The sequence below is a fragment of the Manihot esculenta genome, chromosome 4 (genome assembly GCF_001659605.2).
Source record: "Manihot esculenta cultivar AM560-2 chromosome 4, M.esculenta_v8, whole genome shotgun sequence".
Lineage (NCBI taxonomy): Eukaryota > Viridiplantae > Streptophyta > Magnoliopsida > Malpighiales > Euphorbiaceae > Manihot > Manihot esculenta.
This window is the reverse complement of record NC_035164.2, coordinates 6,021,296-6,093,384: the sequence shown is the minus strand read 5'-3', so window position 1 is coordinate 6,093,384 and position 72,089 is coordinate 6,021,296. Positions and strand designations below refer to the sequence as shown.

The window sequence follows — 72,089 nt, the reverse complement described above, 5'->3', positions numbered from 1 at the left end:
CTTCACTATGACTCAGCAGGAGGCCAACACATCCAACACCGTGGTGGCAGGTAATCTCATCATTGGTTGTTCTGATGTGTATGCCTTAATGGACCCGGGTGCATCTCATTCTTTTATTGCTCTGAGAGTCGTGGAGAGGGTAGGATTGATGGTCTCTGGGTTAGAGTGTCCCCTATGGGTCAGTGGACCCAAGTGTGACCCGTCAGTGGCAGAGGCAGTCTGCCAATGTAGTCCAGTTTTCATAGAGGGAAGATGCCTTTCCGCCGACCTTGTGGTTCTAGATTTGACAGATTTTGACGTCATTCTAGGGATGGATTGGTTATCGACCCATGGTGCTACCTTGGACTGTAGAGACAAGGTAGTCAGATTCAGAGATCAGGATGGGTCAGAGGTCGTCTTCAGAGGAGACAAGAGGGGTACACCTAGAGGTCTGATCTCAGCTCTTCAGGCTCGTAGGTTGCTTAGGAGGGGATGTCAGGGGTTTCTAGCTCATGTGAGGGAGTTAGATAGTCATGTCAGAGAGCCCGCCTCAGTGCCTGTGGTGAGTGAGTTCTTAGATGTTTTCCCAGACGAGCTGCCAGGGTTACCACCTGCTAGGGAGATAGAGTTCGAGATTGAGTTAATGCCTGGTACCAGACCGATCTCTATCCCTCCCTACAGGATGGCACCAGCTGAATTGAAAGAACTGAAGGAACAGTTGCAAGAGCTGGTAGATAAGGGTTTCATCCGACCGAGTACTTCACCTTGGGGTGCTCCGGTTTTGTTTGTGAGGAAGAAGGATGGATCCCTCAGACTTTGTATCGACTACAGACAGTTGAACAAGGTCACTACCAAGAACAAGTACCCTTTGCCGAGGATCGACGATCTATTCGACCAGCTAGCAGGAGCAGGTTGTTTCTCCAAAATAGATCTGAGATCAGGGTACCATCAGTTGAGGATAAGGAATGAAGATGTACCGAAGACAGCTTTCAGGACCAGGTATGGACACTATGAGTTCCTTGTGATGCCGTTTGGGTTGACCAACGCCCCTGCAGCATTCATGGACCTCATGAACAGAGTATTCAGTCAGTATCTGGATCACTTCGTTATTGTCTTCATAGATGATATCTTAGTGTATTCCAGAAATGCAGAGGAGCATGCCCATCACCTGAGGACAGTTTTGCAGACCTTGAGAGAGCATGGCTTGTATGCCAAGTTCTCCAAGTGTGAGTTTTGGCTTAGGAGCATTTCATTCTTGGGGCACATTGTGTCAGAACAGGGTATTGAAGTAGACCCCAAGAAGGTAGATTCTGTAGCTAACTGGCCTAGACCCACCACAGTGACCGAGATCAAGAGTTTTCTGGGTTTAGCAGGTTACTACAGGAGGTTCGTTCAGGACTTCTCAAAGATTGCTGCTCCTATGACCAAATTGACAAAGAAGAATCAGAAGTTCATATGGACCGATCAGTGTGAGGAAAGCTTTGAGGAGCTTAAGAGGAGGTTGACTTCAGCACCGGTGTTAGCTCTGCCAAAAAGTGATGATGACTTCTCAGTATATTGTGATGCGTCCCGTGTGGGACTGGGTTGTGTACTAATGCAGAATGAGAGGGTGATCGCTTATGCTTCTAGGCAGCTGAAGAAGCATGAGCTGAATTACCCCACACATGACCTAGAGATGGCAGCAGTGATCTTTGCACTCAAGATGTGGAGGCATTACCTTTATGGGGTAAAGTGTGAGATCTTCACAGATCATAAGAGCCTGCAGTACATCCTGAGTCAGAGAGAACTGAACTTGAGGCAGAGGAGATGGGTAGAGCTGTTGAGTGACTATGATTGCAAGATTCAGTACCATCCGGGTAAGGCGAATGTTGTGGCAGACGCCCTAAGCCGGAAATCACTCGGCAGTCTATCCCACATTTCAGCAGAGAGGAGGCCGGTGGTGAAGAAGTTCCACAGACTTATGAGTGAGGGATTACAATTGGAGTTGTCTGGCACAGGTGCCTTAGTGGCTCAGATGAGAGTGACACCCGTGTTTCTGGAGCAGGTAGCTCAGAAACAGCATGAGGACCCAGAGTTGGTCAGGATAGCCAGAGCGGTTCAGTCAGGCCAGAGTAATGAGTTCAAGTTTGATGATAAGGGGATCCTCCGCTACGGGAACAGATTATGTGTGCCAGATGACATTGGTCTGAAGGGAGATATTATGGGGGAAGCCCATAATACCAGGTATAGTGTTCACCCTGGAGCCACCAAGATGTATCAGGATCTGAAGAGAATGTATTGGTGGCCAGCTATGAAGAAGGACGTGGCACTGTTCGTGTCAGCCTGCGATGTGTGTCAGAGGGTGAAACTAGAGCATCAGAAGCCGGCTGGAATGTTGAATCCACTACCGATTCCAGAGTGGAAATGGGAGAATATAGCTATGGACTTCGTAGTAGGGTTACCGGCGACGTCCAACAGATTGGACTCCATATGGGTGATTGTGGACAGACTCACCAAATCTGCTCACTTCATCCCTGTCAGGAGTGGTTACTCTGTGGACAAGTTGGCGCAGGTGTACGTAGATGAGATTGTCAGACTGCATGGGGTCCCGGTATCTATAGTGTCAGATAGAGGGCCCCAGTTCACCTCCAGGTTTTGGCGGAGTCTGCAGAACGCTATGGGTACCAGATTAGACTTCAGTACTGCCTTCCACCCACAGACAGACGGACAGTCAGAGAGGACCATCCAGACAATAGAGGATATGCTCAGAATGTGTGTGCTAGATTTTGGCGGTTCTTGGAGGCAGCATCTACCTTTGGTGGAGTTTGCCTACAATAACAGCTATCATGCTAGCATAGGGATGGCTCCATATGAAGCTTTGTATGGGAGGAAGTGCAGATCACCTATCTGCTGGGAGGAAGTAGGAGAGAGGACTCTTGCGGGTCCGGAGTTAGTAGAGCTTACCAGCAGGGTGGTACCCATAATCAGAGAGAGGATCAAGACTGCTGCTAGTCGGCAGAAGAGTTATGCAGATATCCGCAGAAGGCAGCTAGAGTTTCAGGAGGGGGATTTGGTTTTGCTCAAGGTGTCTCCTATGAAAGGAGTGGTTCGGTTCGGGAAGAAGGGTAAGTTAGCTCCACGATACATCGGTCCTTTCGAGGTGCTTCAGAGGGTCGGTAATGTGTCGTATAAGCTAGACTTGCCTGCTTCGATGGAGAGAATCCATCCGGTTTTCCATGTTTCTCTGTTACGGAAGTACGTGTCAGATCCGAGCAAGGTTCTTAGTGAGCCTGATGTAGAGATCCAAGAGGATCTCACCTATGTAGAGCAGCCAGTGCGGATTCTTGACACTCAGATCAAAAAGTTAAGAAACAAGGAAATCCCAATGGTGAAAGTCCTTTGGAACCACCACAACATAGAAGAATGCACTTGGGAGACACGGGAGTCTATGCTCCAGCAATACCCCCATCTGTTTTGAGGTGAGTGTTAGTTGTTTTGAGTGTCTGTATGTATGCTATGCTGTATGTTATGTTTATGCCATGTTGATGCCATAGTTCATGTGTTAGTTGAGGAACATTCGGGGACGAATGTTCTTAAGGGGGGGAGAATGTAATACCCGGCTAGACTCCGGTATCGGGATTCCTACCGTCCGGTGGAATCTCGGTTGTCGGAGACCTCTAGAAGGGTAAAACTATGATTTTATGAAATGTTTTAATGTATTTCATGTTTTTAAGTAAGAATTAAATGAGTTTTTGCATGAACAATCTTTGGAGGAAAACCCAGGTTCGGCCGCCGAACTTTGAGGTTCGGCCGCCGAACATGCATGCTTTCGGAGGGACTTTAGGCGCCCGAAAGTTTTGAGTGAGGGAAATGCAGGTTCGGCCGCCGAACTCCAAGTTCGGCCGCCGAACCTGTAATACCCGGCTCGAGTCCGGCATCGGCATTCCTGTCGTCCGGTGGAATCTCGGGTGTCGGAACCCTCGAGAAGGGTAATACATATGTTTTTCAAGGTATTTTCACTTGTTTTCATGTTTTGAAGTGTTAAAAGACTTGAGTTTTGAAAGAAAAGCAACAAGGGAGAAATGCAAAGGTTCGGCCGCCGAAGGTCACTTTCGGCCGCCGAACATTGCATGGTTGCGGCTTCACGTTCGGCTGCCGAAGGTGGTCTGGCCAGCCACCTATAAAAGGGCCAAGGGTCGGTGGAAGGAGGTTATTTCTCCTCCACTTGCAGCCAGAGGTGAGTTTCAGCCTCTCCTACGTTGACTTTCATGTTTTCCATGATTTTCATCAAAGCTTTCAAGAGTTTTAAGAGTTTTGGTGACTTATGAAGGTTTTGAGCAAAAGAAGCAAGTTTTGAAGCTTGGAGCTTTGGAAGAGCTTTTCTTCATATCTCCACGTTAGGATCCTTCATCCTCAAGTTGTGTAAGAGGTAAGTGAAGATCCTGAGCTTCTTTGATGATTTTGGAAAGGTTTTATGAAGTTTGTATGGGTAGTTTGCATGTTTAGGTTTAGGTGAGGTTTTTGGTGATTTGTGGTGTTCTAGCATGATTAAGTGTTATGTGCTATGTTTGTTTGGGGTTTTAGGGTCGTTTTAGACCCCTTTGTGCATATATATGTGTATATGCTAGTTGGGAGTAGTTGCTATGCATGTTTGTAGGTTTTTGGGCAAAGTTTGCATGAAACAGAGCAGGGTTCTGTCCTTCGGGCAAAACCAGGTTCGGCCGCCGAAGGAAGGTTCGGCCGCCGAACCCCTTGTGGAGGCAGTTCGGCTGCCAAAGGTTGCCCCCGAAAGCTAGGCTTTCGGTTTAGAAAGGGACTTTCGGCCGCCGAAAGAGGGAGTTCGGCAGCCGAAAGTGTGTGAGTTTCGTCTCTGGACGAGACCTTCGGCCGCCGAAGGTGCCGCCGAACATGCATGAGTTTCGTCTCTGGAGAGGGGTTTCGGCCGCCGAACCTGCCGCCGAAAGTGCCCTGTCCAGCTTTCTTTTGCATGTTTTATGTGATGGTTTGAGGATTGTTTAGAGGGGTTTTGGGGAGTTTCGTAGAGATGTTCTTGAGTGCGTTTAGTCCCTCATTTGAGTCCACCTGTGTAGGTACGGACCAGAGGAATCAGGGAGGTCAGCAGTGAGTCCAGTGTCAGAACCTGCAGAGTCAGTGCAGAGATAACCAGGTGAGTGGAATTTAACTTAATGTTTTAATATGAAAACTGATATTTTATCATGCTTCATGCATCATGAATATGCTCTAGGGTGAGTGCATTAGTGTACACAAAGATGATGCATTGCATTTATCCTTGTACTTGGCACTGCTCCTTGTACATTGCTTATGTGAGACGGCACGGACTTCGTGAGGATTCATTAGCCCTCAGAGGAAAGACCTGGAACAGCCCTACGGGGACCAGGCACATACACAAAGACCTGGAACAGCCCTACGGGGACCAGGCACATGGTACTTAGGTGCCCCAGATGAGATAGAGGGAGTTTTGATCCGTCCGGCCGAGGTGATGTGCTTATGTGTTGCATTCCATGAGAGCATGTTTTATCACCTGTTATTTACCTATTCTACTCACTGGGCTATCGTAGCTCATCCCTCTCCCCTAACTTCAGTTGTGCAGGTTCAGAGATCAGAGAGAACTCAGCAGGGTACAGGAAGAGTACAGAGTGGTGTAATAGCTAGTGTGGACATGTAAATGTAAAGAGATAAGGTTTATGTATAGTGTATAGCATGGTGCTTGACTATAAGAATTGTAATCCCTTTGTGGAGTCACATGATCAGTTTATGTAGGTTTTTTTATTGTTGTATGTTTATGAGAAAAACCAGGCTTCACATTATGAGATTGATCCGCCTAGAGCCATGAGGAGCTCTAGTAGGGATTGGTAGAGCACAGAGAGAGTGCATGCACAGGTTAAGCCTTGGAATGAAGAAAAGTTTTATGTTTTTACAGCAAATGTATGATCATGTATGGGATTTCACAGGTATACAGACAGGATAGCAGGCTTACTACGGGTCCCGGCGACCTTAAGTCGATCTGGATCCTAGTGCCGGTGGCAGTTCGGTTTCCGGGCTGTTACAGAACCTTGCATGCATGCGGAGGCACCTTCGGCCCCCGAACGTGGCCTGGCCAGCCACCTATAAAAGGGGCACTTAGCCGAAATGGGAGAGTTTTCTCCCATTTTCGACCTCAGCGAGCTTCCGACCTCCCTCTCCCAAATCTTGTGTTTTTCCTTCAATCCCCACCATTTTCTTTGGGTTTTAAGGTTCCACAAAAGTTTTTGAGTGTTTTTAAGCAAGTTTGGAGCTTGGAAGTCTTGGAGCTAAATCCCTCCATTTTCCGAGCTAGGGTCGTTCTTCCTCTAGATCTTCAAGAGGTAAGCTTCGATCTATGCTTCTTTTATGTTTTATGAAGGTTTTATGCAAGTTGATGGGGTAGAATGCATGTTTAGGCTTGTTGTTAGGTTTATGGGTTTATGTGGTGATTTGAACAATGTATGTTGGAAATGTGTTGTTTGAAGTGTTGTAGTTGGGGTATATTATAGTTTGAGACCCCTAGGTGTGATGTATGATGTGTATGCATGTGTAGAAACAAGTTTATGCATGTTTTGAGGCGTTTTGGAGGCTGTGGACACAAGGGAGCCAAGTTTCTGCCCTTCGGCAGAAACTCAGGTTCGGCCGCCGAAGTGACTTTCGGCCGCCGAACCCCCTTGTGGAGGCAGTTTCGGCTGCCGAAGCCTGCCCCCGAAACTCAAGTTTCGTCTCTGTCTGGGAGGTTTGGCCGCCGAAAGTGCCGCCGAACCTGCATGACTTTCGGCTGCAGAGGGACTTTCGGCCGCCGAACCTGCCGCCGAAAGTGCCCTGTTCAGCCATTTCTTGCATGTTTTCATGTGATGTTTTCAGGATGTTTTAGGGGGTTTTTGGGGAATATTTTAGAGTCATGTTCATGTATGTTTGGTCCCTCATTTGAGTCCACCTGTGTAGGTTCGGACCCGAGGAACCGAGACCCCCAGCAGTGAGCCAGCTGCTTCAGAGTCTCTTCAGAGCTAGCCAGAGGTGAGTGGAATAAACTTTAAGTTTTAAAGCAAATTAATGAAATGTTTCAGCATGATTCACGCATCATGAATGCCATGAGATATATTAGGTTGTTTGCATTAGAATTCACGAATATGTTGCATTGCATACCTTGTTGTTGATGTGGATGAATGTTGAATGATCCATTAGCCCTTGTATGTCATGATAGCCTATGTGAGTCCAGGTGTGCCTGCTACGGCTCTACGCCCCTGGCACTATGACAGATTATGGAAGTCCGGGTGTGCCTGCTACGGCTCTACGCCCCCGGCATGTATAAGTAAGAAAGATAGGGGCTAAATGTTGACAAGTTCATCCTTGTTGTGAAATGTTTGTGTTATGGCGCATACATGAAAGCATGATTTAAATTGATGTTTTATTATTCTGCTCACTGGGCTCAAGTAGCTCACCCCACTCCCTTTATCCCCAGAGTTGCAGGTACAGGATAGATCAGGAAGTCGGCTAGAGTGAAGTTAAGTCATGTATGTTATAATAGATAGTAGTGGACATGAACATGATGTAATGAGTACTTATGACCATGTAATGTAATGAATGATTTGACGATGTATTGAGGATTATAGTAGTGCTTGACCTAGAGGTGTGTGAGTCCCCATTATGTACAGAATGTTTAACGAGTAATGATGTTAATGACCATGATTATCCAAGCTGATATGTATGATGATGATACCCCATTGGAGTATTTGATGAGGACTCCAGTGTGGGGTTTATGTATGATTTTGTGCATGCACAGGTTTTGCTTGGATAAGAGAAAAGAAAAAATTTTACAGATCATGTATATGTTGTTATGTGTGAGATTCCACAGGTTTACAGGAGGTATGTAGGCTTGCTACGGGTTCCGGCGGCCTTAAGCCGATCTGGATCCTAGCGCCGGTAACGGGTCGGATTTCCGGGTCGTTACAGGCGGGGTTTCTAAATAAGAGAGGTTATTCAGGTCAGCACCAGTGCCGGGTGTTAGATGCTTAGAGGCCACAGGGATTCGTTCCCAACATTCTCAAGTGTTGGCTTGACAGTGACAGAGACTACTGCAGAGGCGCCCCTTGTAGGAGACTCAGACTGAATAGAAGCTGATTCTTCAGTTGTAGGATGGGGTGGAGGAGGAGGTAGCATGATGATCTCCTCGGTGTGACGAGCTTGCTTAGGTGGCAGACCGGTCGTTCTAGCAACAGCTTTGCCCTTACATGCGGTGCGTGCTGCCTTGATGAACTTATTTCTTGACCCGGCTATATCTGCACAAAACAAAAGGTGAATAAGTAAGATGGTTTAAAAAGCAAAAAGAGTTAGAAAAATACCCTGCTCGCTAGCATGGGGGTGCTTTCTCCAAGGCTTGGAAGGCTAGGCAGGTGAGGAGCTCGAGTTTGGTTTGCCTGGCGATGGCTCTGCCAGAATAAAATGGCGTTCCTCATCGCCACAGTGATATTAATCTTTTGGAACGTGGCCATCGTCTGGAGAAATTCCAAAGCCTCTTCCTCACTCCTCCATGGTTGGACCTCATCCTTTCTCAGCTCCACATATGCATTCCAGTCGGTACGAAAAGGACTAAAACCCTTAGATATCCTATGGCAGAGAATGAAAAACTTGTTCTTTCATCACTTTAAGGATGAGGGTATCCGGTCAAATAGTGTTTGGCATTTCCTCCCACTAAAGAACTAAAACTCTTTATTTTTTCGTGAGCCCAACTGGTACAGTTGAGAAAATAGAGTCATGCTCGGCTCAATATTTTTGTTAAAGTAGACAAATCAAAATGTCACCAAGATCCTCCAACTGTTGGGGTACAGTTGGGGGATTGACAACTTGTGGAATTGGAGGACTTTAGTAAAAAATGAGTCCATGGAGAACCAAAGACCCACCTTCAACTGTTCTTCATAGACCATGATGATATCCTCTGCAGGGATCTGGTCATCCACGCAAACGCTCGAAGATGGAGAGTAAACACGGAAGATTTCTTGAGATATTTGATAATAATTGTGAAGGCGGTCTACATCCTTCTCAATCAGTACGGAGGGGATATCATTTACCAGGATGTTTTCGCTATTATAGATTGCCTGCAGTGGAATGATGGGTGCAGGAGCATGAATGGGGGCAGTCGAAGGAGGACCTTAAGGTTGAACTTCCACCAGAGGAAGAGGAAGAAGAAGAAGAAGGATAATATATATTCATTTTTATGAAAATATGAATTACCTTGAGTAAAGAGGTGTGGAATAAAGAAGATGAGTGGTTGAGTCTTTTCTAGAGTGCATGCATGATTTGTGAGCAAAAGTGGAAATTGGAGAAGAAGAAGGGTTTTTATATTGCGATTCTGACAGCGGTTTTGAATGCGACTCGAGGAACAAGGCAATTATCATTTATAATCAGGAGCAAGCAAAGCAACGCGAGCATGGAGAGTCAATCTAGACATGCCACATGCCTAAGATCCTGAGGACAATTATAACCTTCAAATATGAAGAATCGAATATCAATGGGGAGATTTCTGATGCGACACAACAATCGCCTAAAATAAGTCATGAGTTGTCACCATAAGATAGAGTCACGTGGTAAAGGTCTGTGAAGTTAATACGCAGTCCCACCTGTGGAAAGGAAAATCTGGACACAGTAGTTATCGGTTCTTCACCAAGACTTGTCCTCTCTTCAGCAGGACGAGCTTTCACGAAATGTTACCGTTAGTGAACACAATTCGGTAGATCCCTATTACACTTATAATCGTGAGATCTCTTATCCACTAATTGATTCCAGTCGAATTTCCAAAAGATTTGATAACCAATTCCACATTATTACAGTATATACAACCAATGTACATAGAGATCAAGTACTATTCTTACACAATTATTCTTGAATTTTTAGCAATTCATTACACTTATCTTTTTCTCCGGTTTACGGACTTAAGTGGTGGAATGCCTATCGTAAGTGCCAACCACCTCACATTTTATTTTTTGCAAATTAACCAATCGTAGTACAGTTTCGTTTTAGTCATATCACAATTAAAATATAATTAAAAAATACAGCATTAAAATATTATTTATTTTAATTCTGAAAACTTTTTACTTTACATTATTTATTTATTTTAAGATAATATAATTAACTTTTATACCGGCAAACAAATATTTTTTAAAATAATTATTTAATTTTAGTTATAACAGTATTATAATATAATTTTTGTAATAGAATCATTATTTTCCTTTTAAAAATAGTTAAAAGGATAAAATTTTTAGTATAAAAACTTAAAAATATTTTCTAAATTTTAGCTAAATTTTGAACGGTTTGGGAAGGAAAAAAAAAAATTAGTTTTTCAGTTTTCTATTTAAAAAATTGATATGCATAAGCATGAAACTTTATTTTTTATTAAAAAAATTCAGAAAAGTACTTAGCTTTTTTTTTATAAGTGAACAGAATTTTAATTCCTTTTTAATATATAATAATTATAAAAGTTTAGACTATTCTTTTACTATTTTATAATCGAATATGAAAAATATAAAAATAATAAATTTTAAAAAATAAGTTAAATTAAACCCTATATTTTTTCTCGATAGTCAAATAAGTCTAATTTTTTTTAAATAAAAACTTACATTTTTACCTTTAAAGTCAAATAAATTTAATCTAATATAATATTATTTTTTTACGGTATTTAGTTAAAATAAAAAAATTAAAAAATATATAAGAAATAGTAAATAATTTTTAAAATTGTAAAAATAAAATTTTATTATTAAAAAATAATATTTTATTATTAATTTAGTATTTTTATTGGGTCATGATTATTTGACATTAAAAATAAAGTTTAGAAATTTATTTGATAAAAAAATTAGTTTATTTAGCTATCGAGTAAATTATTTAAATTTTGAACAAAAATATAGAGAGTCAATTAGACTTCTAATTAGTAAATTTTTTTTAGAAAGACATAATTTTATAGACAGGGCCTCCTAAAAAGGCAAAGAGGAGTAAACAAAGTCCATTTATAAAGAAAAATTACATCTAAAACTGTGATCCCCAGTGAACTTTCTTCTTAAAGAGTGTGTTGCCATTGTTACTCCTATGAACCCAAGCGAAAGAGATTGCTTGTAAGGATTGAGCCAGCTCTCTAGAACCATCAATAATATTTTGTATACACACAAAGGAGGAGGCACCCTTACATGCATCAATAACTTGATAAGAGTCTTCTCAATGACTACTCTTGCAAAGCCGCCGTTACGAGCAAAGAAAATGGCTTTACGATAAATTAACATTCGAAAAATAAGTGGTTTGTTGAGAAATTTCGTATCGCCAATCAAAAACTATTTCAGTATATTATTACTGTCGATACATTAATATTAGAAATGATATCAGTGACTACAATAAAATTAAATTTTACAAAATCTAATGTAGACAAGACTTAATATGGAAATAGTATTTTCTGTGTATATTTATGCTCTGTATATATAAAAAATCTCTGTAATATTAATAAAATTTTTAAAATTTTATATGTATTTATTTTGTTATATATAACTTAGTTTTTTATTAATTAAAAATGTTAAAATATCCTAAATGCCAAAAAGATATAAAAAAATATTTTTTTATATTTTTTTTAATTAACAGTCTTAATTGTTAGTTTCTAAAGTTTATTTTATTTATTTATAAATTTCTAATTAGGTGTATATGAAAAGAGAGGGACAGTGACTATGCTTGCTCATCTAAACCGAAGTTAACTTTTTTGTGTTTTGGGCAGAGAAATTTTGTAACGCAATCATAATTTTTACAATAATTTTATTATAATAATAATAATAATAATAATAATAATAATTATTATTATTATTATATAAATCGATGTTAATTAATAATTAATATTTGGAATAATTTCTCCTTTTAAAGTTCCATTAGAATTTACAAGTCAAATTCCATGTGCCGGTGGGAGGACATTTGAAAATTTAAATGCCATTCATACTTGAGGTCTTGGTCAACCAAAGGAAATTTTATGCATTGAACTCCATCCCTGATTTTTCTTGGGAAAGGTAGAAAAAAATAATTTTTTATTTTAAAATTTATGATTCACATCAAAATTTATAATTTAATTTTATATTAAATAATATTTTGATATAAATTTTACATTAATATAAATTTTAAAATATTAATTTAACATAAAATTAACTTATAAACCTTAAAATAAATCATAAATTTTGAAATAAAAAATTTATGATATTATAAATTTTTTTATATTTTTTTAAATATTTTTAAACTAATATTTTAATTAATTAATTAGTCAGTTATTTTAGTATATAAGTCAGTTTCATGTTTTTCATAAAAAAAAAAAAATATGAATGATTATTGTATTTTATTATTAAAAAGACATCATAATAAAGAAAAATTAGTATTTTTTTAATCAGAAAGGGGATTCATTATTTAGGAGAAGTAATGTTGTCCTTCTACTATAGAGCGCTGACCTATTTCTATTCAAGATTTCATAACAATTCAATTTATTTAATTTTTTTTGTCAGTTTTTCATTTAGAATTGAAATGATTTATATTTTTTAACTTTAAAAATTTTAATTTTGAAAAAATGATATCATACAGGAAGAATTTATTTAATTTTTTTATTGTAAAATTATTTATTTCAAAAAAATATAATAATTTTTTTTAATTTTTTTTATAAAAACTCATTTATGATTAGAGGGTTTTAAGACATTACTCTTATGAATGTCTCCATGGTGGAAGTATTGGTTATCTTGCAAAACAAGAATCTGATCACATTGCCACAACCTCTGCGGTAGGATTCCAGGACCAGAGACCCCAACCAATATTGTCAGTTCTATAAAACTAATAGTCATAATACAAACAACTGTTACCAGTTGAGGAATGAAATAGAAAAACTGATTAAGAGGGGCAACGGTTGGAGACAGGCTAAAGGAGAGAAGGGAATCCGCCAGGGAAAAGATGGCGAGATCCGTAAATGATGGATCCAGCGGGACCATAAACATGATAGTGAGGGAAGGGAAGAGACAGACCATAAACATGATAGTGAAAAAGAGAAGAAGAAGCGACAAGTTAAAAGGAGTAGAAGTCATGCAGATTACTGAGCACATCCCAGGAGCAGTAAGTTTTTCAACGGTCAATGGGGAAGGGGTCGAGATGCCACATAATGATGCTCTGGTGGTAGAGGCCATCATTCACAATTTCAGAGTCCATAAGATTTTGGTGGACGATGGAAGTAAGGTGAATCTCCTATCGTATTGAGTGTTTAAAGCCATGAAAATGGCAGACGAGGACATGTTCAAAGACTAGGCACTGGTGAAACCCATAGGTACAGTGCTCGTGCCAATAGAAGGGAAGATCAAGTTGCTGTTGACTTTAGGAATACCATCGACCACCCGGACCCAATATGTCTAGTTTTTCATAGTCAAGTTACCATTGGCGTACAACGCAATCCTGGACCGATCGGTTTTGTATGACTTCAAGGTAGCCATGAGCATCAAGTACTTATGCATGAAGTTCCTCACTGAAGCTGGGGTGGCTACCGTAAGGGGAAGGCAAAAAGAATTCCAACTGGTGTACCTAGCAACTATGGCAAAAGAAAAAAATGCGGAGGTACACCCGGAAGTTATGGAGGTTAGGGATGAAGAAAAAGAGCAAAGAACCCAACCTACAAGAGAGCTTGAAAGTTTTGTTTTAAATGAAGAAGAACCAGAGAAAACTTTCAACATGAATGCAAACCTGATGCAAGAGCAGAAAATGGCTGTGAAAGCCCTTGTCCGAGGTCATGCTAACAGCTTTGTCTGGAAACCAACCGATATGCTAGGAATCGACCCCCAGGTCATGTCTCATCAATTGAATGTGCGATCAGATGCGAGGCCAGTGAGGCAGAAAAAGAGGATGTATATGGTAGAAAAAAGAGAAGCTATGAGAACTGAAGTAGAGAAGTTGGTAGAAGCAAATTTTGTAAAGGAAGTGGCTTATCCTGAATGGTTAGCTAACCCCGTTATTGTAAAATCTAATAGAAAATATCGCATATGTATATATTTCACTGACCTTAATCAGACTTGTCCAAAAGATTATTATCCTCTGCCTAACATTAATAAATTGATCGATGCAACGGCTGGCTTTGAGTACTTGTCTTCTTTGGATGCAATGTCGGGTTATCACCAAATTTCCATGTATAAAACAGATGAGGAGAAGACTTCCTTTATTACCGAGGATGGTACTTATTGCTACCAAGCAATGCTTTTCAGGCTGAAGAATATGGAAGCAACCTATCAAAAGTTGATGAATAGAATTTTCAAAGACCAGATAGGCTGAAATGCAAAAGTGTATGTAGACGATGTCCTAATCAAAAGTCATTCCTTCGAGGAACATAGGGAAGACCTGAAAGAAATTTTTGCAGTCCTTAACCAACACCAGATGAAGCTCAATCCGGCCAAATGTGCTTTTTATCGTTAAAGGTGGCAAGTTCCTGGGTTATGTGTCAACACACGTGGAATAGAACCAAACCTGGAGAAGGTTAAAGCCATTCTTGAGCCAACTTGCATCTTTTTATTGTTAAAGGTGGCAAGTGCCTGAGCCGACTTGCATCAGGGATGTTCAGAGGTTGATAGGAAGAGTTATAGCACTAAATATCTTCATGTTGAAGTCGGCAGAAAAGTGTCTACCGTTCTTCAGGAACTTGAGAAAGTCCCACAACTTCGAATGGACAGAGAAGTGCTGGCAAGTTTTTACAGAGTTAAAGGACTATCTTAGCTCCCCCAAAGTCCTCAGCTGACCAATAGGCCAAGAAGACCTTCATATCTACCTACTTGCCTCTGATCAAGCAATCATCGCGGTTCTAGTCTAGAAAGACAATGGGGTCCAAAAGCCAATCTTTTATGTGAGCAATGTGTTGAAGGGGGTAGAAACCTGATATCCCATCATTGAAAAAGCAGTGCTGGCCCTACTTTTGGACGTTAGAAAGTTTAAAGTATACTTAGAGAACCATCAGGGGATCATAGTCACTATAACAACCCGGAAATCAGATCGCTACCAATGCTAGAGCTCAGATCGACTTAAGGTCATCGGAGCCCGTAGCAAACCTACTATATATCCTGCTATACTTGATATAATCCCATACATGATCGCACAAGCATATAAAAATATTTTCATTTCATTAACCAAAACTCGACCTGCGCATGCATTATAACTGAAAACATAAACCCATACTAGAGCTTTCATCAAATGCTCTAGTATGGTCAACATTACATGCCTCAAGCTTGGTTAAACATAACTTGTACTTAAAAACTTTTATATAAGAGGATCATAAAGCAAGGATTATAAAGAAAACTCAGGCAAAAAATAATTCTAATCCATAAATTAATATATGTCCATAGCTATGCCATTACAATGGACTATACCAACAACGATGACCTCCCGTGCTAACTCCACTCCTGCAAACCTAGGGTTAGGGGAAAGAAATAAGCTACAAGAGCCTAGTGAGCAAAACTATAAATAAAAGCAGTTTAATAAAACATATGATTGTATGAATGCGTCACAACACAAACAATTCATATCAAGATGGACTTGTCACCAGTAACCCTCTACATATTCTAATAGTGCTCGGCCCACACGGGAGCTCATCAGGACTTCCCTTTAAACATAACATAACATATCCAAAATGCCAGGGGTATAGAATGGGCAACATTGGTCTTTTTTTACATAGTGCTAGGGGCGTAAAATGGGCAGCCCTAGTCTTTCCATTACATAGTGTTAGAGGCATAGAATGGGTAGCCCGATCTTTCCATATCCGTCATAGCATATCATAGCATACTCGAGAGCTAGTGGATCATCCAATATCCATCCACAATAACAAATTATGCAATGTATCCCAAGAAACCCATTCTAATTTCTAATGCAAAACACCCCAGTCATATACATACATGGTATTCGTAATGCATGAGCATGCTTAAAATATTTAGTTTTTTTAAAATAATAACTGAGTTTAATTCTACTCACCTCTAATGCACTCCTAACTCTAAAGCAGTTGTCTCACTGCAAGCCTGTACGGTCACCCAAGTAGATCCTACACATATGGACTTAAATGAGGGACCAAATATAACTTTTATAATACGTAAAATTATCCCAAGAAACCCTTATAAATATATAAGAACGCATATAGAAAACAAGCTGGAAAAGGCTGGACATGAGACTTTCGGCGGCAGGTTCGGTGGCTGAAGGTCCCTTCACAAATCCAAAGGTCAATCATTCGGGAGCAAGTTCGGCGGCCTAAAGGCTGCCTCCACAGGCAGGTTCGTACGGCCGAATCTTGCTTCGGTGGCTGAACCTGAGTTCTCTAGCATGGCAGAACCCGATTCTGCCCTATACTCACAGCCACCAAAACGCTCCGATCCTCACATGCAACAGCTTACAAACATCCCAAAACTACTTTAGGAGCTTCTAAGCAACTAGAAGACCCCAAATACAACATGAAAACACTTATAACACATCGGCAAATAAAATTCAAAGCAAAAAGAGGAAAGAAAACATAACTTAACATGCATTTCTCAAAACATTTAAAATACCCATAATACTTTTTGAAAACCCTCAGAAATCAGAAGAAAGGCAAAGATTTGAACTTACCTCTTGGAGACACAGTGGTGACAATGACTAAGACTTGGAGAATAGAGAAATTGATCTCCGAAGGTCTCCAAAGGTTAAAACTTGAAATTCAAACTCAAATTTTTAAAAATCAAAGGAAAAGCTCATGACTAAGAGATTTGAAGAAATCTCAGCAAAAATATCAAGGAATCATAGACCTACCTCTACACGGAAGAAGAGAGAAAAATTTCTCTCAAAATCGAGCTGAGACCCTTTTTATAGTTAGGTCTGCCAGCTAATGTTCGGCGGCCAAACATGGGAGGTTCGACGGTTGAACCTTGATGATTTGAAAACCATTTTTTTAAACACATTTTAAAAATGCTTCAAATTCATTTTATAGAAACCCTTTTTTTTTTCATTTAAAGATTTCAGTTTCAAGATTTCAGATTCTAACGGAGATTTAGTCGAAAAATTAGAATTTAGACACTGGAGTTTAGTTGGGTATTACAGTCACAGATTTACCAATTAGAAGAATCGTACATAGGCTTGAGATATCAGGTCGGATGCTAGCATGGTCTGTGGAAATGGGACCCTACTGCTTGAAGTACAGACCACAAACAACAATGAAGGCACAAGCGCTAGCTGATTTTATTGTCGAGTGTTCATTCAATGAAGGGAGCTTGAAAACAAAGGAAGGGGGAGGACAGACCAAAGAGGTCAGCGATAATGACCACTCATACCTCTGGACCCTACACGTAGATGGGGCAGCTGGGCCCAACCAAAGTGGAATGGGAGCAACACTAAAGGGGCTAGACGGGCTAGTCATTTCAAATGCTCTGCGTTTTAATTTTTTAGTAACCAACAATATGACTAAATATAAGGCCCTGATCAATGGGATGCACTTGGCCTTAGAGACAGGGGTGAATGACTTGAATGTACTCAATGATTTGCAGTTAGTAGTTAACTAGGTCCGAGGAATATATGAAGCTCGGAATGAAACAATGAGGCAGTATCTGACCAGGGTACAAGAGTTGCAAATTGAGTACAAAACAAAAGACATTCAACTCTAAGTGGATCTCAATCCCGCATGCTCAGAATGAAGAAGTTGACCTACTGAGCTGGCTGACCTTGGAAGAGATGGAGCAATTACCACAGGAAGTGCTTGTGGAGACCATATCGCAACCAAGTTTTGAGAGACCAGTACCAATCATGAATGTCCATTCTGGGCCAAGCTGGATGGATCCTTTCATCAGATATCTTGACCAAGGAGAATTGCCTACTGATAAGGATGAAGCAAAGAAAATCTCAGCCAAAGTAAGGGAATTATCTGTATGAAGATGTTGTGCTGTTCAAAAGAGGGAAGTCTACACCGTGGCTCAGGTGTGTAGGGCAGGAGGAGGTTCTGGTCATAATCGAAGAAATTTACCAAGGCATATGCAACACTCATGAAGGGACATACACTCTAGTCAATAAAATTTTCAGGCAGGGATACTACTGGCTGACCTTGAAAGCGGATATGGAAAAATTTGTGAAGAGATGTAATGTTTGCCAACTGTATGGTAGGGCTATCAATACCCCTGCAATGAACCAGACCAGAATCTCGGCGCCCTGGCCTTTCTTCCAATGGGGAATTAACATCCTCGGTCCTTTGCCCCAGACCACTGGCCAATGTAAATTTGTGATAGTCGCAGTAGAATATTTCTCCAAATGTCCAGAGGCTGAAGCTGTCGAGAGCATCACTACTTGTTAGATGATTGATTTCGTATGGAGCAACATCATATGCTAATTTGGAGTACCTCGTGTCCTCATTTCATATAATGGCATCCAGTTTGATTGTAGAGAATTTGAGAAGTTTACAAGAAACTTGGGGATGGACCATGGGCCTGCAGAACTTCTCTATGAGCAGCAACATGAGAAATACCTTTCTTTTTAGTCTATGGAACCAAAGCAATAGTACCGATAGAATTAAAGGTCCCCACTCACCGAGTACAATATTGCAATGAGGTAACCAACAGAGAAAAGTTATGAAGTAACCTAGATACCTTAGAAGAACGAAGAGACGCGGCAAGCATTAGAACCACTACCTACCAGCAGAGGGCTGCCAAGTATCACAATCGCAAAGTCAAGGAAAGAGTTTTGAAAATAGGAGATTTGGTCCTATAGAAGTTAGATGCAATGGGCAAAAGAGAATGACAGAGAAAGCTTGCCCCCACATGGGAAGGACTCTTTAGAATCATTAAAGTGGTCAAGTTAGGCGTTTTTCACTTAGAAGACTTAGGTGAAAAAAGGAAGCCGTATGCCTGGAATGTACAACACCTTAAAAGGTACTGTGTATAAACTTATAATTTAGGAGAAATAAAAAGTCTTCTGAATACTCCTCAAAGTTGAATGAGTCATATGAATTCTCATGATAATATAGCTAAAAATTACTGAAAAATACCTTTGAAAGAATGTATTGCACAAGTCTTGTTTTTTGCAGGCCCAATTCTACCTGGTAAATCGCCAGTAGTGTAACGACCCGAAAATCGGACCGCTACCGGCGCTAGGATCCGGGTCGACTTAAGGCCGCCGGGACCCGTAGCAAGCCAAACATACATCCTGTGAACCTGCTTAATCCCATACATGATCAACAACATATATAAAAGTTAAAACTTTTCTTTCATTCATTTTCTCATACACCAAACTCAACCTGCGCATGCACTGAACATAGCCATAATCATAAACATTGGCCCCTCTGTGGGACCTCATCAATGCCCCCAATGGGTGGCATAACATGTGTTGAGTTGGTTTACATCTACATCATAAAACATCTAAGATCATGTAACAAAAGGGATTACAATATCCATAGGGTCAAGCACAACTTCTAATCCTCAATATCATTATACATAACATGACTATTCAAACTTTACATCATCTTACAATTTATCATGTCCACTTTCTAACTATTACAATTACAAGACTTTACTCTTCTTGACTTCTCTGTCTAGCCCGTACCTGCAATCCTGGGGGATTAGGGAAAAGGAGTGAGCTACTAGAGCCCAGTGAGCAGAATGATAAAACATTTGAAACATATGATAACATGAAATGCATCACATCACAGCTAATCACATCAAGGATGAATTTGTCACCAATAGTCCTCTACATGTTCCAACTGTGCCAGGGGCGTAGAATGGGCGTCACTGGTCTTTCTCTTACATAATCATAACATAGCATGACATAACATTCCATAATGCCAGGGGCGTAGAATGAGCCTCACTGGTCTTTCTCTTACATAGTGCCAGGGGCGTAGAATGGGCCTCACTGGTCTTTCGTACCGTGTCATCATCATATCATATCATACGAGGACTAAAGGATCATTCAACATTCATCCACATCATCAACATATTATGCAATGCAACATATTCGTGATTTCTAATGCAAACAACCTAAATATCTCATGTCATTCATGATGCGTGAATCATGCTAAAACGGGTTTATTATTTAAAAGCATAAGAGTTATTCTACTCACCTCTAGCTGAAGCTCTACTGACTCAGAAGCAGCTGAACTCACTGCTGGGGTCCTCAGTTCCTCGGGTCCGAACCTACACAGGTGGACTCAAATGAGGGACCAACCAAACATGAACATAACTCTAAACTACTCCCCAAAAACCCCCTGAAACATCATGAAACAATCATGCAAAACATGTAAAAGAAGGCTGGACAGGGCACTTTCGGCGGCAGGTTCGGCGGCCGAAAGTCCCTCCAGAGCCGAAAGTCAGGCAGGTTCGGCGGCACCTTCGGCGGTCGAAACTCATGCATGTTCGGCGGCACCTTCGGCGGCCGAAACTCCCAGACAGAGACGAAAGTCTCCTTGCGGGGGCAAGCTTCGGCAGCCGAAGGCTGCCTCCACAAGAGGGTTCGGCTGCCGAACCTGGTTTCTCCCGAAGGGCAGAAACTTGGTTCAAACATGCACAAATGCCTCAAACTCATGCCATTATGCATTTAGCTCAACCAAAACATGCATACAAGCTCCTAGGGGTCTCAAACTACCTTAAACCCCAACTACAACACATCAAGCAACACAAATCCAACATACATTGCTCAAAACATAATATAAACTCAAAAACCTAACTATAAGCTAAACATGCATTCTACCCCAAAGATCTTCATAAAACTAACTTTAAACATGCAATGAGCTTAAGATCGGCTCTTACCTCTTGAAGATCGAGAGAGAGACGACCTAAAACTCGGAGGTGGGAGAGAGTGGGTTCTTGAACCTCCAAGCTCCAAAACTTTGCTCAAAAGCTCAAATCTTCAAAACAAAGTTAAAACAGATGAAAATCTTGAAAGATCTAGAGGAAAAACATCAAAGATTGGTGAGGGACGGCGGAGAGCTCACCTTGGCCGAAAATAGGGAAAAAGCTCGCCCGTTTTCGGCTAAGGGACCCTTTTATAGTGGCTGGCCAGGCCACGTTCGGGGGCCGAACGTGCCTCCACATGCATTCCATGTTCGGCGGCCGAACTTGAGGTTCGGCGGCCGAACCTGGACTTCCCTCACTTATGCCTTCGGGGGCCTAAAGCACACCCGAAATGCATGCATGTTCGGCGGCCGAACTTTGAGTTTCAGCGGCCGAACGTGAGTTTTCCTCCAAGGGTGCTTTATTCAAAAACTCATTTCCTCTTTACTTAATATCATCAAAAACATTAAAACATTTCATGAAAACATGGTTTTACCCTTCTAGAGGTCTCCGACATCCGAAATTCCACCGAACGGTAGGAATTCTGATACCGGAGTCTAGCCGAGTATTACATTCTCCCCCCCTTAAGAACATTCGTCCCCGAATGTTCCTCAACTAGCACATAGCATGGCAGACACATAACATACATGCAAAGCACATAAAACTCACAAGGAACTTACCTTAGAAAAGATAAGGGTATTGCTGGAGCATGGACTCCCGTGTCTCCCAGGTGCACTCTTCCATATTGTGGTGGTTCCACAAGACTTTGGATTTCCTTGTTTCTTAGCTTTCTGATCTGGGTGTCTATGATCCGTACTGGCTGCTCAACATAGGTGAGATCCTCTTGGATCTCCATATCAGGCTCACTAAGAACCTTGCTCGGATCTGACACAAACTTCCTCAACATGGAAACATGGAAAACCGGATGGATTCTTTCCATTGAAGCAGGTAAATCCAGCTTGTACGACACATTCCCAATCTTTTGCAAGACTTCGAAGGGTCCGATGTATCGTGGGGCTAGTTTACCTTTCTTCCCAAAGCGAACCACTCCTTTCATTGGAGACACCTTGAGCAATACCAGATCCCCCTCCTAAAACTCTACCTGTCTTTTGCGGATGTCTGCATAACTCTTCTGTCTGCTTGCAGCAGTCTTGATCCTTTCTCTGATTATGGGTACCACCCTGCTGGTAATCTCTACTAGCTCAGGCCCTGCCAAGGCCTTTTCTCCAACTTCTTCCCAGCAAACAGGTGACCTGCACTTCCTTCCATACAAGGCTTCATATGGAGCCATCCCAATGCTAGCATGATGGCTGTTATTGTAGGCAAACTCCACCAAAGGTAGATGCTGCCTCCAAGAACCGCCAAAGTCCAGCACACACATTCTGAGCATATCCTCGATAGTCTGGATGGTCGTTTCTGATTGTCCATCAGTCTGGGGGTGGAAGGCAGTACTGAAATCCAACCTAGTACCCATGGCATTTTGCAGACTTCGCCAAAACCTGGAGGTGAACTGAGGCCCTCTATCAGACACTATTGAAACAGGAACCCCATGTAGCCTGACGATCTCATCAACATACACCTGCGCCAACTTGTCCACAGAATAGCCACTCCTGACAAGGATGAAGTGAGCAGATTTGGTGAGTCTGTCCACAATCACCCATATGGAGTCCAATCTGTTGGACGTCGCCGGTAACCCCACTACGAAGTCCATAGCTATATTCTCCCATTTCCACTCTAGAATAGGTAGCGGGTTAAGCATTCCAGCCGGCTTCTGATGTTCCAGCTTCACCCTCTGACACACTTCACAGGCTGACACAAATTGTGCCACTTCTTTCTTCATCGCTGGCCACCAATAAACTTTCTTCAAATCTTGATACATCTTGGTGGCTCCGGGGTGAACGCTGTATCTTGCATTATGAGCCTCTCTCATAATGTCTCCTTTTAGCCTTATGTCATCTAGTACACATAGTATGCTCCCATAGCGGAGGATCCCTTTACTGTCGAATCTGAACTCACTATCTTTGCCTGACTGAACAGTCCTGGCAATGTTCACTAACTCTGGGTCCTCATGCTGTTTCTGAGCCACCTGCCCCAGAAACACGGGTGCCACTCTCATCTGGGCTACCAAAGCACCTGTACCAGACAACTCCAATTGTAGACCTTCCTCAACGAGCTTGTAAAACTCCTTCACCACTGGCCTCCTCTCTGCCGATATGTGGGATAAACTGCCTAGTGACTTCCGGCTTAGGGCGTCTGCCACAACATTCGCCTTACCCGGATGATACTGAATCTTGCAATCGTAGTCACTCAGCAGCTCTACCCATCTCCTCTGTCTCAAATTCAAATCTCTTTGACTCAGGATGTGCTGTAGGCTCTTATGATCTGTAAAGATCTCACATTTTACCCCATAGAGGTAGTGCCTCCACATCTTGAGTGCAAAGATTACTGCTGCCATCTCAAGGTCATGTGCGGGGTAATTCAACTCATGCTTCTTCAGCTGCCTGGAAGCATAAGCAATCACCCTCTCGTTCTGCATTAGTACACAACCCAGTCCCACACGGGACGCATCATAAAAGACTGTAAAGTCCTCATCACTGGATGGCAGAGCTAACACTGGTGCTGAAGTCAACCTCTTCTTAAGCTCTTCAAAACTCTCTTCGCACTGGTCGGTCCACACAAACTTCTGATTCTTCCTGGTCAACCTGGTTAGAGGAGCTGCAATCTTTGAGAAGTCCTGAACGAACCTCCTGTAGTAACCTGCCAAACCCAAGAAACTTCTGATCTCTGTCACTGAAATGGGTCTAGGCCAGTTAGCCACAGTTTCTGTCTTCTTGGGGTCCACCTCTATTCCATTTTCTGACACTACATGCCCCAAGAACGAAATGCTCCTCAGCCAGAACTCACACTTAGAGAACTTGGCATACAAGCCATGTTCCCTCAAGATCTGCAAAACCAACCGCAGATGATGGGCATGCTCCTCTGCATTCCTGGAATACACTAAGATATCATCTATGAAGACAATAACGAAGTGATCCAGGTACTGGCTAAACACTCTGTTCATAAGATCCATGAATGCTGCAGGGGCATTGGTTAACCCGAACGGCATTACAAGGAACTCAAAATGCCCATATCTGGTCCTGAAAGCTGTCTTTGGCACATCATCTTCTCTGATCCTCAACTGATGGTACCCCGATCTCAGATCTATTTTGGAGAAACAACCTGCTCCAGCTAGCTGGTCAAATAGATCGTCGATCCTTGGCAATGGGTACTTATTCTTTGTAGTGACTTTGTTCAACTGCCTGTAGTCGATACAAAGTCTAAGAGATCCATCCTTCTTTCTCACAAACAAAACTGGTGCACCCCAAGGTGAAGTGCTCGGTCGGATGAAGCCCTTTTCTACCAGCTCTTGCAACTGTTCTTTCAATTCCTTCAACTCAGCTGGAGCCATCCTGTAGGGAGGAATAGAGATCGGTCGGGTTCCAGGCATCAATTCTATCTCGAACTCTATCTCCCTAGCAGGTGGTAAACCTGGCAGCTCGTCTGGGAAGACGTCTAGAAACTCTCTAACCATTGGCACCGAGGCGGGCTCTCTAACCTGACTGCTAAGCTCTCTCACATGAGCCAAATACCCTTGACATCCCTTCCTCAGCAACCTACGAGCCTGAAGAGCTGATATCAGACCTCTAGGTGTACCCCTCCTGTCTCCCCTGAAGACAACCTCTGACCCATCCTGACCTCTGAACCTGACTACCTTGTCCCTGCAGTCCAAGGTAGCACTATGGGTAGATAACCAGTCCATCCCTAGAATGACGTCAAAATCTGTCAAATCTAGAACCACAAGGTCGGCGGAAAGGCATCTTCCCTCAACAAAGACTGGACTGTACTGGCAGACTGACTCTGCCACTGATGGGTCACACTTGGGTCCACTGACCCAGAGAGGACACTCTAACTCAGAGATCATCAACCCCAACCTCTGAACGGCTCTCGGAGCAATAAAAGAATGAGATGCACCAGGGTCCATCAAGGCATACACATCAGAACAACCAATGACTAAGTTACCTGCCACCACGGTGTTAGATGCATCTGCCTCCTGTTGAGTCATCGTGAAGATCCGTGCTGGAGCTGATGGACCTTCACCTCTGAAACCCGCTGAAGAAGAGGCTGACCCTCTCCCTCTGCCTCTGCCACTAGCCTGAGTCGTGGCTGGAGCTGCTGGCTGCGCTACACTACCTGAAGCCATTTGCTGAGACTGTGCTCCAAAAGCTGCCCTAGGACACTCCCGAGCCATGTGTCCCTCCTGCCCACATCTGAAGCAGGTTGTCGTCCCAACCTGACATACTCCCTTGTGCGGTCTCCCACACTTCTTGCATACTGCATTATCCGCACCAGAACTCACGCCACTCCCCAGTCCCAGACTGGACTTGACCTTGTTCCAAAACTTATTCTTCTTCGACTTCTTGGTGGTACTGCTCCACCTCTTGCTGCCTGAAGCTGCTGCACTAAAAGAAGAAGAGCCTGGGGTCTTAGAACCAGAAGGCTGTACCACTGACTGCTTAACTGTCCCCTGAACGATGGCACTGGCCTCCATTTTTCGGGCCATATCCACTATGGTATGGAAGCTCTCCCTATCTGCTGATTGGATCAAGGAGGAATATCTGGAGTGGAGTTTCATGATATACCTCCTTGACCTTTTCTGATCCGAGTCAAGATTTTGCCCTGCAAAAGGCAACAGCTCCAAGAATCTGTCTGTGAAATCCTCTACGCTCATCTCATCAGTCTGCCTCAACTGCTCAAACTCTATCATCTTTAGCTCCCTTGAACTATCTGGGAAAGCCCATCCTGCAAACTCGTTTGCGAACTCTTCCCAAGACATGCTATCCACTCTCGGGTTCACATAATTCTTGAACCACTCTCGTGCCTTCTTGCACTTAAGTGTGAACCCAGCCATCTGTATGGCTCTACTATCATCAGCCCCAATCTCATCTGTAATCACCTTAACCCTTTCAAGATACACAAATGGGTCATCCCCTTTTTCATACTGGGGAGCACCCAACTTCATGTAGTCTGTCATCTTGACCTTGCTCCCACTGGCTGAGCTAGGTCTAGGAGGTTGAGTAGCTGGGGCTGCTGGTTCTGCTGGAGGAGGAGGTGGTGCAACATTTTCTGAGGTAGGGTTTACTGGATTTGGATAGTAAGGTGGGGGTGGATACATTGGGTATTGTGAATATGGTGGGTAGTAGGGTGGGTATGGCATCTGTGTGGGATAAGGGGTGAAGCTAGGGTAATCCGATGTACCTCCCATCGAATACCCGGGATCTTGTGAGAAGGGTGGGTAGTAAGGTGGCTGAACAAATCCCGAGGCCTGAGTGCCTCCTTGGGATTCCCCCATTCCCTCTTCTGACATGCTAACTCCCAAACTGCCATCCCTCCTCTGCTCTACATCCATACCATCCCTCCTCTGCTCTACATCCATACCATCCCTCCTCTGCTCTACATCCATACCATCCCCCATGTCCTCGGACGCTCCTCCCTGAACTGTTCCTCTGACTGATCTGCTTCTACCCAGATCCAAAGACCTTCTAGGGTCTCTTACTGCTCTTTCTCTGTTAGACCTACTAGACATTGCCCTAGGCAATGCTGGAGGACGGGCGCTCGTGCCCTCATCCTCGGGTGGTACTCCAGTCAATCTTGCTGATCGACGAGTTCCTCTCATCTTGTTTTCTGAAAAACAGTACACATCACATAAACATTAGCATCATATGGTTCATGTGGGCATACATGAACCCGCATCACACATCATAGCATATCATTAATGCACATGCATATCATCATGGCATTTCACATCATCATGTAAGACAGGACTCCACATCCTATCCTAGTGGACATGACCTTCCTATTGTGCTTGACCTTCTATAACATCTATGAGCCCGACACTCTAGGTCCGACCATATGAACCTTGGGCTCTGATACCATTCTGTAACGATCCGAAAATCGGACCGCTACCGGCGTTAGGATCCGGGTCGACTTAAGGCCGCCGGGACCCGTAGCAAGCCAAACATACATCCTGTGAACCTGCTTAATCCCATACATGATCAACAACATATATAAAAGTTAAAACTTTTCTTTCATTCATTTTCTCATACACCAAACTCAACCTGCGCATGCACTGAACATAGCCATAATCATAAACATTGGCCCCTCTGTGGGACCTCATCAATGCCCCCAATGGGTGGCATAACATGTGTTGAGTTGGTTTACATCTACATCATAAAACATCTAAGATCATGTAACAAAAGGGATTACAATATCCATAGGGTCAAGGATGAATTTGTCACCAATAGTCCTCTACATGTTCCAACTGTGTCAGGGGCATAGAATGGGCCTCACTGGTCTTTCTCTTACATAATCATAACATAGCATGACATAACATTCCATAATGCCAGGGGCATAGAATGGGCCTCACTGGTCTTTCGTACCGTATCATCATCATATCATATCATACGAGGACTAAAGGATCATTCAACATTCATCCACATCATCAACATATTATGCAATGCAACATATTCGTGATTTCTAATGCAAACAACCTAAATATCTCATGTCATTCATGATGCGTGAATCATGCTAAAATGGGTTTATTATTTAAAAGCATAAGAGTTATTCTACTCACCTCTAGCTGAAGCTCTACTGACTCAGAAGCAGCTGAACTCACTGCTGGGGTCCTCGGTTCCTCGGGTCCGAACCTACACAGGTGGACTCAAATGAGGGACCAACCAAACATGAACATAACTCTAAACTACTCCCCAAAAACCCCCTGAAACATCATGAAACAATCATGCAAAACATGTAAAAGAAGGCTGGACAGGGCACTTTCGGCGGCAGGTTCGGCGGCCGAAAGTCCCTCCAGAGCCGAAAGTCAGGCAGGTTCGGCGGCACCTTCGGCGGCCGAAACTCCCAGACAGAGACGAAAGTCTCCTTTCGGGGGCAAGCTTCGGCAGCCGAAGGCTGCCTCCACAAGAGGGTTCGGCGGCCGAAAGTCCTTTCGGCTGCCGAACCTGGTTTCTCCCGAAGGGCAGAAACTTGGTTCAAACATGTACAAATGCCTCAAACTCATGCCATTATGCATTTAGCTCAACCAAAACATGCATACAAGCTCCTAGGGGTCTCAAACTACCTTAAACCCCAACTACAACACATCAAGCAACACAAATCCAACATACATTGCTCAAAACATAACATAAACTCAAAAACCTAACTATAAGCTAAACATGCATTCTACCCTAAAGATCTTCATAAAACTAACTTTAAACATGCAATGAGCTTAAGATCGGCTCTTACCTCTTGAAGATCGAGAGAGAGACGACCTAAAACTCGAAGGTGGGAGAGAGTGGGTTCTTGAACCTCCAAGCTCCAAAACTTTGCTCAAAAGCTCAAATCTTCAAAACAAAGTTAAAACAGATGAAAATCTTGAAAGATCTAGAGGAAAAACATCAAAGATTGGTGAGGGACGGCGGAGAGCTCACCTTGGCCGAAAATGGGGAAAAAGCTCGCCCGTTTTCGGCTAAGGGACCCTTTTATAGTGGCTGGCCAGGCCACGTTCGGGGGACGAACGTGCCTCCGCATGCATGCCATGTTCGGCGGCCGAATTTGAGGTTCGGCGGTCGAACCTGGACTTCCCTCACTTATGCCTTCGGGGGCCTAAAGCACACCCAAAATGCATGCATGTTCGGCGGCCGAACTTTGAGTTTCGGCGGCCGAACCTGAGTTTTCCTCCAAGGGTGCTTTATTCAAAAACTCATTTCCTCTTTACTTAATATCATCAAAAACATTAAAACATTTCATAAAAACATGGTTTTACCCTTCTAGAGGTCTCCGACATCTGAAATTCCACCGGACGGTAGGAATTCCGATACCGGAGTCTAGCCGGGTATTACAAGTAAGGCCACGAGTTTGAATCCCAAAAAATCGCCAGTAAGGTCATGAGCTTGAATATCAGAAAATTGCCAGTAAAGTTGCCTGAATCTCAAAAGAGCCCAAAAGCGAAATCTGGGCTAAGAGTCCGGAAGCAAAATTGGGGCTAAGTTACTAGAAAAAATGAAAGAGCAAAAGTGCTCTGGAGCACGCTAAGGGCAGAAGAGCCCAGAAGCGAAGTTAGGACTAAGAGCCTGGAAGCAAAATTAGAGCTAAGTGCGCAGAAAAAATGAAAGGGAAAAAATGCTCGGAAGCACGCTAAGGGCATAAGAGCCCGGAAGCATAATCAAGACTAAGAGCTTAGAAGCGAAATTAGGGCTAAGTGCCCAGAAAAAATGAAAGAGCAAAAATGCTTAGGAGCACACTAAAAGCAGAAGAGCTCGGAAGTGAAGTCAGGGCTAAGAGCCCAAAAGCGAAATTAGGGCTAAGTGCTCAGGAAAAATGAAAGGGCAAAAATGCTCGGAAGCACGCTAAGGGCAGAAGAGCCCGGAAGCGGAATCAGGGCTAAGTGCCTAGAAAAAATGAAAGAGCAAAAATGCTCAGAAGCACCCTAAGGGCAAAAGACCCTAGAAGTGAAGTCAAGGCTAAGAGCCCGAAAGCGAAATAAGGGCAGAAGAGCTCGAAAGCGAAATTAGGGCTAAGTGCCCAGAAAAAATGAAAAAGCAAAAATGCTCGAGAGTACGCTAACGGTAGAAGAGCCCGGAAGCAAAGTCAGGGCTAAGTGCCCAGAAAAAATGAAAGGGAAAAAATGCTTGGAAGCACGCTAAGGGCAGAAGAGCTTGGAAGCAAAATTAGGGCTAAGTGCTCAAAAAAATGAAAGAGCAAAAATGCTCAGAAGCATGCTAAGGGAAAAAGACCCCGGAAGAGAAGTCAGGGCTAAAAGTCTAAAAGCGAGATAAGGGCAAAAAAATTCAGAAGCAAAATCAGGGTTAAGTACCTAGAAAAAATGAAAGAGTAAAAATACTCGAAAGCATACTAAGGGCATAAAGTCCAAAAGCAAACTCAGGGCTAAGTGCCTAGAGGGCATGAAAGGACAAAATGCTCAGAAGAATACTAAGGATAAAAACCCAAAAACAGACTCAAGGTTAAAGAAGGCACGATAGAGCAAAAAGCCTAGGGACGAAAACAAAGCTAAGCATAAGGGAAAAACCTTGAAGGCAAAAATAAGGCCACATCCAGAAAGTTCACAACATCCTTTCAAAAGAAGAGGTATGGGGTGATAATATGAAACAAAAAAGCGAAGTGTGTCATAACCTTTAAAGATTTTTATTTATAAGTAGTTTTCATAAGATCCTTTTTAAGTGACATATTTATTATTTATTTTATTCACATGAATCTTAAATTATAATTACCTTGGCAGGCCATCAGGGCTAAAACAAGTCGTAAATGCCCTACCCATTTAACAAAATATTAAGATTTCATGTCAACAAAAGACAGGATTGAGTATGTCCCATAAGAATCTAAGCCAATAAGCGAAATAAAATTATAACCAAAAGCAGAAATTCTCCATTTAAATGAAAATATATATATTACAAAGAAACTAAAATACAAAAAGCAAGCTAACTATGTGTTTACAAGCATAAACTTTAAGAAAAGGAGAAAGATCTTCAAGTCTCCTCGAAAGAGGCAAGGTCTCCAGCCAAGTCAGGCTCAACTTCGGAAGCATTCTCGAGAACAATAGCAACCGCGAAAGTTGGAACTGCTATAACATCACTTTCCGAAGGAGGATCTGTAGGGGCATTTACAACCTTGAGCGCAGGTAGACCATCATCGACTTGATTGGCACCTTGATCAAACTCAGCCGCCAAGCGAGCCAAAGTCCTGTGAGGAGAGGGGGGTGCACTTTGGGAAGAGCGCGGTCGTCAGGACCGTATTGTACTTCTTCACCATCAAAGTCATACTCTAAAGTCCGAAGAGTACTAAAAGGAGCAGCCGAAGACTCACGAGCCTTTAAGAGGCCATCATTGAAGCCCGTCGCATAAAAGCGAGTGGACTGTTTAAAGGCCTTGCCCTTAAACTCGTCCGACTTAAGATATTTGTTGACTGGCTCTAGATGATTAACTCAACACTCTGCCTAGCATCCACAATCTTCTTTTCATAGTCCTTGCATCGCTTAGAAAGATCATGGACCTCGCTTTCAAGCTGTCTCTTCACAGCTTCAGAAGCATTCAAGTCCCCTTGAACCCTACTTAACTCCAACTTGACCTCCCCCAGTTCCCGGACAATTTCTTCATCTCCCTCTCAAGCTGGGTAGACCGGGTTGAAAGACTTCTCTCTCTAATCTGCAGAAGCCTTCTCTTGATCGAGTTTAGCTTCTGCAACAAATCTCTCCTCAGCAATTTGTAACTTTAGGAGAGCAATCTTCTCACCCTGGGCATGTTTGTCTTGGAGAAGTCCTTCCAACCAGTTCATCTCTCCCTCGTACTGACTCTTTAGTACAGTAGTTACTCGGGCGTCCTCCTCTTCTTTGGCTTTTTCAATATCTCAGAGGGCAGCCTCCCGAACAACGACTCTTTTATTCTCAAGCTCTAACAAAGCACCCAAAAGCTGCAAAAACAAGCAAATGAGTCAAAAAAGATCAGAAAACCCAAAAGTAAAAGAAAAGGTAAGGAAAATTACTAGAAGAACTTGTCTTTTAGAAGCTCCCAAAAGGTCCTCCTCTGTTCGAGTAGTAAAAGAGTTTGACTGCTCGGTGGATTCAATCATCCTACAAATTATGCTCGCCATCCGAGGTTCAATCAAATTGGGGGATGGCCCGAAGACGTGGTTGCTCAGCAACTCAGCAATTAAGATAGGAGTAGAATCAAGGCTCAGTTGAAAAGGCATCTTTGCCTCATTGGAAATTAAGGTAGTGGGAAGACCCTCACTAACCTCTAGAGTTTGGCCCTCCTTACCTTTGCCCTTGCCCGATTTATCCGAGGAGGGTTTTCTTAGAAGAGAGGAACATAAAGTCCCCTTTCGAGAAGCGATCAGCTCGGATTCCTTCACCAACCTCCTTTTCTTCCCTGTCATCCCTAAAGAAGTGGTGGTCATCTCCTGTGGCAGACGAGAATTCTTTCGTTTCAAGCCTCCCTCGACCTCCTCAATAGGAGAGGACCTGTTCGGATTAACCACTGCCCTTACTATAACAACATCCAAATTACTCCCAAGAGCAGGAGCACCCTCAACTGCCATAGGCACGACCTCAGTCTAGTCGCACCTGACTAAAGCCAACTCCATACTGGCCCTAGTGGAAGACAAGGAAGGCATAACTTGAGCTGGCACAGGCTCCACCCCTAACATCTCAACGACCACGTCCATGGTTTTTCGGGTCTTGAAAGCCTCTAGAGCTTGCTGGACAACATCACGATTGAGAGAAAACTCTAGTGATTCAAAATGTCCTCCATAAGGATGATAGAAGATGCAAAAACATCCAAAATAAGTAAAAACACAAAGTAGTAAAATTAACAGAAGAGCAACAACAAAAGAATAGTCGAATACCAGTAACAACAAAAGAATAGTCGAATACCAGCAACATAACACCCCTCCCTCGAGTGGATATCCAGACACTTGAAAACATCATATTTAAAAGGAAAGGAGGAGATTCGAGCAAAATACAACTGCTTCCACTTGGAGAGAAAAGAGAAAACATTACAAAAGGTATCCACCGTTCCCCATCCTAACTATAAACCCTAGTCGAAGCTCCCCTTAGCTCCGACTATGGCAAAACTGTCTGCCCATTGCTTAATAGAGTCTTTGTGGACAGTAAAAATGGCCAAGCCATTCCGGCCACAAACTCAAGAATCCATTATTAGCCTTTAAAATTTTGAAAAATGCCTTAAACAAGCTCAAAGAGGGAGCAAAGGCCCAACATTGACACATCGCCTCAAAGACACTCATGAACATAATTGAATTTGGGGTCAACATCCGAGGGATGACTTAGTAAAATCTAAAAACAAAGTAGACAAAACCAAAAAAAGAGAAAGAAAGGTTGTAATCTATCTGTTTTAAATAGAAAATGAACCTCCTCTCGGAACTAGCATCCACTATATCGGGGGAGGAGGCAAGGAGAATAGAGCAATCCGTTCATTTAGATTTAGAGCCCGAATATAATGAGTCTCCATGAAAAGAAAGAATCGCTAGAAAGTTTCCTGGGGACAGGCGAGGGTTACCCTAGAAATGATCTTTTCAACTTGAGGGAACGGCAGAGGGACCATCGAAAAAGAAGCGCATAACCGAGATTTGAAAAACCTGGAAGAAGAAGGAAAAAGTGAGAAAGACTCTAAGAAATAGAAAACAGAGGCAACAAGAACAACGAAAACATCGAAAGTGAAAAAATGGAGGTGAAGACTCGTTTTTATACTCGAAATAAAGCATTTATGAGCATTAAAAAAATTGTGTTTCGGTAATCCAAACAGTGGCAGCCATCAAGATGCCTATGGAAGGGCGTGCGTGCGTGTCATGCATACTTATGACAACTCTTCATAATTCAAAGGGAATTAATGAGTACACACTTGGTAATAAAAGCGTTGAACTCAATTCGCACCTCCAATCGCCATAAATAACCCTTGAAGAAGCGAAAGGGTATTTGATAACATAATAATGATGAATTCCACAGAGATCACGATACATATACAAGAGAAGCAAAAGAGTCCCCCATATTAGGCCCCCGCTATGACCGGGCTATAGAAAGTCCATTCTACATAGTGTGCAGACTAGACCTCCTGCCCCTTTAACCATATCCATGCCCAGAATAGGTGAACCTACCTCACCTATGCTCAGAGCCAGCTGATCGGTCTCTTCAAAGCATATGAGCCTCTATAGGGTCATAATTACGTGTGCCATAGGGCTGGCAGAAAAGACACGCTTGATGGACAGGTATGGGTGAAGCAACTCAGTATTTATTAGCCGGTTGCCCGCCATTAATGAGCCGTTTGACACACCTGTCACAGCACGTCACCATCCAATTCGAAATGACATCTATCAGAATGTTCTAACATGGTCAGGGTATAAATATTCTTGGACCAGCCACTTTTGGGCATACATTTTAGCTATCATTGAATTACAAAATATACAACCTCTCTTCTAAACCTTAATCTCTATGAACCAGAAGCTTATCAGCTCTATTAACTCTCAACAATCCAACCAGAGTCATCAATTTCCCTGTGAATTAAACATTTGCCTATGTGTTCTCATTCCATTACTTTATCGGATCTCAGGTTCATCATATTTAATTCTTTGACATTTTCCTTACTTAAATGGATATGTAATTTAACTAGAATTTCATTTTTCTTCTCAATTGAACCAATAATAATTTGGTAAAATTATATATATATTTTTCAAAAGATAATTTCATTAGAGAGTTAAAAACCATACAAAGACCATTGAGCAAAATACAAGCATCTCAGAAAACTCACTACCTAAGCCCATACAAGCAACGCCCAAGCCCATACATAAAAAATCCTAACTAGATAGTGGGTCTTCTGTCCTAGAAGAAGCATGACTCAGCAAGGAAATAGATAGAGTAGAGAAACATCGACTTGCCATAACAAACTAGATCTACCGGAGATGGGCCAATAACTCACCAGATCCACCGGAGAAATAATCATTTAACACTCTAAAAGCACAGCTGGAGGGAGTCTTGCATTACTAAAGCATTGTATGTTGCAAGCAGACCTTGAAACTACAATCAAGAGTAAATGCCCTTCATCAAAGTTCCCGCAATCTAAGTAGGGGACATAAGATAGATTGTCAAGTAGTTGACATATAAAGAACATGGGAGAGCTTAGCACTCCACTCGCATCTTATAAGTGTATTTTTTCTTTCAACTTCAATCTAAAAAATCTTCGCTGACCGTATCACTACCTTTTATACAAATAATATTATATAATTCAAAATTTTTTAAGAAGACAATCATCATAATAACTCTCTCCTAATTTTTTGTATAATCTGTATGAAACAAAACTAAAACAGGACCAATCTAAAAAAAATTAAAATAAAATCTATCTACATCATTTAATATAAAAAGAAAGCAACCACACTAGAGCGAGGAAGAAAGAACCATTCCCTACTCTAACAGTAGACAACTTCAAAAAAGTTAAAAAAGTGAAGGAGGGTTTTATCTCTCTAAAAAAGAGAGAGAATAGGAATAATGGCAAACTTATAATATAATTATAAAATTTGAATATGATTATATTGGTAAAACAATAGTTAAGGAAACCTAATTTACGGGAGGATAATTTTTAATAATTTATAAATAATAAACAATATTAATGGCATTTTAAATCTTTTTGTTCATATATATATACATTGTTCTAAGTAAAAAATCTACGTTTTAATTTTGATCAAACTTTAATGAAGAAATGACGAATGAGCCGATGATATCATAAATGGGCCTAACATTCACTAGATTGGGAATCTCATGGCCCAAATTTCTATGGACAAAAAATCTCATAAATGAAAAAACTCGGAGTTGTTAAGTTGTTTAGTGACATTAAAAAATTCAAGAACATGAAGCCATTGATCCCATCTCTTAAGCCTATGAACTGCCACAGTTTCTGGTATAAGCTCATGGGAGCACCTTCCATTTGTTCCTGGATAATCATACATTGCAGGCTTATCAGAAAATCGATTCTTTGCTTTGTTTCCAATCTTCAACCATTTCCCAACCAACTTATCCTCTGGCCCTTGCGTCTCCTTTGCAGGGATCCCAGATCTCCCAATCCACTCAACAAGATCCCAGGACAACAAAAATCCCATTCCTGACATGTAATCCACAAATGGGTTCTTGCTGCTGCACGGAATCACAAAACCATAGTACAAATCCAGCCTTGGAAGTGGGTTTAGAGAGAGAGATAATGGGGTGAGCCTAATGAAGACATCATCATCAGCTTTCATTACATATGTGTAAGGTTTTGGAAGGATTTGTGGGAGTGAAGAGAAGTAGGTGTAGGTCTTGCCATTGTTCATATTCTCTGTGCAATTTAAGATGATAATGTCGTTGAAGCGAAGGATTTCTAATGCTATAAACACCCTCTGCTCATGCTTTGTGAGGTTGCAGAATACAAATTTTACATCTATATCAGCTATGGGTGATGATTGGATTCCATAGACAAGGCGAAGGAAGTGGCGACGATCGGATTTTTCTGGGCGGGTTAAGATTCCAATTAAGATGCTAAATTTGGTTTGCACGGAATGTGTTTGATTTAATGTCGAAGAGGAGTAAACGGATGGGGATAGTAGAAGAGATTTTAGTTGGAGATAGAAGGAGAGGAGAGACAGAAGAAGAAGAAGAGAGGGCAATATTGTAATTTGAATGACTCTAATCTTCTGCTTCATTATGTGCAAAATAGAAGATCTGAAAATAAGAGAGTATTTAAATTTGATGTGATGAGGATCGTTAAATGTTATGATTAGGTTGATGAATGATGATGTATGGAGAGAGCATAGTCCTCGTGGATATGGTTTTTACATGTGAATAAAGTGGTATTGATGTGATATTTCTCGTGCTTATAACTTAAGGTAGGGCTGGAATCGGATGCTAATTCATGAAATTTAGGGATTGCAACGGTTTAACAATTTTCAGAGTCAGAATTTTTATGCAGAATATACATTAATTGAATTCATCTATATAACTAATTAATTAAAATATAAAATTTAGAGTTGTTCATAGATTAAATTTTTGTGGGTATCTAATTTCATCGAATTTTATAAGTAATACTCAGTTTGAGATTCCGCATATCAAATTTTAATATTGATTAATCTGTTAACTAATATTTTATGTAACTTATTAAATTAAAAATTGTAAAATTAAATGGGTTTCGTATTTTTTGGATAATAATCGAGTTTGAGTAACTCAAACTAAAATGTAATTGAGTTTATAATGGGTATAAGTATTGAATTTGTTAAATGGATTCGAGTTCCAATATGCTCATTTTTGCGGAACCCACTATTGTTTGTTCCTAATAAAATTATAATTTTGTGAAATATGTACAAACTTTTGTATATATTCTGACATAAAAAATAAAATAAAGTGATCATTGAAATGATAATATAAAATTATTAAGAAAAATAGATTTTTGCATAAATGGTTAGTTAACAATAAAAAAGTTATACAAACTCTTCAACACGGGCGTGAGTAATTTAGAATAAATTAGAATGAAATTAAGATGGTTTTACAATGAATTCGAGTATTATAAATAATAATCAGAGTCAAGTTTGAATTCTAATCTGATTATTTTCGTGAATGTCCAACCCGTAAACCCATTTGGCTGCTCTTAAACACATCGTTTAATTTGAAAAAAAAAAAAAAGGTATAAATAAACTTCATTTGGAAAATTTGGGCGTCGATAGTAATCGAGAATTAAACGCATGGGGAAATTGCACACCTAAATGAAACGTTAGAAAAGGATTACTTGAGAAGTAAAAACAAGGTCCAAAACAAACTATTTGTACACTGCATTTTTAATTCCTACCCACATCATCAGCAAACGCCAAACGAAAACGCAACGTTTTGGGCAATCTTTGATTCGAATCGCAAACTTTCTCCATTGGAACAGATAAAAGGCTAACACCCAATTGTATCTCTCTCATCTTCGGATAACAAATAACGTCCCACTACCTGCTACACATACCAGACATCCATTAAAAAAAAAAAAACTGTTTATTATACGAATCAAACTACGACAATTACAGCCATGCAAATCCTGTTTATCACAGGATAAAATTTGGCCACGTTATTTTAGGAAAATAAATAATTATCAAATCACCAAAACCATGAAAAAACAAACAGCAGTAAAAGATTTATGGCATTCGTGAGAAAATTATTCATTTCCGAGAGTGAGTTCCACTTCATTTCCTTACCTCACCTTAAATATTTAACCTTTTATCAATAAGGAATTCAGGATTCTTGCTTCTAAGAACGCAGAACTACAATTCAAATTGCGCAAAATAAAATACAAACATCATTATACCATATCTATCGTTGGTTTACGTATCTTTCTTTAAAAAAAAATAAAAAAAGAAAAATACTTGAGATAGAAATTTAATACGATCACTTTCATAGTAAATATTATTAAAATTTGCTTCAAAAGTAGTTTTGAAAATGGCAACCATTACTTTTCTAAAATTTGTATTTTTGGTTAAGCAAAAAGATGACTTCAAATCCACCCGTTCGCGACAATTTACTCTCCACACCGACTCTTAACAAACTCACCGCTTCTTTACTCGCAAAAACACAGCGAACTCCCAAATTATATTAATTTTCTCATCCAACTGCCACACACCTCAGCTGTAACGAGAGCATTTGATTGCCTTATTTCAAGAAAAAACCATAGATTGTTTAGTAAAATGGCTTCCACAGGATTTTCCAGGAAACAAACTTTTCCCATTAAAAAACTTAGCTTTGACCCTAACATTCAGAAAGATATTCATAGGTAATCATCCGCTCATTATACTTATTTATATTTACTTATCACACTTCTTCGCCAAATTCCATAGATATAATATCACTTCACATCCCTATCCATGTCAAAGCCGAGCAAAAGTGGATTACCACAATTTCTGCCAACCAGATTCTTAGAAAGCCTAGACTGAACTAGCGTTCTCTTTAAATGAGGGAAACTATCTGATAAACGTACACTGCTCCAACTAATCTGCTGAAAAATCATTACGATAGGAATTTGAAATCGGTGCAACTACACTTTAACAGAAGGTTCCCTCAACAATAGCACAAGGCCATATCGTTATTCCTTATGGAAGAGGTGCATACAAATCATGAGCATTTTCTGATTATTTATAATTCGATCTATAGGACTGGAGAAGTGCTGGAGTAGTGATTTCAGGTTATGTTTTTTGGCACTCCTATTAACCTCACCAAAGCTTACATTACCTTGTACACTATAAAAAAGGCGAGACGGTAAGCATTCCATTTAAGTTCATTCACACCTGCAATACACTCGTTATAATTAACTACCTACAAACATGTAAACCTGGATCTAGAGCATGAACGAGCAAGTCGGAGTGGTATATCTGATGCCACACCAGGATTATATGACTAGACCCCATCAGTTCGTGTGCCAGATACCAATCGTAAAGAAACATAAACGCGTATTTCGCGGAATAATTAGGTCCAAATATTTAGCTTATATTGCCTTTTATGCCTGTTTCGCTTAAAAATTAGGTCCAAATATTGGGCTTCATTTATTGAGGTTTTTCCCCCCCTCCCTCGTAAAAGAGATCAAGTTTGAGCAAATTCTAGTTAAAAATTTTTTGGCCACACTCAAGATGCTTTAATAATATCAATATAGTATTTCAAATTTATCTAAAGCACGCTCTTACAAGGTAGAATTACATCTCATAATTACAAAAAATATGTAGATCAATCTAAACATAAATAATGACAAGCAGAAAGTCTTAAGATAATGAGAAAAGATCCAAAGAACACAGGAGCAAGCTAATATGACGCAATTGCAAAACAACAGAATATAAAGCATATCTAACAAACTAAAGTTACTGCATGAAATGCGTCAACAGAAACATGCATATATAACCAGCACTGCCTTCTAGACAAATGATTCATGAATGATATTCACAAACATACGCAATCTACAACCGGAACTAGAATTTGTTAGAAGCAAAGATGGAAAATAAATGCAGACAAACGATCGCTGTACGCTCAAGGAGAACAGATGAGAGATTGCCATATTAAGCAACAACAAGAGAGAAGCTAATCTCTAATTACCAGCATATGTAGAGCCCCAAATCATGCAAACACATCACAAAATAACAGAAGCAATGAAGCACAAGGAGAGCACAACATAAGTTCTATCCAAGAGGGACATCCAATCCAGTGCATGATATCCCTTCAAAGCCAGTTCGATTGAACTAGAAAACCAAAAAAATTGAACTGCACTTTATAAATAACAAAACCGAACCAATCCAGAGTAACTAATCGAACCAAATAAATTAGCTTGTTGAATTGAAAAATTACATCAATCTGCCATTGCACAAACAACACAAATCATGGGAAACTCAATTTCACACCCTTCGTTTGGCATGAATGATTTTGCAAGAAGAGAATTCAAATGAAAACTTGCAAAATCATACACGATTTCATTTTCATACATGATGAAAAATTTTTAAGTTACAAAAAATGAATTCTTTCATTTCAAATAAGAGAATTGTAAGAAAATGAATCAACTGAATTGAATTCTTGCAAAATTCTTAATTCCAAACGAAGAGATAATAATCCATGTGAGAAATAAAGAAAACACTAGTAACAAATTCACATAGAAGGGAAAAACACCAAGAAATCACAATAGATATTGCAATACAACTGAAAGAAAAACGAAACAAATTAAAAACCAAAAAGATTTTTGAGACAATTAATAGGTGAAAAATAGCAGCAGCATTAGATAGTGGCAAAAATGATAGGGACCAAGAGTGCGGATCTGGTGGTTGGTAGTCATTGTGGTGGTGGAGGGTATGGGCTTTCCTGGTGCTTCCTCCAATGGGTATTTCATTGTAATAGGTGGTAAGTAATCCTGGAGAGGTAAGCACATTATGATCAAAGACCAAGTGATTAGCACTATAGAATTGGATGTGACGTCCCACTCTTATCCCGCATCGTGCAGCGATGGGAAAAATTTGAGGTTTATACAATAGTTAGCAAAAACTACTAAATAATTTAGGTTAATCATTTTAACTAAATGGGCTCAAAAGGTACTTAGGCCCAAACTGTTATAATTAGTATTAGAGCTACCTAGATCAAAAAATCATGCGAAGTTAGGAGTTAAGACCTGCGAGGAAAGGGCGATTGGGGAACGAGATGAAACTGTTCGAGACATTAGCAAACCACAATACTTGAAGGTCCTGTTCTGACTTTGCAGCAATTGTACCTAATTCAGCATAGCAATATTGCGACGTGGACATCACAAAATTGAGTGGAAAAGATTGTGACATCTCACGCTTCTCCCACATCGAGCAGCAATGGAAAAAAATTCAGGTTTATATAATATCTAGCAAAAACTACTAAATAATTTGAATTAACTATTTTGGATCAAGTGGAAAGTGAGTTTTAGAAGTTTTAGCCGGACTATTACAGCGAATGTTGAGGTGGAAGTAGCAATTAGCAATAAGAGTGAAGACCAATGAGAGACTTTAGAGCGAACTATGAATCAATGCTTCAATGCAGTGAATTAATGAAATGCGAGGATTAGTGAGGAGCAAAAAGCTTAAGAGTCTAGGATGGGACTTTGAGTCCAAAGGAGAATGAGAGTAAGAAAGAGAAAGGAGAGAGGAGTGATGAAGTGAAGAAAGACTAAAAGAGGGCAAAGCAAAAAGGAAGCGATGACAAAAACAAGAGATAGATTAAGGATTTTAAAATTTTTAGGGTAATAAATTGTCAGCACTCTAGGGAATATAGATTTGATCCAAATAATTTGGCTTTTTACTATACTAACCCAAATGAATTGATAAAACCAAACAACTTTAAAATGATAAAAGAAGACAAAAAGAAAACTAACCAACAAAACGAATTAAGTCAGTTCAATTCGGTTTTAGGGTTAAAATTGAAACCCACTCACCTTAACCACCACAACCACCAACCCTTTGGGTTTTCTATAGTATCATTTCCCCACAAAAGAAACACCAATCCCTTCTCTTTATATTTTCTCAATTTGCCGATGAATATCATGGAGAAACACCAAATATCCTCTTGACCTCAAGCTAAAAGTCAGGCATATGAAGTTAATTCCATAGACTTCCAATTTTGCACACACAAAGACATCCAAAATCGAAATGGTAGGTTATGCTTCAATGAATTGATATGGTTTAATGAATGTACTTCTACAGCTACCCATTCGCTTGTACAATGCTACTTGATTTATTTGCATAATCTGCTACCAGATATCTGGACATAAACATTATGTCCATACTCCAAATGGGAACGAAATGAAGTGAGACTGGAAGTAAATTGAAACTAGTGAAAAGAAATCAATTCCTGATCATTGTTTTCTCCTCTAGACAAAATAGAAAGAAAAGAGAATGGAAGTGGAAGCAAAGTTGATATTCCCTTAGCTGAAAACACAAAAAGGAGGGGCAGGAAAGAAAAATGAGAATGAATTTCGTACATACGTTTTGCAAAAATAAGGTGCTCATCTTTTCTAATTCAGTGTCTTGCTTAGCTATATAATGCTGTGTTTGGGAGAGGGGGAAAGTGGAAGGAAAGAGAATGGGGAGAAAATGAGGCTGTAGAGCCCACATCTTAAGAAACAAATTCTCCCTCTCTCCCCTTTCCCAAAAATAGCATACAACAGATTATGAATAACAGTGCTAAAGCATGTCAACTCTTCTTGAACACATTACAAGAAACCTAGCACTTTCAAAGTTTGAAATAAGAAGGAAACAACAACCTTTCAACATTCTATGTTGCTGTAATTGAAATAATGTACTAGTATCACCACTGAAAAAATTTATTATACTTCAAATCATCTTTGCTGTAATCTCTATATTAAAGCAGACTGCAAAATCAATGACAATCTAACTTGTAGGGTTTTCCCATATGCATGTGTGCAGCCAAAAAGAATCATATAAATACAGTTTGTTTTCCCCAGCAAACAAAAAAAGAAATACAACAGCAGAAAAAATAAAAAATAAAAAAACACTACAACACATTTCATGATAATCAAACAAACAAACAAACAAGCAAAACTAGAACACTTCTAGAAGAAATGTAATTATCCTCTAGACAGATTCAACAATCCAACTAAAAATAGATTAAAAAAATCATTTAGTAATAGTAAGAGTGCATACCGATATTAAAGGAATCTCATTGTTGATTTCCAGACCCACGCACTGCAGGATTGCCCGTTTGTTGCTGTTGTTGCTGCTGTATCTGGAGGAGGAGGCTTGCTGCAAACTGTAGTGTTGATTGGTATCGCTGATTCTTGTCAACCTCGACCTCTGATGTGCCCTGAGCAGCTCCAGGAAGAGCAGTTTGGAATTGCTGCATCTGACTAGGATTCTGCTGATTCAGTTTGTCAGCAGATAGAGCCATCCCAGATTGTACCTGGGATTGATTACCACCCTGAGCCTGACTAGAGAAGGCAACATGATTATTAGGTTGCTGAATAACAGGTGGATTATATGAAGCAGAAACATCCGTTCCATGCACCATTCCACCATATCCCTTCTGATGAGGAACATCAAGCTTATACTGCTGGCTGACTTGTGATGATACACCAACTTGTCCACTTTGGGAAGGCATGGAAACACTAGTCAAAGACCTAGATGGAATTCCATCCTGATGTGATAGGTTGATGGAAGAATCTTGGATTTGGGTGTTTGCAGGCACCATTGCTGGATTATAAGGTCCCTTAGAAAGAGACAGGTGAGGTTGAAACTGAGACGGAACTTGTGCCTGGGAGTTGAACTGGTTCCCAAATTGTACATGATTTGTGTTTCCAGACACCTGATTATCATTCTTCCATCCAAGTGAGGAAGTTCCTTTATCAGTAGCAACTGCAGAATATGGAGGCCTAACAACAGAGCCTGATACTGGCTGACCACCTTCTAAACCAGTTGACTGTGCATTTGCAGGCATTAGAGATGTAAGAGTGGCAATAAGCTCAGGTGTCAACGAAACTCCTGCTTGAGAAGCTGCTACAGAGTTATTAGAAGCATAGTCCTGAGGAATAGACTGCTCTGCAATAGCCTCGGTTGGTGGTGTATAAAATGATTTCGACAGAGATTTTGAATCCTCATGCAAAACCCTATAATCCAGTGGCATCATATGTTCATCCTGAGGAATTTGATTATACTCGGCTTCTGGTGGAGGAATATGATGCCTATCGATATACTGAGGAAAATGGCCGGGCTGTTGTAGCTGTGGCTGTATTAATGCACTACCAGGGACATGTGGCATCTTGAGGACTACACCATAGAGACGTTCAGGTCCTGCAACTTTCAACACCTTAGTTAAGAAATCCGATGGAGGCACCAAAAATAGTGTTGTCCCATCGTCAAACTTGGCAACACCAGCACGGTCTTTTGAACCCAAATAGCGAAGAAACTCAGTATAGGAAGCAAAATCATCTTCACTATCTGGCAAGAAGAAGACAATGTCAAAACCAATGGCCTCAGCATAGTGTTTCGTGAGCATATCCAATCCAGTTCTGGCTGAGCAATTAACAACTTCAGGACTGCAAAACAGGAAGCCAGCAATTAGGAGGTCAAAAGAAATGATATGTTCAAGTTCCATCAACAAGATCAAAATGACATGGGTGAAATCAGAGTGATAACGAAACTGCTATCAACTGAGATTCTCCGCTTAGATTTAAGTTTGAAGTCAGAGAAAACAAGTTTAGGAATCTAAAAGTAATCCAGTGTAAGTTCACACCCTGATGAGTTCAGGGAATAAAATAAGCGGATAAAACAGCAGACAACTATATCTATAATACGAAGTTTTAGTTGCATATGATAACAGCAAAATTTCATGCATGAATGCAAGAATTCATGGGAAAAGGTATGAGATGCAATGTTACAGAGGTTAATGAATAATACGAAGTTTTATATTTAAAAAACTTATTAATGCAAGAATTCATTAACCTTCGTATTACATAACTATTTAAAAAACTTATTCATTAATTTTGTTATAAATATGTATATAATTTTATACATATTTATAACAAAATTAATTTTAGATAATTATTGGAATAAGATTTTAATATTTAAAATTTAAAAATACTTTAAAATAATAAATTATAAAAAAATAGAATAAAATAGAACCTATTTATTATATATAGTCCTTTGACTTTATTAAGAAAAAAATGCAATAAATAATAATTATTAGAAAGGTGATGTTACTTTTAATTTCTTTTTTGTTAATTAATTGGTTCAAGAAAAAAGAAGAAATTACTCCATCTTTAATTTTTTTGCTCCTTTATTATGGGTAGCTGTAATAATTTTAGGTAACTTTAAATTTCTTTATTTTTTTATATATTGCAAAATAAAATTGTATATTCTTAGGAGGGAGAGAAGAAGAGAAAAGAGAAAATATGTAATTTTTTTTTTTAGATAGAGTGAACAAAAATATAAAATAGACAATAGAAGAGAGTTTTTTTTTTTTTTTTTAATTCATGTTAACCTAGAATCCTGCAATTATAGGTAAGAAGTAGTTTAATGAAAATTTAATTGAAGTTTGAGGGGTTTTAAAAAAGAAATTAAAGTTGAGTGACCACTAGAAGTTGAGTGACTTTGGGTGAAAATTACCCCAGAAATCTCAATTAAATTGCTGTATGAAAAATCTGCATGTATGCACTATAGCAAGACAAATCCACCATCTCAAATACTTTTTACGTGCAAATACAAAATTGCATACAAGATAAGTCATACTCACAGTTCTGATTCTATCCCTTTATCTATAGGGACACAACGAGCATGGCAAACTGGTGTTCCACCCTTGGCAATAATACCACGCCATATATAATCATTGCCAAGCTGACGTCGATGAGATCCTAAACCACCCCTTACACCAACTGGACTAAGACTACGCTTACCTTGAGCATTTATTAATGGACCTGAGATACCTCCATCAGCAATTGGACCAAGCCTATATGCTTTGTCCAAACCCAACCCACGATCGTCAATCTTCCTTGAGGCAAAAGAATCATCATCTATGGGCAATGGTGAATCAATCCTTGACCGTTTTGGTTCCCTCTGACTGGGGTCAAGCACATCCCATCCAGTAGACACTGACCTCATTGGTGGCCTAATCCTTGAACCTGGAGAAGGAAGAATCCCAGATGGAGGAGGGGATGGCCTTCTCCAGTTAGGTCCCATTGTAATGTTAGGATTCCCATCTCGGAAACTATGCAGTGGAGCCAAATCATTATATTCTGCATTAGAAAGCGCAGCATCAAAACCAACTTGAGCACCAAAAGGACGTAATGGTACATTTGATCTATGAATATTACTAGGTGTTAATGGTCCAGGAAAAGTATTTAGCCCCAGAGTGCGATGATGATCCAGTATTTCCAGCTGGCTAGACCCCAAAATATGTTCATTAAAAACCTCTGGCCTTGTCCCTTTAACACCAGGACTAAAACTGGAGTACTCTTTACCAGGAGCCAGTTCACTGCTTGAATACATTATTGTGATGCGAGGATCATTGAAAAGGCGCCCCTGCAAGCCTTCTTTAGCACGCCGAGCTTCATCTACGCTTCTGAACTCTACAAAGGAATAGTGCCTTGATGGAAAGCTCTTAATTCTCTCAATTTCACCAAAAAGAATCATTGCATTGTGAAGCATTTGTTCATCAATCTGCACAGATGGAGGATAGCCTACCCACAGTACATTACTGGGTAAGCCTTCCCTTCGGCACCCTAAAAGCTGAGAAGGCTGAAACATTAAGAACAAAGAATTAAAAAACATGTAGTGAACTATAATTATAATTTGCCAGTTTAAGAATATGACAATTTAAGCATTCATCAGCCACATAAACTTTCTACAAAGATTGCCATATAAAATCCATATATTTCCTATAACCCAAACTGACCAGATTCAGGGTCAGTATTTTAGTCTGAAAAACTGCACGCACCAGAAGTTGTAAGATAGGTAATAAGTGACAGAACCAGCCAACCAATCACAGCATAAAAATACATTGTAATAAGAAAACAGGCAGTCAGACAGAAATAGTGACTTTAAGAAAATAGGCAATCACAATGTAGGAGATATGCAATTGAAAGAATAGCCAAAGTCATTCAAGAATCAATCACCTGTGTTCGTCTTACTCCAGAAAACTGACTCTCTTTGGAATCACGAAACTCATACAATTGGTCCTGTCAGCGAAAACAGTAAATGTAACATCAGCTATCTAACCGGATAGAAATACATAAATACAATAGAAGAAACCAATATTTGAAAAAGCAGATAGCCTATGTGTTCCAGTGTCCAGTATTCCTCAAGTGGGAACATATAAACATGAAGTAATCGAAAATTACCCACACATATGCCATTCATGTTACATCAACACAAGACTAATCCATAAATTAGAGTCAAATAAATAAAACAGTTTGCATGAAAAGAAAATTGAAGAGAAAAACATCCAAACAGGCAAGCTTTGTTCAACTTGACCTATTTCTACCATAGTTTATCCCATTCTGAATAGTTTTAGATATGGATCCCATCAGCTACACATTAGACCTTTGAGAAGTGCATTAAATATTCTCAAGAAATCAACTTACCCTTCTCAAGGATTGTGAACGAAGGAAATCCACACGTATCAGGTCACCGCCAATCCGCTTCCCATTCATATTTCTCATGGCTTCTAAAGCATCTTCCAGTTTGACATACTCGATAAAAGCAGTATTCCGGTCTCTATGAAACTTAAATTCTTCAATTGTACCAAACTTAAGAAACTCTTCTTCCAACTGTTCCTTAGAAATTGCTGGGCTGAATCCACCCACCCACAGATGCTTGCAGGGCTTGGCCTGAAAACAGAATTGATTAAGACCATAAGAAGTACCCTAAGATTGCACCATTGGAATAATTCCAAAATCCACTAAAAACCACTCATTGAATCAAATTCTTTATTCTGAACCAAGAGTCATATGACTAAACAAGGTAGGGAATATAATATAATTGCTGAACAGGCAAGCCTGATGTTTTAGCCCAAAAGAAAAGGAGCAATACTAGCATGGGGAAAAGGTATTGCGTGCGCATGTGTGTGTGTCCATAAATTAAGCATGCTGCAATAGCCAAATAAGTTTCAGCAATGGCCCCCCAAGCAACTGTCCCTTTCAATCTCCATTACTTGATCTCTTCACTATAACTTAATAAAACCATCCCAGAAACACATTGAAGCACCTGTACTTGGATACAAATCACAAAATACAAGCTTTTTCTGTTAATCAAAAAAGGATTAACCATATCAGAAGTGGGGATATGAGTGGGCCCTAACAATCTCCAAAGGGAAGTCACTCTGGCAGAATTTTCTTGTCCACAATAGACCAACAGAATTACCAAGACCTTTGGGTCAAAAAGACAAACTCCCTTGTAAAACTAAAGAATTAGAAAAGAAGGGGGGAAAAAGAAGAAGAAGAAGAAGAAGAAGAGAACATGAGTTTGCAGCTACAATGAGGGCACAAATAGTGTGTTCATTGAGGTTTCCTAGATACAGCAGTAAGAAAAAGTTGTATGATGAAAAATGAAAATGGAAAAATAAGAGTGAATGTGATTTCTAGAATCAAGTCCATGCAAAGAGCTTATCCTTCTCCACCTATCCCATATTTCTTACAAATTATCATTTGCAAGCATCATTAAGACAATTCAAATTCTAAAATACGATCTGTATTTCTTATTTTATGACAACTTGCCAAGAACATTATTCTAAAGAAATCAATAATGATCTTTGAGCCAAACAAACTTTTCATACTAAAAGGATAAAATTGTTGTTCTTAAAAATTTTTTCAGGTGCCTTCAGGAAACATAACAAAGTATCTAAACAAATAAATACTTTTTCAACTTCTCTTGGATAAAAAGAGGTCCAGAAGAACACAATTGAAAAGGGATGCATTACAAATATTATCACAAGAATACAACAATCTATTGAAAAATCTTTCTGATGAGTTTGGAATTGTCATAATTGAAAAACTTGGTGGCTTACTATGGAAACTTTTTACAACTTAATCCATTATTTTTATTACAAAACAGGTTAACTGTAGAAAACCAAAACTCTTATTTAAGCATGTCAATAGCCAAATTGTTGTAATCATGCATTGGAGAGAAGCAATAAACTACAGAAGGGTAATTTTTGTTGCATTAGCTGTTTAGCATCTGTTAGGTAAACCCTACCCAAATAGACAAGTTAGACCCATATGCTTGTATTCATGTAATATTCATTCATTAAACTTTGCACCATATACATGTATTACTTTGTTAACAGCGAAAACATGATACTTTAACTTAGCATCTAAAGAGCTCCTCCCTTTGTGCATCTTTTGGCGGGAATTAACACATCCTGGGATGCTTCAGTACAAATAACAACCTTATTATAAATGAGCAAATGCAGAAATCTCCTGCAACATCCATGGACACTTGTACCAATCTCTTGTAGATCCATATAAAATCAATATATGGGCTTGAAACAAAATTACATCAAGCACATCGCTATGCTTCCATTGAACACACCAGGATGTAATATTATCAAGGGAAATTTTTTCAAGGCAAGTTGGAAATATAAGTGAAGGAAGCTTTTTTCCCTTTTCCCAATGGCTTTATATAAGAATTTGTCCTAAGCAAGACAATGGAAACGTAGGGGAAACACAGGACCTTGCTGTGTGCTTCTTTGTCTCACTTAATTCCGTCCTGCAGTACCTTGAACAGGTTATTTATGATTCCCCTTATCCATGCCACGAGGTGAAAATAGGGCTGTACATGCAGATAGGCAATATAGACATACTAAAAAGTCAAAATTTTGAGTAATGGCGCTCGATCATGTAATTCAGTCCCAGGGAAGTCATTCTCGTAAGACTGTATAACACCTAATCCCCTCCCCGTGCATAAGACTCAGGAAGCCAAGTTCATTTGGCGGTATGGTATACAAGAATTACAACTTCATTTACAAGCAATTTTCAAACAAAAGAGAAAAACTAGAATTACTGATAGTAATTCTTACACCAACCCCAACTATGTTGGTATTAAAGCTTAGTTGATGTTGATTAGTTGAACTTTTACGCAAAACTCCCACAAACTCCATACACTCATGAAAGGCATGTGTTTCCAATAGAAAGAAAACATCAGATCTAATACAAATTAGCTTTAGAGGGTCAAGCTCATAATGAGTGAGCATATTTCTATTTAATATAGAAAAAGTTTCTACTGACATATACATCAAAGAAGTTATGCTCGCCCAACAGGGCACACAATAAAGGGAACAGGTCATGATTCAGAATTTCAGTATTCTATATTTAAATCATGATTACTTATTAGACTACTAAATAATGATTGGCATTCCACATGTAATACCCAACACTAAGGCTCACCAAAGAGTTAATTGGCTGAGACTTAGTCCCCAAAACAGATAATTGTAACTAGTGTACTAGTGTATTGACCATATGAATTGTTGATTAAAGATAAAGATAATTTCAAAATATCAGAGCTTTAGACAACTAGGCAGTAGTAGCTTCTTCTGTGGGTTATATTTTCAAATTTTGAGGATAGCATGCGTTAACAATTGCTGCTGGGAAGAGAAAAAGATCATTTTATACGCCAATGAATTCTTATCATCTGAATTATGGACGTCATGTAGCTTTCTTCATGTCTTTACCTTGAACCCATTGTATAAGACTTGAAATGTAATTGACAGGGTTCCCCTTTTTCTACTTTTCGTTATCCAAAGTTTAAACCAATAATCGATACTAGGAACATCTCTTATGTATCCAATTCATTAATCTCGTTACATGGTTAGTTCATTAAAAATCTCAACCCAATATTTTGTACGACCTATAATCGCAGATTAGATCCGAAACACCAAAATTGAAATTAGGGTAATGCTTAAAGTATCATTTAGCTTGGGAAATTCACCATTTTCCCCCTTCTTTTGTCGACTTAATCGACAAGCAACTGATGAACGCCAGATGCATGTGATATTAATACCAAATTAAAATCATTATCCAGTTTATTCTCAGTTATTTTGTTATATTCATCATTTTGGGATGATTATTTGGATCGGAACCCAAAAAGGAGGAGTAATAATTGCAACGCAAAAAGGATGATGATTTTTGGACTACGGGGAAAAGAACTTTCACGTTCCAGAAGACACACAAAAAATCTGAAATGCTGAAAAAAATCAATCATTATTACACAAATTAAACAATTCACAGACCGAATAAAAATAATTATACCAAACAACAACGACCAAAATCGACCTAACGAGACGCAAAGATGAGAACAACAAACCGGTCTCGCAAACTCGATCTTCAAAGGGCTCCCACGCAAAATCGTCCCTTGAAGCGCCTCCTTCGCCGCTGCAGCGTCTTCTACGCGTTTGAAATATAAGAACGCATAGCTCCTAGACGTATAAGTAGTGACGCTATCAAGAGCACCGTACTTTGCAAATACTCCCATAAGATCCGAATCCGATACGTCAGCGCCCAAATTCCCCACCCACAGGCTGTTCGAGGGAGACTCGAGCTCGTCCAATTCCTTGTAACCTACTTTGCTGGATTTGATTGGGGGTGCCATTGTTACAAATCGACAAGGAATTAGGGTTTGGCTAAATAAAGAAATTAAATAAGATTTTGTTGTTTGATTTTAATAGAGATTGGAAAAGGAAAATTGTAAAGAAAGAAGAGAGGAGAGAAAATCTACGAGGAGAAGAGGTGAGATTTTTCGCATTTATAGAACGAGAAGTTGTACGAGGAGAGGAACTACGATTCCGAGGATGAGGGATGAGATTGTTTAAACGGCAGGTCGCTTTGTTTCCAAATTGCTGTTTTTTATTCCTTTAATGGTTTGCCTAGGGCCGCATTGGATTTGTCAGCCCACTCGTTTTTTCATCCTATTTTGTTAGTTTTTTAAACTTTGGGAGAATTATTATTATTTTGTTGAGCTTTTAAAAAACTTATTAATGTGTTACGGTAATTTTTAAGACAATTAAAAAAACTTTTATTATTTTAAAAAATGTAACTATTTAATTTTTTATTAATATTTTAAATTATATTATTAAATAATTTAAAATAATAAAATAGGAAAAACCTTGTTTAAAATATTTAAATTAAATTTAAAAGGTCATTTGTTATATTTATATAATTCTATATCTATAAAAATCTTAAATAATTGTATTTTAAAATAATAAAAAAAATTAATTGAATTTAAAAATTATAGGTACAAATTAATAAATTTTCTAAAATTTAAAAATTTAGTTGTAATCCTCCTTTAAACTTTTTATTCTGCGATTAATCACGCAATTATAATTAAAATTTTTAATTTTAAATAATAAAATTTTAATTTTTAAATTTATAATAATTATAACTAATTTTTAAGATAATTTATTAAATTAAACATAAAAATCTAAAATTTTACATTTAATTACGATTATAATCACAATTTTCGATATCATATCAAAAGTTTTTTAACTTTTTTATAATTATAGCCCACGTTTAAAATAATTTTAATCAATTTTAAATTAAATCACTTATCATGAGTTATTTATTTATCATTTTTAATGATTAGTTATATCTATGTAAAAAATCATCTAACTCTAATTAATCACATGCTCTAAAACCTCTTAGCACTTTTTATTCTAATTTTTAATTTAAAATATGAAATATTTATTTTGAATAAATGTGTAAGTCTAACTAATTTTAAATTAGGGTTTTAAAGTTTAAATTAGGGGTTAGGACAATAAGATTTAAATTATTTTAGGGTATATGGTTAAGTCTAACTAATTTTAATTCGGTTTTGAACCGAACCAAACCGAATAAACCGAAAACCAAAATTTTAGTGTTTATGAAAACCGAACCGAACCGATTTTGGTCAGAAACTGAATCGAACCGAACCGGTCTGATTCGGTTTGATCGGTTTTGATTTTTAATAATTTTTTTATTTTTTACACTTTATTTTTAATATTTTAAAATTTAATTAAAATATTTTAATTTTAATATGATTTAATTTCTCTATATTATTGAAAAAATATATTATTATCACTAATCGGTTCGGTTCGATTTTTCCAGTTTTTTCTGATCAAAACTGAACCGAACCGAAATAACTGAATTTTTTGAAATTAAAAACCGAACCGAACTAAAATATATAAAAAACTAAACTAAAATTTTAAATCGGTTCAGTTCGGTCGGTTTTTTCAGTTTGAACCGAATACTGCTCACTCTAGTTAAGTAGAGTTAAATGATTATTTATATAAATTTAATTAATAGTGGAATTCATATTCATACCCTTAAACTTTATCAGAAAAATTTGATAGCACCTTAAATTTTGAAAATGTCACATTACACGTTTAAACTATTTAAAAATGAAATTAAGATAATTTTAAAATCGCAATATGCAGATAGCACGAATTTTTTATATCATTTTTAAATTAATTTAAATTCAAAGATAAAATTCTTTGAGTGTAGAAATCATAGGATGAGTTTCAATTTTAAAATATATACCGTGTATATGATTGTTATTATTATGTTATTCACTACTAATTGTGAAATTATACGATAATTAAGTCTTACAAATATAAATTAGTGCATTTATAGTCTATACTATATTGTATTAAAATTGTAATATCATCTTAATTATATTTTTGAATAATTTAGTTGTGTAATATAATGTTTTCAAATTTTAGTATGTCATGAGAATTTTTTTTTATAAAATTCAGGAGTGTATATATGTATTTGGAATTCAATTAATTGTTAAAAATAATAAATAAATAACACATAGCATGACATATGTACTAATTTAAAATTAATTAAAATTACTTTAAGGATCAATTATAATTATAAAAAGGTTAAAAATTTTAGACACAATATTGAAAGTTTTAGCTATAATCGTGATTCATCATAAATTTTAGACTTTTTTGTTTAATTCGATAAATAATTTTAGAGATTAATTATAATTTCAATAAATTTAAAAATCGGGACTTTATCATTCAAAATTAAAAGTTTTAACTATAATCATGATTAAATGTAAAGTTGTGATCTTTTCTTCTCGATAAACGATAAAAAAATTTAAACGTTTAAGGTTTATTATATTTAGGTTCCGTTTATTTATAAAAAAATAATTTGTATTTGAAAAATATTTTTCATGAAAAATATTTTTCGTGAAAAATATTTTTCAATGAGATAACTTTTTTTTTGTTACTCAATTTTAATTTAAAAAATAAAATTTATTAATAAATTTATATATAGAGATTTTAATAATGATATTAAGGTGGAAAATGACTTTTTCTTTTTAAAATAGAAATTTATTTTCCTCAAAATGGCTTATTTTTTTCTTTGATCAGAAAAATTTTTTTTATTAACTAAATTTTTCGAATACTCTAAACTCTAGAAAATATGCAAAATGTTTTTCTGCAAAATGTTTTTCTGAAAAATATTTTTCGTGAAATATAGGAACCTTTTATTCAAAATTTTGAATATTTGATAGTAAAATCAAATCTTTTTAATTTGTCACAATCATAGTTAAGAAAACTAAATTAAATCTAGAAAAATTAACGATAAATTACAATAAAAAATTTTATACTAAATGATGTTGTTGAAACGAAACTATGTCACGATTGGTCACTCTATAAAAAAGAGAATGTAAGGTGTTTTGTGCTTATGACAGCTACTCCGATACTCAAGTTAGTAAACTCAAGAAAATGACGAATATAAAGAATTATTTAGAACTCAAGAGTAGTTGTGTAAGAATTGCATACTTTAGTTTCTGCGATCATTAGTTTTTATACTATAAGGAGACAAAGTTAATTATTACATCTCCTATAAATTCGATTAGTCCTGACTAATTGATAGGGGATTACGTAATTATAGGCGTATAGAGATCTGCTGGATTGCGTTATCTAACAATAACTTCTCACGGAGTCTCGCCTCGTAGTTGAGATGGCGAGCCTTGATGAAGAGCTTAAGTGTCTGGGCCTGCTTTTCCTTCGGTGGGACTAAGTATCTTCTGATCAAACTCTTACCACATAGCCATGTTTTCGAGTGCTAGCACATGGCTTACATTGGGTGATTATTGTGCTATATCAGAAGTCCTCCCGCTGATATTCGATTCTTTGGATTCGAAGGTGACAATTTTCTTCACAATCTAGGGCATATGGCCTATTTAGATTGGCCTTCCATGCTCGCGTTGCTTTTCCTACTCTGCCCATATATGATGATTGCTCTATTTTATAATTTTTCATTTTTAATGAGAAATCTTTTCTTTTATACTCTTCGTCATTATTTTTGCTAAGAGTTTATATACTTGGTATTCGACCATACTCTCGTCCAATTATTATCAATAGGACTTAAATGGTCTCCTTAAAAGTTTGTTAAGAGGTTAACACCCGATTACTTAGTGGCTATAAATAACTTGAAAATTTTATAGAACGAGATTAACATCTAGACATGTGGCCTGGCGGTTACTCGCCTTGTGGCGCTTTTTGACAGAAACACGCCTCTATCATTTGGGACTAGCATCCGAAGACTCGCCTAGCAGTTACCCGCCTTGTGGTGCTTTTCAGTAGAAAACTGGCCTTTGTCTTTTTAGGACTAACGCCGAAGACTCGCCTAGCGGTTATCCGTCTTGTGGCGCTTTTCTGCAGAAACTTGCATTTGTCTTTTAGGACTAACATTCAAAGACTCGCCTAGCAGTTATGTTCCTTGTAGCACTTTTCAGCATAAATTTATCTTAGTCTTTTGGGACTAACGCCCAAAGACTCGTCTAGTGGTTACTCGCCTTGTGGTGATTTTTGGCAGAAACTTGCCTTTGTCTTTTGGGACAAACGCCCGAAGACTCGCCTAGCAGATACTCGCCTTGTGACACTTCCTGGCAGAAATGTGCCTTAGTCTTTTGAGACTAATACCCGAAGAATCGCCTAGCGGATACCCGCCTTATGGCACTTTTCGGCAAAAATTTACTTTAGTCTTTTGGAACTAATACCCGAAGACTCACCTAGCAGATACCTGCCTTGTGGCACTTTTTGGTAGAAATTTGCCTTAGTCTTTTGGGACTAAGGCCCGAAGACTCGCTTGGCGGATATCCGCCTTGTGGTACTTTTCAGTAGAAATTTGCCTTAGTATTTTGGGACTAATGCCCAAAGACCCACCTTGTAGATACCCGTCTTGTGGCGCTTTTCGACAAAAATTTGCTTTAGTTAACGAGACTAATCATCCGATCATGTGGCCTGACAGATACTCGCCTTATGGACTTGGCATAAAATGCCTTAAGTAGCGGGGCTAACACTCAAATTATAAGCATGGCGAAACAATAGAAATTTGCCTTAGTTAACGGGACTAATCGCCCAGTCATGTGGCCTGACAGATACCCGCCTCATGGCCTTGGCATAAAATACCTTTTTAAACTTTTTGTGAAGTGGGACTAACACCAGGTCATATAGCCTGGTGAAATCCGCCTTGTGTCCTTGTCATAGAATACCTTGTTTAGCGGCACTAATACCTGGATTATAGCCTAGCGGAACCTATCTTGTGGCCTTGGCATAAAATGCCTTATTTAGTAGAACTAAGACCCGGATTATGGCCTAGTGAAACCCGCATTGTGACCTGACATAAGATGTCTTGTTTAGCGGGAGTAACACCCAGATTATGGTCTAGCGAAACCCGCCTTATAGCCTTGGCATAAGATATCTTATTTAGTGAGACTAACACCCGAATTATAGCTTGGTGGAACCCGCCTTGTGGCTTGACATAAGATACCTTATTTAGTGGGAGTAATACCCGGATTATGGCTTGGCGAAACCCACCTTGTAGCATGACATAAGATGCCTTATTTAGCGGGACTAACACCCAAATTGGTCTGACAAAACTCGCCTTGTGGCCAGGTATAAGATGCCTTCTTTAGCAGGACTAACACCTAGATTATGGCCTAGAAAAACCTGCCTTGTGGCCTTTAATTAATGCTCTTTAATCCTTTTGAAAAAGGTAACCCCATCATCCCTTGTCACTGAATAACACAACACATGAAAAATACATTGTTAACTATTATTGATAAAATTTTCTCAAATTAAAAATATTCTAAGAGTGGGGAATGACTCAACCATCTAACTTGATCCTTTCTTATAAGAACCTAAATATTCTTATAAGATCCTGGACGAATAACCTTCGAGACTCTAAATGGCCATTTCTAATTTTTTTTCTAACTTACTAGACCCAACATTACCTCCTGTTGCATCTGTTCTTTTAGGGACTAAGTCTTCTACATTAAAGACATAACCTGACTCTACTGTTTAAACATTCTGGATATCTTATTTCTGTAAACTACCATTTTGATTGTAGCCTATCCATGTAAAAACTCGACTTGATCCAGTTTGAATTGCATTTTTTTAGGTTTCTTGAGATTTTGGGGTATTGGTTCTGGTTTTATGTGAGAATCAAGTTTTTCAGCAAGTTGATGGGCATCGTAGCTTTCCCCAGGCTTTTTGTGGAGTGTCTATAGCATTCTTGGATTGACCTCTAGTTACCTCGAACCACTGCCAATCCTTATGAGTTAGCAGCTTAAGATACATAGCACCTATACTAATAACTATACTGTGGCAATTTAGGACTAGGTGACCTAATATCACATTGCATGCGAGCTGGATATCTACCACTGCAAACTTCTCATATAGCTCCCACTTGTGCTTTTCATCACCCATCACAAGGCGGACGTAGATGTTACCTAGCACTGTCACAGTTTTGTCTCCTAATCCTACTAACGGATAGGAGACCTTGAAAAGATCACTTTTATCCAATCCTAACTTATTAAAAATATCTAAGGTGAGGAGATTAATAAAACTACTTATATCTACCAAGACTCGTCTGATAGCGGTTGTCGAAACCGTAAAAAATAACCTATTAATAATCAACAATTAAAAACTACAGATTGTGGCAATAAGGTCGAATCCACAGGGATTTCATACTAAAGACTTCCTTAACAATGACTTGGGCATATCAGCAATAAAAGTAAAATAAAAAAAGGGATGGTTTTGATGATGATGAACTAAGATTAAAATTAAAATAGTAAAGAAAGCAATGATTGAAGATGAGTAAATCAATAATAAAAAGACTCTAGTTGAAGTTAACGCGACTATTTTTTTCTTTGTCGTGCTGTATCCACCAACAATTACATGTATAACCCCTATAGGTTCACTATTAGGGGCAGTTTCAGTAGTTGTTACCTCATGTTCAGGCCTTCTTTCTTCTTTACTTTTTCTGTCAAGCTTTGAAAGTGTGTCGTCCCTTATTAACCTTTCATTCTCGTCTTTTAGTTGCCGGCACTCCTTCGTCATATGTTCATAATCTTCGTGAAAGTGGTAATACTTGCTCTTGTCTCGCCTTTCGGCTCTCTCAGGGTTGAGCTTAGGAGGCCACCTGACCTCCTTGTCATTTTTTCTTGATCCACATTAGATGTGTTTGTAAGTCATTCAATGGAGTATAATTCTTATACTTACTTTAGCTATCCCTTCTTCGGGAGACTAGGCAACTTTTGTGGTCTCCTTCATATCCTGGTCTCTTTGGCTTTTAGTTTTACTTTTGACTCATCCTTTTATCCTCTCTCAATGCTTGAACTTCGTCATCCATCCTGATGTACTTTTAGGCTTTCTACATTAGCTATTGGTACGTAGCGGCTGGGTTTTTTATCAGGGAATCCATGAATTTAACACTGCGTGTTCCTTTCTTCAATGCTTTGCATGTTATCTCAAGATTTAAGTCCTCGACCTGTATTGCTTCTGCATTAAACTGTGAGATAAAGTTCCTTAAAGACTCGCCCTCTCATTGGTAGGTCTTCCACAAGTCAGATGAGAGCTTTTTAGGAGTTATAGAAGTAATAAACCAAGATTTAAATAACATAGAGAATTGTGTACAGTTCTGAATTAAACTTGAACTCAGATATTGGTACTATTTCTAAACCAAACTTATGAGTGTTGACAAAAACACTTGACACAATACGAAGTCATTAACATCCTAAAACTGCATGGTTGTCCTAAAGATTGCCAGGAGACTTTTGGGATCTGCTGTCCATCATATTTGTCAAATCTTGGCAGCTTGAACTTGGCTGAAAATTTTTCTTTTAAGACCTCTTTTGATAGGGGCGAGGCATCGTCCAGGCCATAGTTGTAATACCCGGCTAGATTCCGGCATCGGAATCCCTACCTTCCAGCGGAATCTCCGTTGGAATCTGGAATTCTGAAGATGCCAGAGGCTTCTAGAGGGGTAAGATGTGTTGCTAAAATGTTTTCACATGATTTTATGGTTTTAAATGGAAAGGAATTGAGTTTGTAAAAGAAAAGGCCAAGGAGGCATTTGCCAGGTTCGGCCGCAGAAAGTGAAGTTCGGCCGCCGAACATGGGAAGATTTCGGGAGCGCTTTTGGCCTCCGAAAGTCTTGTTTGAACGAGCCAAGGTTCGGCCGCCGAAGTTCAAGTTCGGCCGCCGAACATGCATGAGTTTAGGGGGCACGTTAGGCTGCCGAAGGTCTTTGACCAGGCCACCTATAAAGAGCCCTCAGATCGGAAATGGGCGAGTTTTCTCCCCATTCTCGAGCTCAGGTGAGTTCTTGTGCTCCTTTGGCCGTTTTCATGCTTTCTCTACCCATCCCTCAAGTTTTTCATGAGTTCTACCCTTGTTTTGAAGTTTTGCAGCTTAAAAAGGAGTTTTGGAAGCTTGGAGGCTTTTGGAGTTTGGATCCTCCACACCTCCGAGTTAGGGATCGCACCACCCCTCGACCTTCAAGAGGTAAGTGTAGATCCTTGCTTTCCTTGTGTTTTAATGAAGTTTTAAGTAAGTTTAATGATGTTTTGATGGTTGAGAATGGGTAGATATGCATGTTTAGGTTTATGTGGGTTTTATGCCCAATGTATGCTTATGCTTGTTTATGTGATGTTATGTTGAAGGTTTAATCTAGTTTATGCATGTGGGAGAGTGTATGCATGATTGGGAAAGAGCAAGTGAGGTTTTGAGTAGTTTTGATGGTTTTGGCTTATGTGGGTCATAAGCTATTTATGTATGCCTTATGATGTTTTTATTGGAGTTTAAGCTTGTTTAAGCTCCTTTGTGCATGGTTAAGGGTTTATGCATGGTTAAGGGTTTATGCATGTTTTGGAGAGGTTGGGTGCTTCTTTGGGGTGTTTGGAAGGTTTGGGAGGCTTGAATGCATAGGAGGTTGAGTTCTGGATGAACTCAGGTTCGGCCGCCGAAGGTAGTTTTGGCCGCCGAACCTGCCTATGGATGCATGGATTGGCCGCCTAACCTTGCCCCCGAAAGTTGAGTTTTGGCTTGAAAGCAGACTTTCGACCGCCGAAGGAAGGTTCGGCCGCCGAAAGTGCCTGACTTTCGTCTCTGGAGAGGGACTTTTGGCCGCCGAAGGTGCCGCCGAAAGTGCCCGAATTTCATCTCTAGAGAGAGGGTTCGGCCGCCGAAGGTGCCGCCGAAAGTGCCCTGTCCAGCCTTTTCATGGTTATTTTCTATGCATGTTTAAGTGATGTTTTAGGGGGGTTTTGGGTAGTTGTTTATGAGTTGTTTAGAGTGTGTTTGGCACCTCATTCGAGTCCACCTGTGTAGGATTGGACCCGAGGGACCGAGGAGGCCATCAAAGTTAGCTATTGCAGAGTCAGTCCAGCGTCTGCCAGAGGTGAGTAGAACTAAACTTAATCTGTTATTTTACGAAATTCAAATGCCTAAAGCATGTTCATGCATCATGTTTATATGTAATAGGTTGATTGCACTAGTTACACGAATATGACGCATTGCATTATTTACTGTTGATGTGGATGGACCAAGGCAACCCCAATAGCCCTAGCTATGTTATGTTAATGAAGTCCTGAGGAGCCCCTTGAGGGCCGGGCATAATAAAGTCCTGAGGAGCCCGAAGGGCTGGGCACCATGTTATGTTACAGATAGAGGGAGTTTTGGTGGTCATGTCCAATCCGTGATGTGAATTGTTTGTGCTGTGGCGCATTTCATAAAAGCATGTAATTAATGAACTGTTTTTCTGTTTCTACTCACTGGGCTTTTTAGCTCACCCTTCTCCCCTAACCCCAGTGTTGCAGGTTTGAGGTCGATCGAGAAGTCTCAAGAGTTAAGGTTATGCTTTTGTAATTGTAGTAGATTAGTACTTTTAGTGTGGACATGTTTTGTAAATTGATATAATGTATTGTAAGATAATGAAATGTAATGTAAAGTGTAGTAGAGTTATGTTATGTATTAGTACTGTGCTTGGCCCTAAGACTTGGTTAGTCCCTGTTAGTACATGATGTATGTTATGTTAGATGTTGAGTTGTGTTTGAACTAAACTTGTGGCATGTGTTGTTTACCATGCTAGAGTGTGATGAGAACTCTAGTGGAGGTTTCATGTTTGTGGTTTGATGCATGCACCGGTTAGGTTCTAGTTCTTTGGATGTGATCCCAACTTGATGTATGTTATGTTGACCCAGCTAGAGTTTTGATGAAGGCTCTAGTAGGGGGTTCTTTATGTTTCCAGTTATGTCGCATACAGGTCAAGCTCGGTGTTTGCATCAGATGTTTAAGTTTTTATGTTTATGTTTGATCATGTATGGGATTTGACCAGGTGATAGGAGGTATGTTTGGCTTGTTACGGGTCCCGGCGGCCTTAAGCCGATCTGGATTCTAGCGCCGGCGGCGGTTCGGGCCGTTACAGAAGGGTATCGATTTCCGGGTCGTTACAATAGTCCTCCTCCTGTCCTTTCTAGTACCTTTGTATAGTCCGAACCATCTTCCAGTCAATGTTCTTCGGAGCTCGTTCGACGATTCTTCATCCTCCAATTTGGCCTTCCCTTTGGATTGCGCTTGGATCGCTTTTGTCTGAGTCCTTGGGGTATCAATGGAAGCATTCTCCCTTACCCTGGGAGCCATAAATGAGGCATTTTCTCGAGTCTTATACTGCTTAAGAGTAGCCTGCAGCCTTTTAATATTTAGAGCATTTGCTTATTGTTCAGATTGTTGAGATTTGCTTCGTTGACCTTAGAGGGTGTGTTTTGTCCACTGCCATGAGCTAAAGAAATGATAGCATTCTCATTAATAGCAACCTTAACAGTAGCTCACGAACTTCTAGCCATTTTGAGAGAGAGAAAAGAAAGGTTTCTTTTTAAGAAAAAGGGGATAAAAGACCGGTTTTAATCTAAATGAACAGAGAGAATTTAATGGATTTCCCTGCAACGGAACCAAATAATGTTGCTAAAATGAAACTGTGTCACGATTGGTCATTCTGCAAGAAAGAGAATATGAGGTGGTTAGAGCTTACGGCAGCCACTCCGACACTCAAGTCAGTAAACTTAAGAAAAGGGCGAATGTAAGGAATTGCTTAGAATTCAAGAGTAGTTGTATAAGAATTACATACATTGGTCTCTACGATCATTAACTTTTATACTGTAAGGAGATGAAGTTAATTATCGCATCTCTTGTAAATCCGGTTGGTCCCAACTAATTGATAGGGGATTCTGTGATTATAAACGTAATGAAGATCTACTGGATTGCGTTCTCTAATGGTAACTCTCTATGGAATTTCACCTTGTAGTTGAGAGAGCGAGTCTTGAAGAAGAGTTGAAATGTCTGAGTTTTCTTTTCCCTCACTGGAACCTAGTATCTTTTGATTAGAATTTTACATGTAACTCTATTTTCGAATGCGAGCGCATGACCTATATTAGCGATTATTATGCCATATCACTAAAAATATAATTTATTAATATATTTTATTTTTATCATATATAATAGTAAATATTTATTACAAATGAATTTCTATTATATAAAACATTATATATAAATATTATATGGTAAAATATTTCATTAAATATTAATATTCAACATGTGCAAAATCTTATTTCATATTAATAATATTAAATAAAATGAATTATCTAGTCGTATTTATAATGAAGAGTGGGGAAAGTTTTGGAAAATTGATTGGCACCCAAAAGAAAGACAAACTTATGCTAAGGCACATTATCTTTTAAAAATATTATTCTAATTCTTATCTTTTAAAAATAAACTGGTTATTTGGGGAAACATAAAATTTTCACATCATCAAAAAAGCTATTAAATTTAAATAAATAAATTTTATTTTTATAATAAAGATAATAATATTTATTTATATTATAGTTCTAATTATATCTATTAAACTTAAAATGTTAATTGAAAATTCATTTTTCATTGAAAATATATATTAAAATTATTCTATAAATTAGAGAATAATATAAAATATTTTACTTTAAACAATAAATTATCAATTAATTAATATAACAAAAAAAATACTAAACTATACACTATAGATAAATAAAATATTTTAAATATCGAATTATTAAATTAAATTTTAAAAGTATAAATTAGAAATGGAAAATTATTAGACTAATAATAGAGAATTTACATAACATACCTTTTTTTAAAAAAAAAAAATACTTTATAGGGTATTCAATTAATGACAAAAAATAAAGATATATAAAAAAAATATATTGGTTTAGTTTACCAACATGAATGTTCAAATAGTACAACCATTTATATTGTATCAAGTCAATAGTAAAAATTATATTCTAAAGTCAATTAAAATTTGTATATCCTAAAATTATATTTTCATTCTTAAAATATCAGAAGATGAAAAATTTCATTCTAGTCTCATCAAATTTTTTTTTTATTTTATTTTTGTTAGTTAATATTTTTTAAAGTAATATTTAATTATTTCTTGTAGAAAGTTATTTAGAACTAAACCTTTCTTCCGAATTTAATATTTTAGAGTATATTTATATTAGTTTTTGAATTATAGTAGAATTATTGATGCTATTTTGATTTTTCTTTCGAGTAATTATTTGTAAAATAGAGAAAAACAACAAAGTAATTTGGTGGACAAAATCTCTAATACTTAAGTCAATCAAATAATTTAAGATGAGTTTAGAAATTTATCGATATAGTTTTAGGACAGAGTAATTATTGTTTTAGACGAGGAAACTAGAACTTTAATTTAGAATGGATTTTGAGAGTCTGTTTAGTTAAGTGCTCATTTTTTAAGCTATTTTTTCTCTCTATAGTTTCGATCTTAATATCCTTAGTCTACCACTATTCTACGAATCTTTAGATTCAATCTTTTTTTTTTTTAATCGTGTTAATATCTATCCTTCAATGATTTTTGAATCTGTTAATATCTAACCTTTGAAGGATATTATGTTGGGAAGATAGAGGGTCGTTCCTTTGCTTCCTATTCATTTCCTATAAAAAGCTGTGTGAGCTTCATTTGCCCACACTAAGCATTTGCAAGCTTCTCCTTTTCATAAATAGCAAAAGTACCCTATAATTGATTGTAAAATTCAATAATTAGGTTTATTAAAAATTAAATAATTTTATTAATTAATAACAATCAATTAATTAAATGTAAAAGAAGGAGAGAGAATAGATTGAGGGATTGCTAATCTGAAACCTGATATACCAGATTAAAGTGAATTCCTTTAAAACTTGAGTGATTTTATTGAAACAAATGCAAATGAAACAAATTTCAAAGTTTAGGAACCATAGATAAAATTACCCTTTAAGGGAATGAACCTTACTATACGCGTTCTTAACGCGTAGCAGAGTAAATAATTGATGGTTGGTATTTTTATCTAATGCTTCTCCGTTTTGCAGAGGAAATTTCTCCTTGGTTTATCAATTTTTGTCTATAAAGACAGTAATGATGGGTTCAAGCATCAATCCACAACCATGGCAGTTTCCTCTGCAAATTCAGAGCAATTTTTCAAATCATGCATTATTTTAAAAAAAATTATCAATTCAGACAGAATCCGAAAATATTTTCAGATTCTGTGTGTTAACGCCAGGGGTTCGCCAGTCAGAATGCCGAACACGCCAGTTCGACACTAATAGTGTCGAACAAATGGCAGTTCGACAGCATAAGTGGCGAACTTGGGCTGATGCAACTTGTTCGGCACTCTTGATGCCGAACAAGCTGACCTGGCTACCCGCTGTAAGCAGAAAACTCTTCGGCACTTATAGTGCCGAAGAGTGCCCTGCATGCTTTGTAGATTCATGTGAGCAATTTTTCAAATCATGCATTATTTTTAAAAAAATTATCAATTCAGACAGAATCCGAAAATATTTTCGAATTGTGTGTGTTAACGCCAGGAATTTGCCAGAACACGCCAGTTCGACACTAATAGTATCGAACAAATGACAGTTCGGCAGCATAAGTGGTGAACTTGGGCTGATGCAACTTGTTCGGCACTCTTGATGCCGAACAAGCTGATCTAGCTGCTCGCAGCAGAAAACTCTTCGGCACTTATACCGAAGAGTGCCCTGCATGCTTTGCAGATTCATGTACCTGCATACTTTAGAAAAACACAAAAATAATTTTATAAAAATAAAATAAATTTAAAAGGAAAATAAATGATGGATTAAATAATTTATTAATTTAATTTAAATTTTTTTAATTATATTTATTTTTAAATTTATTAAATTTTTTAAAAATTATTAAATTCTATTTTCTTAATTATATTTATTTTAAAAAATTACATTGTATTAGATATTAAAAATTATTTAAAATAACTTTAACATAAAATAAAATTAATACTAATCAATTTACATAATATTATAATATAAAAATAAAATAAAATTAATACTAATCAATTTATATAATATTATAATATAAAAATAAAAATAAAAATAAAATAAAAGCACTCTTCAGCACTATAAGTGCCGAAGAGTTTACAGCGGGCAATCAGGATAGTCAGATCAGCTTGTTCGGCTTCAAGAGTACCGAACAAGTTGTATCAGTCCAAGTTCCCCATTTATGCTTCCGAACGGTCATTTATTCGACACTATTAGTGTCGAATTGGCGTGTTCGGCATTCTGATTAGCGAATCCCTGGCATTAATACAGAATTCGAAAATATTTTCGGATCTTATCTGAATTGATAATTTTTTTTAAAATAATGCATGATTTGAAAAATTGCTCGCAAATTCACCTACACACAACATAAATCAAGAAATTCAACTTTCTGAACGTAGCCCAGATGAGATTCAGTCTGTACCTGGAACAAGTTATGGAGTTGATCGGAGGTTTAGCCTGAGAATCCAAAACTGTTTCCAAATCCAGGGCTCTCCTGGGGATGAGCAATTTGGATTTGACGAAGAGAATGGGATTTCTTGGACAAGGATTCAGGTGGAGGGATCTGAGCAGTGCATCGTACGGTGTTTTTCTGGTGACCATCTCATTCCCGATTAGTGACGGATTCAGAAGTCAGGAGCCTAATTTAATTTATTTAACAAAATTTTTAAATTTATTTTTTTAAAATTTTTTTGGTTAATACAGATATTAAAAATAAAATTTTCAAATTGAGAGTCAAAATAAAGAGAAAATTTTCATAGATAAAATTTGACGAGTGAATGAATTTTTTCATTTATTTTTTTTTTATAATTTGAATAGTTTAATTTATTATTCATATAAATATTATTTAATTTTATCTATATTTATAATTTATTTTTAAATAAAATTAATCCAATTCATAACATATTAAACTCATTTTTTTAAAATTTTTTATATTTAAATAATTTATAAAAATATTAAATAATTTAACTATTACTCTTAATATTTTTGTAAAAACAATTAAAATTTATTTTTTATAAATTTAAATAATCTAATATATAATTTCAATCACATAAATAAAAGTAAATAAAATTAGTTATTATTAAAAAATAATTATAAAAAATAAAATATAAATATTCTTGAAAAGAAAAAATATTAGTATACTTAAATTGAAATATAAAAAATTAAAAATAAATTTTTTAAATTAGAGCGGAATGAAATAATTTATTGCTATAAAAATAATATTTAGTATTGCGATTTTATTTATGAAAGAATGATTATCAAGTTTTTAAATTTTTGAAAATTCACTAGTTCATTTTTTATATCAAAATTATACAAGTAAGAATATTTTTATATTTTATAAAATTAAATTATTTAATAATTTATTAAAAAATTATTAGTGAATTTATTTAGACTTTAATAAAAAAAATCAAATAGTATAGATATTTAATCTTATAAATACTAAATAATACATATATTTAAATTATATGGATAAAAATATAAATATTTAATATAAATTAATGGTATAATTTTCAAATAGGTATAAACTAATAGATTTTTAAAAAATTTAGAGATTTAATCATAATTTTTCTTTCATTTATTTAAAATTAAAAAAATTACAAAAATATACCTAAAAAATTTAAAAATTTTCAAAATGCCATGACCTCTTGGCTCTACTGTGGGTACGTTCGATGTTCTCAACGTTGGACCAATTTTAACTGAGAAGCTGAAACCCAACAAATACAAAACTGGGACAATCATTTGCTGTAACATCTCAACTGGCAGGCTCCCTCTTGGCAGTCACAAAACAGGGCTCAGCTTCAACTCCGAGAGTTGGTGTGCAAGCTCTGTTGTATACTTCTGCGCTAACAAATGCTGTAGGGTTTTTTGCTTCTCTGGGTGGGCATTGGCTTTGTAGCAAAAGAGCAGGCTCTGCTCAAATTATGTGTAACCTATACCAAAAGCAAAATCTTTGAGACATGGATCAAGTCTAACAACTTTTCTTAACTTAGATTGTGAAAAGCATGCATGCCAAAGGATAGATGAGTATATTATTATGACTAGATTCACAGTCAAAGCTGATAACTATTGGAAAGTAACATTGAATTTTGCAAAGACACCATAGTAGGCAATGCCTAAAAATATGGGGAGCAACTAGTACCATACTCCAATTAGAAAAAGTGACGGACAAAAACTATTCCAAGATAAAGAGTAACGAATGTACTTACAGATGCTTTAAAATGAGAATTTTGTGGCAAGTGTGCCTTTTCAGGATGGGTTGAAAGCACCTGGGTCTGAAGCTTAACAATTTTGAAGATGTGGGAATCGGTGAATCCATATACCCTGAGAAGCCTAAGTATTGTCTGGTCTTTCTGGATCATAACACATCCTAGGGCCATCGACATGTATTTATTTGATATGAGACAGTAAATGTGCTCATTCAAATTAGAAGATGCCCCTGATGAAAAGGATCTGATTATAAGTAATGGGTGGAGAAGAAGAATACCCAGTTGAGCATTTGAGATCAACAAAGAAACAACCTTATTCAAAGCTAATCTGGAACTGTTAAAAACAAATATTGCAGGACATACTTGCACTCTTATACAATTCAACTTTTGAATTCCTACTTAATGCATGACACTATCCTCTAAAGCCATAATGTTTAGAATTAGAACATCCCACTTTGAGTTCCACATTAACACATTTGGCACTGTTTATGTCTCTTCCTGTAGGCATAACCCAAGAGTAGGAAACTCAATAGATGATACGTTAGCAAGGTTCAACAAGCTACACAATTTTGGACCTGGACTATAATCTTCAGCATGAGGAAAGGAAAGCCATCAAGATGTCTTACCAAAAACAAAATATAAGCAATTTAGTTAAACCATAAAAATAAAAAGCCGTCCAACAAATTAATGAAAAGTTCAATTAGCTATCAAAGCCATTGTTAATATTATCAATTCAGTGAAATAGTACCTTCAAACCAAAATTCTATTAAATTAAACCATAAAAGTTAGTCCTCCACAATGATAGTGACAAGTTAAACAAGAAGGATCCACATAGCCAACCCGAATAGTTTGGGATTAAGGCTTAATTATAGTTATCAAGTTAACAAAGGTACTCATTCACGCTTTGCTAATTGACCAAGGAAATTAAGGGACTCAATCAGAAAACATCATCGCATGGAAATCCACAGGTTTAAGATTGACATCCAGTGCTATGTATTTCCTACCGCAAAACCGCAGATGTATTATCAAAGCCAAAACCAAGATCTGCAAGACCCATTTTTCCTTCAAGGAGATCCAACAATTGAGGCACCTGATCCTGATACTTGATCACAAACCTTTTTCAGAAGCACTTTTTAGAACACGTCAAGACCGAGGATATTTTGATATCTTCCTCGATCAAACCTTTTAAAAGCAGAACTCTTATGACTGAACATCTAGGTATAATCCTTGTCTCCAAACCATAACCCAAAACAACTGGAACTCTAGCAACAGCAGCAGGCTGCCAACCCATCTTGCACACAAGAAAATTCATGGTGGACATAATATTCTTTTCAGACAGACGCATAGAACATGGAAATTTTCTGAAAATTGTTGAAATCTCTTCTTCTGATAAATTTACCCCACCTCCTAAAAACCTCCATTCTTTGTTCCCATGTTTTCTGCCTCGTTTCAAGCAAAACTTGGAGCGCAGAGACAAATGCAGATTTTGAAGGATCAAATCCTATTTTAGTGACTTTCTTAACCCCTTCAGCAAACTTGGTAGCTTTTTGGCACATAGTAAAGGGATGACAGGTGACCAAGTAAGAGATGGCAGATTGTGGAATTCCAAGCTCTTTTAAAAGTGATAAATTGACGTTAAAGTCTTCATGCGAAAGCATTATAGGATTTCTTACCACGCGTTTTAAGCTCTTAACTACTTTCTCATCAGAAACAAGTACACTTTTAAGGATATTATAATGTGGGATCTGAAATCTCTTTATACTTCGAACCAATAATTCTGGCTTCTGAGAAACAATTAAGGGAAGGTCTGATCTTGAAACCCCTACAGAATGCAAAAACTCAAACTTGGGCAGAAGTGTCCTTTCAGGATGGCATAAAAGCAATTTGGCACGCAGCTCAACAATTTTGGAGATGTGGGAATTGGTGAATCCATGTTCCTTGAGAAACCTAAGTACTGAATCTGGTCTTTCAGGGGTTTCAAATTTTATCCTCTTAGAGGCGGATTCAGCAGATTTTAGGGTCAATCCACATGAATTTATGAGATATGAGACTGTAAATGAGTGGCCATTCAAATTAGAAGATACATCAGATGAACATGGTCTGATTATAAATAATGAGTGAAAAGCAAGAATACCCAGTTGGGCATCTGATATCGACAGAGAAACGCTCTTATTCAAAGCTAATTTTGAACTGTAAAAACCAGGCATTGCAGGATACTCACAGATATTTTCAGAGTGAAGCAGCTAAGCTTTAGGCTCTACCCATGTTCATGTTCAATCAATTCTCCTTCATCAGTAGCGAACAGTAAACCATCAAGCGAAGGACAAAGAAATTTTGAGGATTTTGCTCGCCATTTTCTGGGCGAATTGCATTGGAATAATAGCCCAAACGCTCCAGTTTTATACCTTTCTTATCTTCTTTTCTAGTTCTCACAATCTAAAACCTAAAACTAATCAATATGAAGAGGACAAATAAGTAAAATTGATTGAGGCTTTGCTAGGCGGTTTTGCGTACACCAGGATTAGGGCTGAGGTTAGCATGAAGGGTTAAAGCCAAATTTGCGAGATCCATCGACAGAATATCAAATATAAATAACCGGCCTGAGAATTGAATTCCAAACCTGAAATTCGAGAATCGGGATTGTTCTCAAAGGTATTTACACCCTACCCGGAGCTCAACTGTGAACAGAAATGGAGTCTCCGAGGAGAGAGAGAGACGGGGAATAAGGGTTGTGGAGAGAGACCGAGGGTGGGGAGCAGGGTCACCGGAAAAATAGTTATGCATTTGAGATTTGACGCCTATGTGGCGGTTAGAGTCCGTCCCTAGAGCGTGTCACGACTTGGCGCTTTACGCAAGAGGGCAGGTTTATTTATTTATTTTTTAAATTAGCTTGGCGCTTATTACATAAGCATCCGGTTTGCATAGAGAGTGGTTGGATAAATTTAAATTAGCGTGATCTCCTCTTTCAAGCGCACTGTATCGACGCCTATTAAATAATGATTTCTGTTGAATATTGTCAGAATCTTCAATATCATCCTCTCTTATGGATAAATTTAAATTAAGAAATTGAGATGGAGGGCTTAAACTCTCTCCCCAGCTGAATCTTAAATTGCAAAACTAAAATCTTCTACAAAAATAACCGAAAATAACCCCTCCCCCAATTCGTTCTGGTTGCGAACCACATTAAAATTCAATATAAGTCTAAGTTTTTAAAATATAAAATACAAATAAAAAAAACAAAAAATTAGAGGGAAAAGTGTTTTTAAATTTATACCGTTAGCTATTTCATATATGATTACTCGTCAAACCAAAACAAAATATTTTTTTTTAATAGGTGTAATTCGTTGGATATAAATTTAATTTTTCATTTTTTTTTATTCCTTAGAATTTATTTTTATCGTTTCTAGTGGTATTAAGATATCACTGTGTCAAAATATTTTATCTATAAATAAATGGTTGAAGAAAATAACTCAAAAAAATTTAAAGAAAATAAATTAGATTTATGGAGTATATGTCTACACAAAAAAGAAAAAAAGTCGAACGAAGTGTTAACCATGTGTTCTCTCAAATCTAATCATAATTATAAGGAGTTGAAGTAAATAATTAATAAGATAGAGAAGTAGGTCTTGGCGTCCACCTTGCACAGTAACTCTCAAAATTCTCCATATGTGAAAATTGACTCAATTCTATATATGAATTATATAGATAAATGCAATCAAGGATAATATTTGTATTATATCAGAATCTAGCGTAGGTCCTGAAATCTCCGTTTTCTTTAAGAATCCGATACTTTGACAACAAGAATTTTTAAAAGCCGATGTTACGTCATATACATCATTCGGAATAAGTTGAGAAAGTGGGGCGGACTGTAGAGTTCAACATGCCTGTAAACATTTTGTTATCAAGCTTGACATTTTAAAAAGTTTATTTATTAATTTTAATAATTAAATATTAAAAAATATCTAAAATGCTATTAATACAAAGTAATTAATTAATATAATTTTTATAAAATTGAATCAATCGATGAATTTTTTTAAATTTAAAAATTAAATAATAAAATAATTAATGAAAAATTAATTAATAAATTTTTTAAAATTTTATAAACATTTTAATTTTTTTTGAAAAAATAGATTAAATAATGAAATTTTCAGTGATATAGGATTAAATAGTTAAATTAAAAAAAAAAATCATTAGCATTAAATTGTGTGGGACTTGGTGGAGGAGCCATCCAACAGCTCTCTTGGTCTAAGTTTTGTAAAGCAAGTATAATGGAGCTGCACATCTTCCAGTTGTTACCAAGTGAGGAGGCTGCCCTAGAATTTGGAGGAAAATTTGAGGTTTGGCTGGAGGAAAGAGGATTCTTAATAACCTATAATGTAAAATAAATGTAAAACCAACATACAATTTCATATATTTATATTATATATTCATATAAATTCGATCTAAATTTATTTTCTATAAGTAGTTTTTATAACACGAATACAAACCTGAAGTAGCTCATTTTTGAAAATACAACTAGTATATAAAATTTTCTTAACTATAAAAATTAAAGTTTTGTTTATCTAGTTTTTTTTTCTTCCAATTACATCCTTTAAATTTAAAATTTCAGTAATCAACCTTTTAACTCTTTTTTTAGTTAAAGTATTTAATCATCATCCCATTTCCCTTCACATAAACCCAAAAATTAAAAAAATAAATAAATTCAAAGGGAAAAAGAAGAAGAATCCCACTAGATCTGCAATTATTTTTCTTCCACTCAAATCAAGTCCTAGGTCTAGAATAGCAAAAAATCCTTAGAAACTGCTGCTTAACAAAAAGTTCTTGATTAAGCCTTCGGCAGAAAACCAGTGACTGAGCATCTGGGGATGA

General features: G+C 37.9%; 2 protein-coding genes and 1 pseudogene across 4 annotated transcripts; all 3 read right to left on the bottom strand.

The window, feature by feature from the left end:
* Nucleotides 1–35,083: 35,083 nt before the first annotated feature.
* Nucleotides 35,084–36,463, bottom strand: LOC110613930 (beta-1,3-galactosyltransferase sqv-2). The gene has a single exon (XM_021755349.2). The coding sequence runs from the start codon at nucleotides 36,060–36,062 to the stop codon at nucleotides 35,175–35,177; it is 888 nt and encodes a 295-aa protein (XP_021611041.1). The 5' UTR covers nucleotides 36,063–36,463; the 3' UTR covers nucleotides 35,084–35,174.
* Nucleotides 36,464–37,012: 549 nt separating this feature from the next.
* LOC110614188 (flowering time control protein FPA) lies at nucleotides 37,013–51,199 on the bottom strand. Of its 3 annotated transcripts, XM_021755689.2 has the most exons (7): nucleotides 50,682–51,198; nucleotides 46,967–47,212; nucleotides 46,499–46,561; nucleotides 45,698–46,121; nucleotides 45,121–45,619; nucleotides 42,537–43,924; nucleotides 37,013–37,344 (listed from the first exon to the last, which is right to left on the bottom strand). In XM_021755689.2, exons 1-6 carry the CDS (start codon nucleotides 50,964–50,966, stop codon nucleotides 42,553–42,555), a joined length of 2,889 nt encoding a protein of 962 aa, XP_021611381.1. In that variant the 5' UTR covers nucleotides 50,967–51,198; the 3' UTR covers nucleotides 37,013–37,344; nucleotides 42,537–42,552. The 3 variants fall into 3 exon arrangements, with proteins under 3 accessions (XP_021611381.1, XP_021611380.1, XP_021611379.1); XM_021755688.2 differs by having other exon boundaries at nucleotides 37,013–37,347; nucleotides 45,121–46,121; nucleotides 50,682–51,199; XM_021755687.2 differs by having other exon boundaries at nucleotides 45,121–46,121.
* A 16,753-nt stretch (nucleotides 51,200–67,952) lies between these two features.
* LOC110612758 lies at nucleotides 67,953–70,115 on the bottom strand (annotated as a pseudogene).
* Between the last annotated feature and the right edge of the window lie 1,974 nt (nucleotides 70,116–72,089).

Excerpts from the sequence above, each read along its gene's own strand:
- LOC110614188 (XM_021755688.2), bottom strand. The coding sequence starts at position 50,966 with ATGGCACCCCCAATCAAATCCAGCAAAGTAGGTTACAAGGAATTGGAC. Across the intron at positions 46,562-46,966 it reads GTTCACAATCCTTGAGAAGG|GACCAATTGTATGAGTTTCG; the intron begins GTAAGTTGATTT and ends TTTCGCTGACAG. Across the intron at positions 46,122-46,498 it reads CTGGAGTAAGACGAACACAG|CCTTCTCAGCTTTTAGGGTG; the intron begins GTGATTGATTCT and ends TTAATGTTTCAG.
- LOC110613930 (XM_021755349.2), bottom strand. The coding sequence starts at position 36,062 with ATGAAGCAGAAGATTAGAGTCATTCAAATTACAATATTGCCCTCTCTT.